General features: G+C 39.2%; 1 protein-coding gene across 1 annotated transcript; it reads left to right on the forward strand.

Moving 5' to 3' along the window:
• Nucleotides 1-13158: 13158 nt before the first annotated feature.
• On the forward strand, nucleotides 13159-33371 carry LOC149778823 (uncharacterized). Its single transcript, XM_089938534.1, has 8 exons — nucleotides 13159-13256; nucleotides 14597-14736; nucleotides 15823-15894; nucleotides 17114-17273; nucleotides 18530-19738; nucleotides 20145-20822; nucleotides 23443-23575; nucleotides 32853-33371. Exons 1-8 carry the CDS (start codon nucleotides 13217-13219, stop codon nucleotides 33043-33045), a joined length of 2625 nt encoding a protein of 874 aa, XP_089794660.1. The 5' UTR covers nucleotides 13159-13216; the 3' UTR covers nucleotides 33046-33371.
• The last annotated feature ends 38718 nt before the right edge of the window (nucleotides 33372-72089 follow it).

The following is a 72089-nucleotide window of genomic DNA, read 5'->3' on the forward strand; positions in this document are numbered from 1 at the left end:
AGGTACCCAATGTAGAGACTGTAAGAACATTACATACTGTTATATGCAGGCGTCCTCTCGGAATGGTGTTTCGTGAATATCCATGACAATCCTGTCCTGAAGGGAGTGGTTGTCCTCGGTGACAGGTTCTTCTTCTGGCACTGTCACTAACACAGGTTGAAAAGTTACTTTTTTCACTGCAAGTTTGAATTGAGGATCACAACTCTTGGAAATAATTGGCCAATTGTTTGGTCCAAGCCTCGAAACCCCAACTTTTCCAGTCACGCACATCTGTCCAGTAAGAGTGTAAGTCACGAGCAACACACACATCGTTGTACACATCTTCAGTACCTAAAAGTTGACGAATTTTGTTTCCCATTGAGGTTAAGAAGTATCCAGATGAAAACGCAAGGCTTTTAACAAAATGAGTTTCTCGTACTCATTTAAAGGGAACACTTTCAACCTTTATGCTTTATTTGGTGGTATGTACTGTTCGTAAAGAGTCCACAAGGAATCGACTAGTAAACGAAATCCCAGAAAGCATGTCACTAAGACACACACCATACGTCGACCCAAATTCAAGTTCTCGTATTAAGTGCTGCTAATCCTCTACAGTTTGAATACTCTCATCGATTTCCTTCCACGGAATCTGTTGTATCACCACTGATAAAGGTCGTGGCACGTTAGTCCGTTTTTATACCTCTTTTCGTCGGAGTCAATAAATGAACTTTCTGCACAGAAATGATCGTATTCCAACACACCGTTCAGAAGTTTCTTCTTAAACTAAGTTTACGTTTTGTGAAAGATTTTGGTAACCCTCTAAACTCTTCCTCTGGAATTCATTGCAGTACGTTTACCTTGTAGTACATACAATCAGTAATCAAGTGGTGCGATAATTTAGAGTCCATCATTTCACTTTACACTCGGTGTGCACTTCTCCTTGTTTGTTCCGGTATTCGTAGCCGTAATTTGTGGGACCACCACTAGCAAAACGTATAATCTTGTCGTCGAGGTGCTCGTCCGTCCAAGCTCCTAAATGTCTCCTTTGATTTTAGGGTAACAGTGACCCAGGCAATCGATGTGAATGCAACTGTCCATGTCAAAGTACATGACGCGATATCCTAACAGTTCTAAAACTTCGTACAATTTTAAGCGAGCATGGGCTGTAACATAAGCCACAATGATGACATTTACAAATTCATCGGCTTCTACAAAGCCTAGTTCTTCTTCGTAATTGTCTAAGATCAAGTCCTCACGAAGGACGTTCACGTGTTTCATGTATTTAGTTTTGTCGTGGATCATCTGGAAGTAACGGGAAGGTTCTGTCAAATACTCCGTGTTGGGGAAACACGGTCGTTGTGCTATATTACCCTACAATCAATTTAACATCACTTTGGCAAACGATCGCCTTCTGTTGTTTCTCTCCACGTGGCCTAAAGCAATGCATTCCTGCTCCCAGTATTTGTCTTTGAATTTCTTTTGGTATTCGGGAGTGTGGCACCAGGAAGGTGGTCGCTGACGTATTGTTTCAGTTTCAAAAAGGCATCCACGTAGTCCGCGAAAATGCCTTTTTGAGTTTGGTCACCCTTGTGGTATTTTTCTGTCTTGTGAAACTGGTAAATTTCGTACACTTTTAACAATTGGTATCCCAGGTCCAGAGCTTTAAACAATACCACGCTGACCAACGTTCCCGTCATGGCGCGTCTTCCTGGGTGTGCTGACAAGGTCGCTCTTGTTTGCACGTTTCTGTACAAGTACAGCACAAGGGAAACATCAGTTTTCCTGACAATGGTGAGATAAAACGGAATGGTACAAGTCCTTGGGAGGGAAGACTTTGCATTAAATCAATCCTTGGTATTTTCGACGGCGTGGTGCAGAAAACAGGTGGCATTCGTCCGTCCTCCGTCCAAACTATCTCGCGGGAACAGAGGGTCCACTAGCTTGTAACTTTCTACGATGCATTTAAACTCGGGATCGGTTTTGAAACGGTGATTGTAAATGTGTTCCCACATATCCATCACTTGGCATCCTTGCTTTTTTAACTTCAAGAGTCGCTGACATATGGCCTCGTACAAGTCTTCCATGGTACGTTGTAAAACCTGATTTTTAGTGCCACGTTGAGGGTAACAGACGGGACATCCGTGAAATAAGCATCCGTTAAACTCGTACGCGATCTTGGGTTTTTTAAGTCTCAGTCATCATTCGGATGCGGTCCGGTGGTCTTTTCGCCTCCTCTGTTTCGGGCATATTGAATCCATTTGTCTTCCTTGTCGCACAAGTAATGTAGCCAGCGTAGGGCTTTGACAGAGTATTGACGTTTGACAAAGTTGGTCGTTTGAGGGCTGATGACAGCCAGGGTATTTTTGGGCATAAATCATTAGCGGCATACGAAGGAACACGCTTTGGCAATGGTGCAGGTTTCCTTCAAAGGATCGATCCCTCCGTGTTCCATGAATACGTCTCGAAATGTTCCACAGCAACGCCATAAAATATCCACGTCAGAACGAAATACTTTAACATCTTTTTTTATTGAAAGTTGAAAGGGTCCGAGGCGTGAGTCTGGTACCAAGCGTAAAGAGATTCTAGTTGTTCTGTACACATGTTGTCGGGGTCGTAGTATTGAGCCTCAAGCAAATGGGGTAGAACGGTGCTTTGATTGGCTTTGGTATTAAAAAAGTGCGAAAAAAAGCTTTTGGTCATTTCTGTCATTCCAAACGTTTTAGGCATTCGACTTAAAGGCATGGCCAAGTAACTCATCGAATCTTTAACCTGCATTTGTCCAACTTGCATGGAAATGATTTTGGCTCCGTTCAAAGTCACTTTAGGAAGTTCAGTACTTTGTTCCGTATAGTATCTCAAACGAAACTGTCCATAGTATCCCGAGAAATTGAGCCATCACCGTGACATGGCGATGGCAATATCAGTAACGTTCGATGTCTCGTCGATGGGGTCTAAGATCCATTGGGCGAAATCGACTAGCGTGTTTGGTCCCCGAAAGATTTTTTCACGTCCTCCAGGAATCGTGCTGCAGCGAGGGCAATGACTAAGGATAGACTCTTTGATATATTTCTTGCACGCTCGATGAGCTACACAGAAATTATGAATATGATTGCCAGTGCATTCGAAATCGAAAAAGATGAAATTCCTTTTCTTCTGTCATCTTCCTCCTCTTGTTTGGAATGATATTTTTGAATGTAGCTTTCGTGTTCCAAGTCAACGATTTGGCGACAAATGTGACATTCTTTCCTGAACATACGTGAGCCTTGGCACTATTGGTACGTATGCCTTGTCCACAAGTAGGGCACAACCTCAGGGGTTGACAAGCACGTTTCTGCTGTAAACCTTGTGTCTTCGAATGCTGTCGGTAACATGCAGGGCTGACAAAAGTGAGTTGACAAGCAGGGCAATGTACTCGCGGTTGTCCTTCATCAAGACTGGGTGAGAGGCAAAACATCCTGGGCATTTCGATCCACAATGGTTGTGTTTCTCTCGATTGCTATAGCCATATTCACATTTCTTACCATAATAACCGTATCCCAGGAATCCGGTAATACTGGTAATGGCATCGAAATGTTCATCGTGATAATAGACATGAAAGTATTTTCCGTCTTTGAAATCTTTGCCTCGATACAACAAAGGTACGCAGACTTTTTGAGGGTGTACTTCCATGGTGTAGCGTGGAACTAAGACATCATGGGATTTCTGTATTTCAGGCATGTCACAGGGTGTGTCTTTGGATAGCCCGCTTGCTGTAACCGGAGTTCTGTTTCTCTTCGTTGTTTGGCACGGTTTGAGCTTTGAATGGTTTGCCAGGCTTTTTTTTTCTCCATTCTGCCGTGTCGTTCATGTCGGCATAAATTCGTCCCACTACGATAGCACGGGCTAAACACATCTAGTCTTAAGGGTTTTTAATCTGGACGAGGCTACGCTTGATGCTACGAAGTCGTCCACCAATAACTCTTTTCTCCGTTGTTTGGTCCCTTTGGGAAGATCAACGTGGATCATGGAAAGTGTCTCTTTTCCTTCGGTAATGTGAAACTTGTCGTTGGATTGTTCCACGCGTTGAATCTTGTCGATCACTTTGGAAGGTGACAGTTCTGCCGGGCTGCTAAACTCAATCCAAACGGGGGACTTCATTATGTCGTGATGAATGGAAAGTCACAAGTGATCGTATTATTTGGCTTCACGTTGTCGTTTCAGCGTGGTTAACAAAGAATCCCACACCTCGGTGACGAATCCCTCTGCTTTCCTCAGCGCTACGTCGTACTTGAAATCTTTAAACTTCACTCTGTATGTGTAGCTTGTCGTTCTAAATTTTCTAGAGGAGCGCTTTTCCGTCTCTTGAATGTGATAGTAATTTTCAGGGTTATTGGTGAACTTTGGTCTGTTGTAGACTCTCAGGGTCTGGCTGGTTCACTCATGTCATCTTCAAAATCGCTGGCATGAATTTAAGCCAAGACTTAGCTTCTGGGCGAGTTGATAAATCACGTTCCTGCCTCTTACTTTGTTCTCCTTTCTTCACGTAATGATGCGATCGTTTCATCTTGACTGTGCAAATTCAAATGACTATATTTTAAACGCCATGGTTTATGGCGTTTATCCATGTCATACCAGTGTCTTCCCTATATAAAGGGTCAGTGTCTTCCCTTCGAGTATTCATTTCACTCACAAACCGACCAGAACGATGGAAGAACCCTCACATCTGTAAGAAGAAATGGCATTGGGCTACAGAGTGTCCAGACTGTCAAAAAAGCAAGACAGGTGTCAGAAGAGACAAAAGTTAAGATACTTGTTATCATTGTCAAGAGAAACGACATTGGTCTTCAGAATGCCCTCAGAAACAACAGGAGCAAGAGCAGTAGAGGAGTTCCGAACATGAAGAAGAGGCACCCTCCCCAAAGGAAGAACTCAGACACGTCCAGAAAGAGAAAAAAGAGAAGAAAAGAAGACGAGGAGAAAGTGAGGGAGAAGAGGAGGAAAAACCTGTGAAAATGAAGAAATTAAAAAAAAAAAAAAATCCAGAGAGAGTGAACAAAGACACAGAGGAAGTCTATTAACTTTTTAAAGGGTTGTGTTTGTTGTGAATTGGATTGTAAAATTTGTACCAAAATAGTCCAGACAGAAAATGTCTCTTGGTTTTGATTTTTATAATCATAAAACGAACCTACACTCACGCATTCACTCACACATAGACACACACACACACACACACGCCCCCCACACACGCGCGCGCGTGCGCGCACATGTACATCATGGGCAAAAAGGGATTTTGAGTTTTAATTGATTTTGGCAAAATCAATATCTCTTTCGAGAGAAGTAGATGTCTATGAAAGTACCGCTAGATTTAAAAAAAAAACAAAAAAAAAAAAAAAAAAAAAAACAACAAAAAGAAAACCCAAACAAACTAAGGAACGTGACGTAGTAAGCTTTAGCTGTCTTAAGCCTTTGCCACGGCCAAGGCCTACTTCTGGACTTGAACCTGTTGATGATTTGGTAAAAATCACTAGGGGTGGTATCGCAGTTACAGTAAAAGGGTTGGGTTGTCTGGCTTGTGAAAGTCTTTTTCTCTTGGGTCGTATTAAAGAAGTCTGATACATTTGTTTCAGACCCTTTAACTCTGCTAAGATATTTAAGAATACCGTCACCGTTTGACTTTCACTGTCCTCTTTCTCTCCCAGATCTTGTTTCTTCTCTGCTGTTTCCTCTTCCTGTCGTTTCCTTCTTGCCTTCTTCTCGCTGTTGCTGTTGAAGGAGAAAAGCTTGTTCTGCTTCTTTCTGATGATGTAAAAATTTCTCCAATTCTTCTTTCTTTCTCTGTTTAAAATCCTCGACGTGTGGTAAGGAAGGATAAGGTGGCGAAAGTACTGGTACCGGAACAAATTCTTGCGAAGAAGAGAGAAAATCGACTAAATCCCAATTAAAATCGACCTCTTCTGGAAGTAGGACTGTGTTGACTTTGGTAGCCACTGCTGTACCATCACTTCTCGTCTCCACGGCCGGTGCACCCAAATTCATCGTCTTTTTAGTTTCCGTCATGTTTGAAAACTCTGTCGCATGATTCACTGCGAACAGACACTAGCGCATCTATATAGGTAATGTGTCGTCACAGGCAGCTCTCTTTGGATTGGAAGACATACTCCACATTGTGACTGAATTTTGTAACGCGTGTTGGGATTGGGGAAAACCTCACTCCGTTTCGATCTGCTCTTCCACTATAAATAACAGCGGCTCATTTCATTCCCTTCACCTGTTCTCGTTATAAGATGTGGACAAACGTAGAATCATCTACTCTCGTATTTGTCGATGCTGTTCCGTACGGACTTACCCATATATGTCAAATCATCATGGACAATCATCCGAATCACCGATACGAACGTTTGGAAACGAAGAATTTATGTGGAAAGACAAGGCTCTTGGATGAAAGTCCTCATCTACGGTCCAGAAGTCAGAAGAAGTTTGAGGAAGAGAAGACCTAGACGATGCTCTCTATGTTAACGGAATGATGTTAACAAAAAAAAAAAACCCACAAAAAACAAAGGCCCTTTTCAGGGCCACTCATATGCCTCGAAAAGATTTGCTTTCTTGCCTAAACTTTTGTTTGTCGGTTGTATCGTTGTTCATGTGATAGATTAATGTTGATCCATCTATGTCTATGTTCCGCCAAACGTTCTAGGTTTTTCCCCGCTCTATTGTCTCGATTGAGGTCAGCCCCTTGCAACATTGTTACCAATCTTCCGTACCGTGAAGTTACCTCACCTGTTCCATTCTTATTGTCCCTGTACAACAACACCACTTTCATTGTCCGTATACGATCCCAATATTCCCCATGTTAAATTCCCATTGTCCGTATATCGTCCCAGGGCAGTCTAAAAAATCTTATCCGTATATCGTTCGGGGGGTGGGTGGGGTTGTAATGTATTTCCCATTGTCCGTATATTGTCCACATTAACTACTATTGCTAAATTTAAACACTACACATTCAGCCCAATATAGAATATGTTAAATTTCAACCAGACACATGGCCTAACATCAAAGTTAAATTTGAACCCGACACATTCAGCCCAATATTATAAATGTTTAGTTTGAACCCGACACATCCAGCCCAATATCATAAAGGTTAAGTTTGAAGCTGACACATCCAGCCAAATATCATCAAGGTTACGCCTAAACCCAACACATGCAACCTAATATAAACAAGGTTAAATTTGATCGCAACACCTCCACTCCAATATCATCAAGGTTAAGTGCAATATCGTCCATAACTGATATTCTCCAAACTAAGCTGGTTAAAATTTGGTAACAGTTTAATAATTTTATTTGCAATGTTAAATGTCCAGAACAACTGCTGATATTCAAAATGTTCAACACTGGATCATTCAAATAAACACCCACGAATGATAGGGTAACCATACAAATGCTTTGAATGCAGAATATTACTTTTATTTGTAATTGGTTCTGTGAGACAGGTCCATACGATGTTTCCAAAGGGTCAACATTACCGGTACCGTTACAACGTTATAAATGTGCCGTTGGAACGATAATATATACCGTTTCAACAGTAACAAAAATGTACCGAGGCTCGAAAATTTTAATATCATTGCTACAGTAATTGAATACATTGAAACAATTATAAATACCGTTGCAACGACACCAGTGTCAAATGTACCGTTGCATAGACAAAATGTAGCTTTGCAAGTTAATTCGGTGACGTAGCAACACTATTTGGATACAGCAGCAACGTTACCAGTGGTTTTGACACAAGTAGTACACCGTATATACACTGCCTTAAGTCTAGAGCAGTATCATGGAATTTAACATTGCAAGTATCATGGAATTTAACATTGCAAAGCCTCAGACCACCCCGGTGGCCTGAGTAGTCAGATCGTCCGCTCCGGTTGCGGGAGGTCGCGGGTTCGAAACCAAAGACTTATAAAACGATACCAGCAGCTGCCTCGCTTGGCACTCAGCACTAAGAGGTTAGTGTTAGGACTGGTGCGTGCAATCTCGTACCAGTATCTTATGCTTGCTTGACATGCTTACATTCCCTGGCTGGACATCATCAAGATGTGACGATTCTCAGCGACCAAGTTTTAGCTTACTGTGTCAACATGATTTAGTAACAGAGACTTCGATTGTGTGAACAGTGGTAAAAAAGTGACAAAAGGAAGAGTAAGTGAAGTCAAGCAGGTCATCATTGACATGCCTAGTGTAAGTCAGTCAAGACTAATTTTAGTTTGACTCAAGGAGTTCCCTACCGTACACTAATTGGCTTGGTTTAGTTTTGTGGGTTTAACGCCATTTTGTAGTGCATGATATGTCATTCATGGCAGACAGTGTATTTAGTGGAGTAAGAACACGAAATGTCCTGTGAAGAACAAGATATACACGGGACAAACCCAAGCTGGACGAGCCGCGACTCGTACCAACGCGGTCAGAGGGGAGATGTCAGTGATCTGTAAATGTGAGCACCTTATACCACTCTTCCATACCCCAATCCCCGCTTCACCGAGGAAGCAATGGCGTGGTATTACAAGACACTGTAACTTTACGAAGAACGAGTTAATTCAAGGAGGTAGATCCTGATATGTCTCAAGTAGTTTCATCCAAACTAACACTACTTAACAGCGGGACATGCTGTTTGCAATGTGTTATTGATAGCATGCACCTTTTTGGTCATAATCATTTCAGGAACTAATCAGTTCAGCAAGGGATAGCCAGAGAGGTGTTTTAAAGCATCATTCCGAGTCCTGAGAAAAGTCGAGACAGACACTGATCTGATGTGACGTTAATGTCAGTTAAAGCAGCTTGACTTTATCGTATTCTGTCACAGAATGCAAAACATTCCATTCTTTACACCAGCTGCATATATGTCGTGCTGTCTAATGCACACGTGATTTCAGTGTGTCTCCTGTAAGATAGTCCATTACAATAGGCCTAATGATTTAAAAATATGGTCAACGGTGTAAAATTGACAAGGGTCTCTTGCAAGATCAAATACTGGGCGATTTGTGATGTACTTCTTCCGGTACTCAAATCGGTACGACTATTGCGTATCTACAATAGCCTCCCGAAAGTATGCTGCCTTTATAGGCATACTGTGAATAGCAGATGTCGTTCTCTGAACATCGGCATACTAAAAATTGTATGTTAGATGTGAGCCTTCATTTCAGTTATTCGCTGAATTTGATCCCTCCCTCCTAAACTATCCATCCTTAAAAGGACCCATCTCCAATTGTATACCAAGACTTCCGGCTTCTATCATTCATAAAACGGCGCTTAATATCTCTGTTGCGCAACATGCGGTGCTTTGTCAATAAAACCGTGACAACTTTCGGATATGCAGAGGAGTGATCATAAAAGCAGACGATTCAGTAATTTTTGGCAATGAAAACGCGACTTTCTCTTTTAATGTATCAATGTCCCAAAAATCTAAGAATGTGATTCGACCCATTTCTCATGTTTCTAATTGTTATCTTTGAAAATATTGTTAAATGCAAACATTTCACTGCTGATTTTTCTCGTCATGCAAGGTCACACTTGACTGAATAAATGTTGAGTTGTTATAGAGACCAGTATGTTATTCATCTGCCGATATATCTGCTATATAAACATAAAGCCCTTTTCTCGGGGTAATGACATAACATTACTGTAAAAACAGGAAGTCTCTTTCTTGTTGTATAGGCATAGCATGTTCTACACACACACGAAGCCCCTTTCTAGATGTATAGGCATAGTATATTGTTCTACAAACATGAAGTCCATTTCTATGTGTTTATGTATAGTATATATCTGTACAAACATGAAGTCCCTTTCTAGATGTATATGTATTATATATTGCTCTACAAACATCAAGTCCCTTTCTAGGTGTTTATGTATAGTATATATCTGTACAAACATGAAGTCCCTTTCTAGATTTATAATCATAGCATATTACTCTACAAACATGAATTACCTTTCTAGATGTATAGGCATAGCATACTGTTCTACAAACATGAAGTCCATTTCTACGTGTTTATGTATAGTATATATCTGTACAAACATGAAGTCCCTTTCTAGATGTATATGCATTATATATTGCTCTACAAACATTAAGTCCCTTTCTAGGTGTTTATGTATAGTATATATCTGTACAAACATGAAGTCCCTTTCTAGATGTATATGCATAGTATATTGCTCTACAAACATGATGTCCATTGGATGCATATGCATACCATTGCTATATAAACACGAAGTTCATTTCTAGGTGTATAGGTATATCGTTGCAAGATGCACTATAGACAACGGTGGGCGTGTAATTTAGAAAGAAATATATGTGAGATTACGCGCATTTAAACAGTTACTTTCATGTACAAATATAACCGAATTTACAGAGCATTTGCGTTTCTGCTCAGAGGTCGTAGTTACAATTATAAGATTACATTAAGTACAACATATTAAGGATATCTTAGGCTATACAGATGCTTTCAAAATGTCAGGTTGCAAACAGAATAGTAATGCCGGTTACACACAAACAAATAGATGAATAAAACGTTACGCCTATTTCATTAGCTTAGTAGATATGTAGCAGTTTATTTTAAGATCGACCTTTAAGCATTCTACGGTAAATATGGCTTACTGACATAAATGTCCCTTTAGCTAAGAAGTCAGATCTAGGTAAGATGTATATTTACTCACTAAAATGATTTATTGTTTAAAATAATCTCAGATCATGTGTACCTGGCAAAATTAAAATATCCTCCACGTGATCATTGTTACCTCCATTTTGTCAGTACAACTTTATTCGTTATTTGTGTAAGAAATACTGATGTAGAGACATTATCTTAAACCACAACTAGAAGCATCGTGACCTTTGACATTCTACCTTTCAGATCTAATATAATCAAGTATATTTCTATAAAGTATTTTAAAAATCTGGATCAAAGAAATAAATAGTCTTTTGTGTACATGTTGTTTTTTTTTTCCAGGACAAAATTCCACAGAATCCTACGTAAAATTCAGTTCAGGTTTGTGATATTTTATTGACGTCCATAGTGAAAAATCTGGCTTGTTGACAAACCTGATTAAAATCGAGATAACGACATAATAGAGTTATGAAACAAGGATAAAAATTCCTGTTTTAAAAAAGGTGACCTTTGGAATTCATGGTCAACTTTAATTTTAGTCGCGTATGCGATCAATCCTTGCATTTCTTGTTAGAAAGAAGTTAGAATTCGCAACTATACGTTTCCAATGTCTCCATTCGCCATGTGAAGTACGATAGCTGTAATTAAAATTGTGAATATAAACGTGAATAGAACATGACCTCGTATCGATGCCCGTCCGATCTGGTTATTGATATGTAGAACACGAGTTTAATCAGTCTGGTTCATTGATTCTTTTCCCCATTCTAAATATTTTAATTAGATTGGCTCGCTGATTCTCTTCCTCAATCTTTTTATTTAGACACTTTGACATATCTGTTGAAATCGCTTTTATATATATATATATATATATATATATATATATATATATATATATATATATATATATATATATATATATATATATATATAAAGTATCTCTGGTACGTTTGTGCACCAAGACTGTAATGCTTCCTTATGGACTAATAAGGAGTTTCATTAAATCGTGTCGGTATTTACGCGAAAGAGAGAGAGGTGGGGGTGGTGTTCGTTGCCAGGACCAAAATATAATTAACGTCATTAATTAAGGCGTGTTGCTTTCCACAGCAGTTTAGGTTGATAGTGAGCGCTTTTGTATTGCATAGAAACGTGGAATCCACCCACATGCATTATCATAAACAATTATCCTCCTGACCTCATTGTTACTGCATGGCTTAGAATACGGGCGTGTAACTGTGATCTAAGGACAAACTGAGCCAACAGTAAATAAGAAAATGACACCGTGTATTAAGTCATCGACTCAAAATTGGCGCACATGACTCATTTACCTGGAAATGTTTTATTAATAAAGTTAACTTTTTGGGGGTCAATGGATAACCTTTATTGATAAGATAAAGAAAATTGCGAAAAGCATACTGTTACTTTCAGCACAATGTTTGGGCACGTTTTGTATTATGTGAGATATTACATAATTTCATAAAGCAAAACTAACAGCTTTATTTTTATAAATTATATTATGTTGTTTTCTGATGGAATTTATTTTGTGCTTTTTTGTTTAAGAAATTCCGTATGGAATGTCTCAAGATATTCAAATAGAAAGCGAATTTAGATTTTTTAGTTTTGAAAGAAATTTTGCAAATCGTCTAAACCGATGGATTCTTGCTAGCAATAAGTGAAAAGTATTGCCAAAGTAAATTAATATTTTGTAACGATAACAATTACCCAACCTTTAGCTGAAATATTTAGCAAGGATAACAGTTACCCAGCAGTTGATGAAATATTTTGCAAAAATAACAGTTACCCAAACAATTGATGAATATTTTGTAAATATGACAGTTACCCAAATATTTGATAAAATATTTTGTAAAGAAGACAGTTGCTCAAACAATTGATGAAATATTTTGTAAAGATTACATTTACCGAAACGTTTGATGAACTATTTTGTAAAGATAATTGTTGCCCAAACAATTGATGAAATATTTTGTAAAGATAACAGTTACCCCAAACATTTGATGAAATATTTTGCGAAGATAACAGTTACCTAAACATTCGAATAAATATTTTGTAAAGATAATTGTTACCTTGGCCTTAAAATTAATAGTCTCATACAAGTTCGTTTTACCTGTATGTTTTGAGTATATTCTAGGTTACATTCGAGATTGTTGAGTATATTCTAAGTCACATTCGAGATTGTTGAGTATATTCTAAGTCACATTCGAGATTGTTGGATAAATTTAAAGCCAACTGCCATACCCATGACGTTCTTAAAATACACGGAACGTTCAGACAGAGTGGAACAAGCTAACATCTAAAAATGCCACATTTGAGAAGGAAGCAGGTATCTTGTACATTGGTTCTTTCCCCGTGATTTGGCTTAAATGAATTGTATCTAGATCAAATAGACGATGCAATAAATTTACATTATGGCGAGACCGATTCTGGCTAAAAGGTTATGTCTCTATTTACATTAGACTTTTGTCTCAGTTACGACGCAGGTATTGGCTAAAAGGTGATTAGCAATTACCCTTAAATAATTCAGTGTTCTTCGACTTGGGCATTACAGCGGCGGCAGAGCTTTTCCAAGCAGCCAGATCTACACGTTTAACCAACATTTAGATATGGCTGAACGCCGTGGATTATATTTCGTTTTCATTGTTGGTGAGATACTTTTTAGCAACATAAATCTCTTTTTAATCTTTTATCTGTCTCTCTGTCCGTCTGTCTGTCTACCATCTGTCTGTTTTGAACTACACGTTTTGTTAGAAGGCTTTCGTGTCAGATGACGAAATTGTTTCCACAATAAATTACCTGCTTTTGGAATCACTAAATTATTTTATTGACATATACACTTTTGTATAGTATCTCTTTTTAATTGTTTGATTCTTTTTGTTCTAATTTTTATATTTTTCAAACTAAAGTCACTGTTAATAGTTGTATATTCTATTTTAAGCATGTCAGGAGTATACATGTAGTTAATGTTGTCAGTTATATGCATGGAAATATGTTTGGGCCTTTTGTTCTTTTAGAAACGAAGGGTCTTTAAAATGTGAATAGATGGCTACATATAATAATGGATCAGTCTACTGGATATCTCCACACCATTCAAACGTGTAACAGACGGAAATATATAATCACGGATCAGTCCACTCGATATCTCGACTTTGTTCAAATCGTGTAAGAGACGGCTATATATCATAAAGGACCAGTCCACTGGATATCTCTGAAATAGTGCATTAGACGGCTATACGTATATGATAGCGGACCAGTCCTCTCGATATCTCCACATTGTTGAACAATGTTTCCAGTTAGACTTCATATAATCGGCAATTACTAAGTATAGAGAGAACTCTTAATTACACATTAAATATTCGTCCACATAATAATGTTTAAACTAAACATTATTTTCGTCTTCTTAATTCTGGTGTGTCTATTCAGTATTTAGAGAACGTTTTATTGCTCAGTGGTCTGATTAGATCGCATGTTGTTATTGACGGGTTTTCATCTGCCTGCATCTGAGTATTTTCTATCCCTGAAAAGGTGAAATGCTTGTCACCGCACAGCGAAATAAAAAGGACATATAATACTTGATGTGTGTGTGTGTGTGTGTGTGTGTGTGTGTGGATTGTTAACGTAGTTTTAACAGCTTGAGTCATATCGCTACGATGTCTTACCCCGTCACATTATCCTGACACCAGACCGACCAGCCCTAACACTAACCTCTTAATGCTGAGCGCCGAGCGAGTCATTTGCTAGTACCAATTTTATAAGTCTTTGGCATGACCACCCGCATCCGAGGCTGACGCCCTAACCTCTTAGGCCACCGGAGCGGTGGACTTGACTTGATTTGTGACAAAATTAGGTGATAATTGATTTAAAAGGTTAAAATCATCAAAAGAGACTTCTTGCTGACAACTTTAGCTACATTCTTTATAGAGGCTTGTTCAAGATAAAATCAGTTACATTTTATTTAGTTTGAAGGTTTATAATTTCTTTTGAAGCATGCCTCGTATGGAATACAAAGGGTGCGCCAGGGGAGATGAACAACCATATAGATGGCGCTCTTAAAAGTTGCTATAGTTGTAAGAACAACAATCTGGACGCAGCATGTGACCACACTCAGACATGCGCGGATGGACAGGTTGGTATTGACAGTATACATTTTCTTCAGTAATTTCTATATGAACCGCTTTACAACGAGCTAAAGTATTATTCCAATTAGGACATCTTATTTCTTGATACTGGTTGTTTGCTTGTTTACTTGTCTTCCACAACAGACAAAATGCATTTTCACACGCATTACGTTTACATACTGATTTTTCACTATCAAAGCAAAAGCACAGCTTTGAGGAGGGTACATATGTAAATGGGTTAGGGAACTGTGAGGACGGTACAGTAGCTGTAAATAGGTTTATGAACTGTGAGGACGATACATTCCTTGTAAATTGGTTACATAACTGTGAGGACGTTACAGTAGCTGTAAATAGGTTGAAGAACTTCAGGACGGTTGCACTTATTGTAAAAAGGCTGGAGAACTATGAGGACGGTACAGTCTTTGTAAAAAGGTTAGAGAACTGCGAGGACGGTACAGTAGCTGTAAATATTTTGATGAACTTTCAGGACGGTACAGTTGCTGTCAATAGACTGGAGAATTTCATGAAAATGTCTGAATTTATATTGAAACAAATAGGCATTTGAATCATACATTTGAGGCGTGTAATATAAACGAGTTTATGCACATACAACACGATCTGTTGGAGAATGAGAAACATTCTTTTTTAAAAATCAAAATGCGCGCGATAATCATTGATCCGCATCTGTCTACACAAGAACATATTACCTATTTCATTGTAACTACGACCACGTAGTTAGGTATGTATGTATGTATGCATGTATGCATGCATGCATGTATGTATGCACTATATATATATATATATATATATATATATATATATATATATATATATATATATATATATATATATATATATATATATATATAGTTGCCACTCAATTCAATGACATTTCACCATTACCATAATTTCACATGAATTTCCGTTTGACACCTGTTGAGTTTCATGTTTGCATTTATGAAATATCTGGGAAAGACAATTCTAAGTTGATAGAACTTGTATCCAACCTCTTTCTCATATATTTATGATTTGGCAATGAAATATTTTTAAATATTTAATTCACTATTCGGATGATGCTTACAACATATTTACAGGATGTTTGCATAAGCCAGTTTTCATTCACCGAGGACGACGTCTGGTTGACACAAGCATGCTCCCGGACAACAGTAAGAATGTTTACATGCTACTGAGTACGTTCAAAATAAGGCAAGTTTAAATTGAAAACCGCAATTTGCCATTACAGTCGAGAATATCATTGCTGCTTCATTTATTATACAGAGTTTATCGAACTGAGGTGGATGCATTGTACCGTCTACTTTTATAACATGTAGTTTTATTACTTTCATAATAGTATACATATAAATATTATAAAAGTATCTCTTCTGAAATTTAAACACTAACTACTTTGAAAGAATATACTTATTTCTTCTCACATTACTCGCAAAAGTCGTTATGATCGCTTCGATTTGAAAAAGGCTGCGTCTAATTCGGGAACTCGAGGGTTAAAGTAGAGATCGACCAGTGCACGAGCAGTAAGTACTTCAAGACTGCACAATCAAACGAAACACCAAAATTAGAAAACAAGGCCCATACAAGGGGTATAAATTATTAGCTCTGATCTAAACTTCAGCCTTCAAATTTCTGCTCAATATAAAAAAGGTCTTTGAATAAATATATGAATTAAAATCTAGAACTGCCACATAATTTACGACACGTTCTTCGCCGTTTAAGAGAAAAAGACACGCTTACTTATGCGGCCAGAGTAGCTTGCGTTTTGGCAAGCTCGAAACACTAAGAAACGAAACGCAACATGATGGAAACCCATGTTTAAGCATTCCTCGCTTTTCCCTGAGGGTGTCAACTGATGTAAACGACGTGTTCCATCAATGTGTTTAATTCAACTGATACTGGAATTGTCTTCATATGTGAAAAATATTCGAATCACCCAATAGTTGCCTCCTGTGAATAAACATTATTTAGCATCTCCTTAACTCCTTGGGAATCAACCATTACATTATTTGCGGATCGGGTAGGGGACCGTGAATTTGTCAAAAAATATTTCCGGCCCAAAATGGTCCAAAATATTCTTGCTCTTTAATTTGTTTAAAATAAAATAAAAAAAGTATATTAGTTGAATTTTTTTATCATGAGTGAAAGAAAACAGCATCCTGGTGGGCCTGACCAAAGCTCTTACCCTCATAACATTAAATGGCCTGTCCCTTACCTATGAGAGGGTATAGCACTTGAAACCTCACGCGGGTATTCTTGAGGGAAATGAATCCATAAACTGTACCAAAATGAAATAATTATGAAATCAGTTCTCGCTGGAACAATTCGGACACTATTTCTTGCATCTGTATCAAAAAGATTGGCTACTTTTTCCAGATCTGTTTGAACTCTGAGGAAAACAACGCAGATGAGTGCTATTGGGATGAGCCTAGGATGTACGGTTTTGAGGGCAAGTGTACATTTTGCTGCACCGAGGACAAATGTAACACGGGAATAAGGTCAAGGACACCGATCTATGCAGAGGATATCAACAATGGTAGAGATGTTCTGACGATTGCTTTGAACTATTCATTTGGTTGAATAGCATATTATTCTAATATAATGTTGCTTTCTCATTCCACACTTTTTTAGAATTGTTTTTACACAAGCTGTTAAGATTTTAAATGGGAAAACAAAAGTATACCATGTAAATATATCGTGAACTATACTTTCACTGACTTTACACATATTTTTCTTTTGCGCGGAATGCATGCTTTGTTATCGGGGATTTATTGAAACAAATCAGAAAATTGTTGGCAAGTTTGAGAACTTTTTGCGTCAACTGAACACTCTGGAATCGTTACAGAACAGTGGGAAGCACGAACAACTGCGTTTAGCAACTGTGAGACTAGTTCAGCTATAAAAAAAAAAACTGGTACCGAGTGTGTCATCTCTTAATTTGCAATGAACATAGAAATAAAGCATCGTGGAACCTGCTTCGAGATATAACGTAAAATACAATGCCTTCAAAATTAAATCTTTAAATGGTGCATACTACAAACTGAACTAATATTTCCGATACGTCATACCAAGGCTTTCTGAAAAAATGAATACGTAAGTTCATTCTTTCTTTTTTCTACAAATAATCGTGCTTCATCGTTTGTATTTTCGACTAAAGGGAACACTATTATCTCCTTCTTCGTTTATTTGTTCTGTCTTAAATATTATTTAGAACGCCTTTACGAGTGATAACTATTTTCTTTCACTTGGGTACAGAATTCAAGCAATATTGTACATTTCAAAAGTTACGTGCTCTTTTTGCATGTTGTAAAGTGATGTTTATCTAAATAATGATTCAATATCGTAAAATTTAGATCTGAAATTTACTAAACACCTATTATGTCGTTGCAGTTGAAAATTAGTTAACCTAAAGGTTTTCTTGCACTAAATATGTATCAGTTGTTGTTTTAATTATGTCTTAATAAACTTCCATCTCCTCTGTTAGAGCCAACGGACCAATTGTTCATATGCGATAACTTATATTCAAACAGTTTTAATATTTCTCTTTCTGTCGTCATTTATTGTCGTTACCGTATGATAAAAGGCCCATAAGTCACTGGGGGTATTGCCCCAAGGAAGCAATTCAGATAATGTCTATTGTATCACAGTAGGGTTAGTATCATTGATACACATATAATGACATTAGTGTTCGATTTTGTACTTCTATATAAAAAAACACATACGTCTTATTTTTTACAAACAGAGTGGAAAGCACATATACACGGTAGATTAATTAGATAAATTTAATTTCAGATGTGGCTGAGGATAACTCGAGACCTGATCAACATACTAGGCCAGGACGAACAACTCAACCAAAGAACCCTCATCCAGGTAGGCCAGGACGAACAACTCAACCAAAGAACCCTCATCCAGGTCCAAACAATCCTCGACCGGATGGCATAAACGGACCTAACAACCCTCATCCAGATGGGAATTCCAAGCCAAACAATCCTCGGCCGGGTGGAACAACCAAACCTAGCAACCCTCATCCAGATGGGAAAACCAAACCAAATAATCCTCAGCCAGATAGAACAACTAGACCTAATAATTTTCGGCCGAGTGGGACAATTAGACCTAGCAACCCTCGTCCAGATGGGAATACTAAGCCAAACAATCCTCGGCCGGGTGGAACAACCAGACCTAATAATCCTCGACCGGGTGGGACAACCAAACCTAACAACCCTCATTCAGATGGGAATACCAAGCCAAATAATCCACGGCCTGGTGGAACAACCAGGCCTAATAATTCTCGACCAGGTGGAACGACTAATCCAAACAATTCTAGGCCAGGCGGGAATACTAAGCCAAACAATCCTCGGCCGGGTGGAACAACTAGGCCTAATAAACCTCGACCTGGTGGGACAACAAAACCTAACAATCCTCATCCAGATGGGAATACCAAGCCAAACAATCCACGGCCAGGTGGAACAACCAGGCCTAATAATTCTCGACCAGGTGGAACGACTAAGCCAAACAATTCTAGGCCAGGTGGGAATACTAAACCACATAATACTAGACAGCCCAAACCTGGAGGTAGTTCTAAAACGAAGAAAACTTCTAAAGAAAAAACGACTGAGCCTGCGACAAAACCACAAGCAACTCAACCAGTCGCGACTATACCCGCACAGACTCAACCACCAGCGCAAACTGTAAGGAATACAAATACTCCACATACCACACACTCTGCTGCCCAGACTCAAATGCCAACACAAGCTCCTTCGATCAAGCCGGTGGGTCCTGGATCATCTGGAAATGGTGGTAGTAATGGTGGCGGATCGTCTGGAGGTAATTCAGGGCAGTCGGGGTCTTCTGGATCCAACTGTCACACTCATAACGGGCAACTTTGCTGCAGGAATCATGATTACCGCTCGCGGTCCATTGACGTCAGCGTGCATGTGCACATCGGCAGAAACCAACTTCTAGGAGGAAAATCGTCAGGAGAGACTTTTTGCAACCAGTGTGGTAAGCATAGCTCTAATCAGGTCAGTCACCGGGACTATGACATGGTCACATTCATTCCAAAAATAACCAGAAAAAAAGCTCAGTGCAAAACCAGACATAAAAATAAAGGCTATTTGCCTTCTAAATATCGCTAAGAAATGCAAATAGTTCAGTACACTGTCTTGCTTGGATTAAAACCAGTAAACATAATCATTTGTTCATAAAGTACTTTCATTAAAATGCTTCACACACTTAACATATCAACCAGTAGGAGAAACGCGTAAGCGCTACTTTTATTGAACTGTTTGATAATTTATGAAGCCTTTTGATCAAAATGTCATAAATAGCGCACCATGTTAATTTATATGATTTCGTATGTATTATTTTATTAGAAAGAATTTCTGTTCTCTCTTTTTTGTGTCCGTAGGAGCTCAAAAGCAAGCAACAGTTGAACTGACTACCACTTCCAACACACATCTATCCAGACAATTTGTGATGATCTCCAACACACCGTCATCGAATGTGACCACTATGGCACATACTGCATCTTCAAGCACCACTGGTCTGACAAAACATTTACCACCAAGCACCACAGATTCGGTCACTATTGCACCTCATATGCTCACCTCTACCTTCAAAGCTACAACACTCTTACCACAAAGCACCACAGATTCGGTGACTATTGCACCTCCAATGGACACCTCTACCGTAAAAACCAGCAACTTAGTTGTCATGACACAGCCCACAACAGGGACAACATCAGCACCAACCACGTTTTATGCTATCACGCGGCCGACAACACAGCCATCACCTACTACTACTACTGTTACTACTCCATCACCATCACTAGCACCGACCACTCTTTTTGTCATTACACAACCAACGCCTACTACTACCACATCAGCACCACCGGCACCGACTACTCTTTTTGCCATTACACAGCCAACGCCTACTACTACCACATCAGCACCACCAGCGCCGACCACTCTTTTTGTCATTACACAGCCAACGCCTACTACCACATCAGCATTACCAGCACCGACCACGTTTTTTGCCATTACACAGCCGACAACACAACAGCAAACAACTACGGGTAACAATACAAGTAAGTAAATGCTTATCTTTAGAACTACACGCATCCCGACTGTTCCCTTTGTGTCTCTACTGATTTTGCCCCATCTTGTCTTAATAGTATCGGTTGCTTAGCTACATATCCTATATCTATTAATGACAGCATTAACCTGTCTCGTAATGTCAAAATGCAATGGCGGTCACGATCACCTCATGAATTATAAAACGTTATATGCAAATAAAGGTGTTTCATGAAAATAAGACTGAAACTTGAGAGAGGAGATACCTCAGTGTCGACACTGAAGTAATCCACATCAGAACGTTATTTTGCCAGATAATAGGTCTTTTATTCATACATTATGGATGATGTTTTCGTGTGTGGGGTGGAATGTGTGTGTGTGTGCGTGATTTGGATTTTTAACGTAGCTTTAAAAAAATAAAACATATCGCTACGATGTCTGCAGTGTAACAATTTATGGTGATGTCTAGCACTGGGGCATCACGCCGCAGACATGCATCATGATGTTCCCACCCAGTCACATTATTCTGACACCAGACCGACCAGTCCTAACACTAACCTCTTAATGCTGAGCGCCAAGCGAGGCACCTGTTGGTACCATTTTTGTAAGTCTTTGGTATGACTCGACTGGGGATCGAACCCACGACCTCCCGCATCCGAGGCGGACGCTTTAACTACTAGGGCACCGGAGCGGTCGGGATGATTGTGGTGGTTACTGTATAATTCGCAAATCCTCCTCTGGTAGGGTTAGTGATAATATCCAAAACTGGATAGTATATCGCCAAATAAATGGAGGCGCTTATTTGTCGACAATAATACAGTCTGGATAAGAACGATGTGCTAGATCCAAAGCTATGTATGCATATATGTACATGTAATTCATTATGATACAAAAACTAGTTCGTCATGAAATTTCAATAAAGCCAAGTGCAGTTTCTCAATGTCAACAAAATCTCACCATTATATTAACAACGATTTTAAGTGAAAACGTGAGGAGACTTGATTATGGTAGTTAATTGTACGTATCGCCAAATTTTCTCCGACAAGGTATAATTATTTAAATGAATATATTATTAAACTGTGTAACTTTCTTTATCATTTCCCAATAATCCAGTGCTCAAGACCACTTATATTCATATCTACTCACTACTATTTGATGTCCATATATTGGCTTAAATAAATTTCCTTTTAAAAAGAAAGTGGTCGTGATCGTGATGTTGGAATAAAACTGCAATGGTTTGTCTATAAAGATGCGCATTTTACACGAAAACTAAAATATAACCGAAACGAAAATTAACTGTTAAAACCATTCACTATAAAATATATACTACACCTGATGAAGCGAACGTTTTGAACTCAACCACATTGCCTTAAACTTATTTCGAAATAAAAAATTTCAACATGATAAAAGTTTATTTTGATCTACATGAGTTAACTTTATTTCTACATAGGTATATCCCAATCAGATTAAAATCAGATCTCCGCTGTCCTGCGAGAAGATCTGACAACGACCGCTTAGAAGCCATGTTCTGGTGACCTTTGAGCTAGCAAATGGAAATGCAGCTTTCAGAAATTTGAAAGTGAATCAAATCGATATACACACATTGATGCTCTTCGCCTATACTGCTCAGTATCCGAAAAGCGAAGATATAAGATTGCATCTGATTGGCTGATAAAATTAGCAAATATGGTAATATTCATTGGAACATGACCCCTAAATGGTCGATGACATATCTTCATGTAAGACAGTAGAGATATGATCTTATTCAGTTTGAGGCATCTCCCTAACGAGAGTGAACTTTGTTCTCAACTTTCAGATTGGTCAGTCTTTCAAAAGGGTAGATAGCACGGATTGTGAAATAAAAATAAATGTCTACTGTATATTGAGGGCAGTGAAATCTATAGCAGAGACTGACCAATAAAATATTCCCCGTGTTCTCTGTAATAGATCAGCTAATTTAGTCATTGGTAGAACTTTATGGCATGAGTGTGAATGGAAAACCAGGGACGTCATTTCAACTTTTTCGGGGGTGGGGGTGTGACAAAACTTGATTGGGGGGATGGGTGTGGGACACAACTTGATTGGGGGGGGGAAACTTGACGGGCTTGTTAATTCACATATAGGCTACATATATTTTGCAGCACGTGCAATTCGGGGGGAGGGGGCAAATACACCGCTGCCTCCCCCCCCCCATGACGTCCCTGTGTAAAACTCTTGACCTATCCCGGACTACACTTGTAATCTAATTTAATATACCTCATAAAAGTAACGGCGTCAATGACTGGCGCACAGAATGTCATGTGCCAGAAAATATAACACCATTTCTCATAAAAGTAACGGCGTTAATGACTCACGCACAGAATGTCATGTGCCAGAAAATATAACACCATTTCTTTCTCAAGCAATTTTGTTGCTTGGTCCTATTGCCCTTGTTTGCTGGGAGATATGGATATTCGTATACCACGTGCACGTTGCCTTGGACAAACAAAATCTTCATATTTCCCTAACAAAGACAATATATGTACAATATTCAGTGCGTTAGCGCATGGCGTTGAAGTTTGGCTGCATCCTCGAATACTTATTATAGAAGCCACGCTTAGATCTGAATTGTTCCTCTTCACGTGCATTTTGCAGCTCTCCGGAGGTGTTTCTCGTGTCAAGACCCGGTATGTAGTACGCAAGTACTGAAAACCTGTTCAGCGGACTCCCTTTACTGTATGACTTCAGTGGACCAAATAGTCTCAGGCCTCAGGATTTTCAGCAAAGGGTGAGTTATCTGCTATTGAATCTTTTAAATTTTGCTCTTCAAGATTTGTGCGCCTTTGACAACAACAATTCTGACTGGAAAGTGCTATCTTTGTCTCGCCTCTAGTTGGCGGGGAGACATAAATTTGTCTCATCCATGTTTAACAGTGGAAACATAATTTATCACACCTATGCTTAACAGGGGAGACATACATTTGTCTCGCCCATGTTAAGCAGTAGTGACATACATTTGTTCCTGTTTTATTTGTTTGTCTTGTCTATGTGATGTATTTGCCTTTGAAAAGGACTCATTAAAGAGTCGAAAGCGCTCAGGTTAGCTAGATACTAGTTTTGCACTGTTCGTTGTCAGTTTATTGCATGTATATATATATATATATATATATATATATATATATATATATATATATATATATATATAAAATAGTAATAATAATAATAATAATAAAATAGAGGCAAACAGTCATACGTACAACTATATATTTATAAAAGATATACAACATATCAATTTTGTAATTAACATTTTATACAATTTTATATAGTGCCTTGGTATTAAGGCAATTAGGAAACAAAAATACCCACTTATGAATCCAATGACTTTCTTTTATCAGTCTATTCATGTCTCCATGCACAATATCTATTGGCATGACAGAAAAATCGAGTAGAGAGTGATTATTTGTATTAAAATGTATTGATATATAAGGGGAAAGCTGAGGATCTCTATACTTTTTTATCTTAAAGAATTGCATTATATTTATAAGTTAGATACTTTGTATCCTAATGGCCTTAATATCAAGGCATTATACAAAATTGTATAAAATGTTAATTAAAAACTGATATGTTGTATGTCATTTATAAAAAAATATAACTGTATGTATGACTGTTTGTTTCTATTTTATTATTTTACTGATTCAGGTTTCATTAGAGACTAGTATATGTTCTATCGTGTCACACACACACACACACACACACACACACACACACACACACATATATATATATATATATATATATATATATATATATATATATATATATATATATATATATATATATATATATATATATATATATATATATATATATATTTGTTATAATGATGCTTATTATATGCTCACTTGTTTCTCCGTTATCTTTACGTTATCAGAATCATTCAATATTTTACGATATTTCACACCTTCATATTGCACCCACGCGCAGGACACGTGTGCCCAATAGTATATTAGGAACTACTTTGTAAACAAATCCTGTACTCTCGTGTAGCAAACGCTTTACGTTTTGGTTGATTAAATTTGTTTCTGAATGAACTAAAGCAGATGCTTCGTGGACTGCCACATACCAGCTGTTTTGCTACATTCCGCGTTAACTTTTTTGAGACAATGTTTCGGATTTTGGCGATAGACGCCATATTTTATAAAATTGCTTGGTAATTACAAATAACATGCCAGTTATAAAGAATAAACTGTCTCTTTTAGCTGGTAATAAGAATGGCAAAAATATAATTACAGCTTTACATTCTGAATTTCCTCAAAATGTACTTTCTTAGTTCTGCAAATCCAAATTACATGAGCCATGTCATGAGTTCTCAAGCTTGATTACACATTTCGAAACTGTACTGTAATTTATATATGATTATATTCTAAGTACAATTACATCCTCCTTACTGCACTCAAAATGAAAAGAACACATTAAGTTCAATATCGTCTTTTTGATAATTGCAATTGAAACACTCCATATTTTTCCCACATTATGATTTCAAATAGTCAATGACAGAATAAACACACTTGCAGACGTAAACACGCCTCTCCCGCGCTACTTCAATCCGATGTATTTCACGTACAATTTGCACAGATGAATCAAGTCAATAATCACGAAATTTCGTAGAATCGACAAAAGTACCAAAATCTATTCATTCCAGATCAAATGGAAAACTTGTTGCAATGCGCAGTCAGACACAATATGACTCCAAATTTCAATTTTAAGTAGACAAAAACGCCATTTTCTTTCGAAACTTATGTCTATCGCGCGACAAATTCAAATTTATCTGGGCGGAGTTATGTGGGCATTAATAATTTGTGTATTTAGTTTGGAATACGGCATTCATTCATTTACGTTGTTTCTTGTAGTGTATTTTGTTTATATAATTAAGCCTTAGGTAGAATAAGAAAATTAGCATATAATAAAAAGGTTACTACATTTGTATGGGAAAATATGAACTCGTTTTGTCGGATGGATATACTGCACTCCCAAGGTCTTGCAGTATTCCATCCAAAAAACTCGTTCATATTTTCCCATACAAATGCAGTAACCTATAAATATCATTTATGACGTTACGTATATGACGCAATTGTTATTTTAAATTATAAAGACGTCATCTGTTTCTTTCAAAACATTTTGTGCCTGAAGAACCTTACTATGTGGCAATGGAACTGCAGGGGCCTATCCTAAAACCTACCTGAACTAATGCACAAAATCATTAATGCAATCAATAAACATGAAATAATCTGCCTCCAAGAAACACGCTTACCAGAGAATCCGAAACATATACCCAAAATCTCCGGATACTCACCAGGCATATTCAAAAGTCGTAGCAATGGGAAAAAGGGAGGAAGACTTGCAATATTTCTAATTGATTCCCTGCCCTACTCTGAAACATTAACGATCCCAATGCATATAGACATAAGTAAAAGTGAAATTCAAACTGTATTAGTCAACATTGGATCGAATAATATAATAATAACTAATATATATATGACCCAGGGGGCAATGACACCCCAATCAACTTAGAATCTTATCAACAAATCTCCACTAATCAATCTGGAAGCCAAATCATTTGTGGCGACTTCAATGCTCACAATGAACTATGGGGAGAAAGTAGAAGGGATAAAAGAGGCAAATTAATTGAAGAATGGATTACTGAATCAAACCTAACCATACTCAATGATGGGTCTAAAATTCGACTTACACCTGAGGATGGCTCACTCTCAGCAATCGATCTTATTATATGCGCACCCAAACTAGCCCAACTTTCAAACTGGTGGGTTGATCAAGATAACACATTAGGTAGTGACCATTTCCCCGTCACAGCCTCCCTCCAAATATCAGTTCAGCACAACCCCCATGAAGCCCCACCCAAATGGAGATATGATAAAGCTGATTGGGATAACTTTAGAAACATACTAGCCGCTATTAATACCAAAGAGCTCAAAGACCCAGATATAACAATATTCCATGACAACGTAATTAATAATATACTTAATGCAGCTACCCTAAATATTCCCAAAAAAACAAACTCAAACTAAACAATCAGTTCCATGGTGGGATGATCCATGTCAAAAAACACATAGAGATAAAAAAAAGCACTTAACAAATATAAGCGAACAAGCGACTCAATAGATTTCATCCAATATAAAGACAAAGAAAAACAGCTTAAAGGGATCATAAAACTAGCCAAAGAAAAAACATGGCAACGCTTCTGCTCCAAACTGAACCTCGAATCTAACTCTAAAAACAAGTATGGGATAAAATAAAATCTATCCGGGGGAAAGCTATCAACTTAACACCTAAGCTGAAAAATGCTACAACCAATCATGACAAAGCTGACCTACTTGCTAACCATTTCTCGGCCATGAGCAGTAATACCAATCACACTAGTAACTTCCAAGAACACATACAGAAAGCTGAAACCACACTTCCTAACCTCTTTAAAGACCTAGAGTTCAAGAACTCAGATTTAAATTTCAAAATCACCCTATACGAATGGAAAATAGCGCTAGGTTCTAAAAAGGAAACCTCACATGGGAAAGATCAAATTGGATATATCATATACAAAAATCTTCCAAACAGCATTACAATAATCATTATAAAACTACTCAGTCAAATTTGGCGAAGTGTAGAACTACCACTCAGCTAGAAACAAGAAATTGTCATCACAATCCCTAAACCAGGTAAAGACCCTAATAATATTAACTCGTATCGTCCCATCTCCCTCACTAATAACATGTAAAATGATGGAACCAATCCTAGCCAACAGATTAAAAGACCACCTAGAAGGTAACAAACTCCTATCAGAAAACCAATGTGGTTTCCGTAACAGGTGCTCTACCACAGAACAACGTTTAAGACTAGAAGCGGGTACAAACTAGCTTTAAACTCCAAAAGAAAATCAGACAGACACCTTATAGCAGTCTTCCTTGACCTTGAAAAAGTATTTGATCTTGTCTGGACCAAAAGATTGATTACCAAACTCAACCACTTCGGGATTACTAGACGCATGTTTAACTGGATCGAAAATTTCAAAAGAGATCGCAGAATAATCACCAGAGTAGGAAACACCACCTCAAAAGAATACCCCCTTGAAAACGGTACCCCACAAGGGAGTGTACTCAGTCCTACGCTATTTAACATCATGATTAACGACGATGACCTCAACCTAGCGACAAAACGGGTTAACATTTTCCAATTCGCTGATGACAGAGGTATCTGGAGGGCAGGAAACCCTGCTCGCAATCAGCTAGTCAAAGACATCCAGAAAAGCCTAGATAACATAGGGAGATGGGCGGATAAATGGGGTTTTATGATCTCACATGAAAAAAACCGATATCAATAATCTTCTCCCCTAAACGCAATAACCAGATAATTTACCCCAACTTCTATATTCAAAACCAGTTAATCAAATATACTAAGGTAGTAAAATTCCTAGGTATGTTCTTCGATAAGCATCTATCTTGGAAACACCAGATTAAACAACTAATTCAAAATTGCAATAAAGATAGTAATCTCTTAAAAAATCTTAAAGGGACAACCTGGGGATCCAATCAAGAAACCCCATTAACCATCTATAGATTACTTATAAGGTCGAAGCTAGATTATGGATGCCAAGTTTACAACTCAGCGAAACAAACATTACTGAACAAACTGGATACCATCCAAAGGAAGGCATTATCTATTTGCACTGGCACTCTACCATCGACATCATTGGACGAACTTTAAGTCCTCACCGGTGAACTGCCATTAAAAATAAGAAGACAGGAAATGCTAGTCCGATATTCCAATCGATTAACAAATCACCCAGACTCGCATGCTACAAAAGTAATCATTTGCAAATGCAACAAACCGTTTAGCCGCAAACTAGTTCCTAACCCACCACGTGGCAAACAAATCCTAGAACTCAGGGAAAAGCTGCCAACACTTGCTCTACAAGAAGAGTACACTCACTCCCCTGACCCCGCCCCTTGGACAAACCCTATCATTAGGATCAACACTAGAGTCACCAATTATAGGAACAAATTGGAACAAGAATCTAAACTCAAAACCATCGTAGCAATGGAAATACAAGACAACTACTATGGCTTCTTAAAAACTTTCACTGACGGATCCAAAACAACCGACCCCCCCCCCCCCACCAGAACAGCAGCTGTAGTGGTTATTCCTGAATTCAACATGCAAATAGGATCCAGATTACCAAACGAATGCTCTACTTTCACCACAGAGTTCCGGGCAATACTAGAATCATTAAAATGGATTAAAGACCAAAAAGTTCCAAAAGCAGTTATCATCAGTGGCTCAGTGTAATAGAATCCGTCAAATCTCATAGTACCAAATCAAGAGAACAATTCTTGGCTAGAGCTTTTTATATGCATAAGGAATTATCCACAGCCGATCAGATAGTTGAATTCATGTGGATACCCTCGCATATATGAATCCCTGGTAATAAGCTAGCCGACAAAGTAGCAAAAAACATGTTAGGAAACCCTAACCCTGCCCCACTCAGATATAGCGTAACAGAAGCCCAAAGCATGACAAGAAACTATATTAACCAGAAATGGCAGGAGCACTGGAACTCCACTACGAAAGGCAAGATACTCTACTCCATTATAAAAGAAACCAATAGGTCCATCAAACCAACCAAAGTGAACAGCCTGGACCAAACAATTATCAATCGCATTGTAACCGGAAAAACAAAATTAGCAGGACGTTTTGGCAAACATCTAAGACCCAAGCCTGCTGATATCAATTACTATCACTGCAAAACCATTGAAGACCTGCCACATATATTCATTGGCTGCTCAAAATATCAGGAAGCTAGAATGGAATTTCAAAAAGCTCAAAACAAAATTGAATCCCCTACTACTTACCCAGATTTCCTTATAAATAACAACCCCAACATAAATATATCCTACCAAAACACATTTAAATTCCTAGACACATCCAAGCTAAAAGAAAAAATATAAAACACCCTAAAATCATAAAATAAACAACCCGACCTCACTTAAAAATAAATTTCCACTAGCAGATGGGCACATTTGACAGGTCCTGGGGGACCTGAGTACTCAGCAAGGGTGTCCCTCTAGCTTAAAAATCACAAACTGTAAAACATACATAACCCACCCAAATACTCTCTAAAACCAGATAAATATACATAGACAGAAGGGCGCTTTTTATACGTCCCAAGGGACCTCAGTACTCAGCAAAGGTTCCCGTGTTCTTAAATCTCAAATATATCCTTAAAAAATAAACAAAAATAATATTAAAAAAATAATCTTCTCTGCTCTCTTCCTAGCCGTAACATGAAAGACAGCCAAGTAATACTGCGGCCTAATTCTGTGATACAGACTACTATACTAACACTAAAGCAGCATAGAATTTTCTGTCCAGTGTAAGCTAGCTCATCTTTAGAACAATTTCAGATACAAGAACCAAAACTCAAAATTCGTGCAAGTACATCCATTTAGACCAGTACCCTGGAATGAGCGGACTCCTGCCTGCAGATGGTGGCCTGCCTTCCTGGTCACTACCTCCTTTGCCTCAGTCGGACACAAGCGTGCAACGCGCGCATGAAAACCTGACATAAATAAAAACAAAAATAAATGAATAGCGAGTGGCACTATGGTGTAAGAATCCTTACACAATTCTATCAAGAGGCCTACAAGAACTACCCAGTCCAGCAGCTAGTAGAAACAGCTAACTACAATTGTACGCTACACAGCTACCATTTCCCCGAAATTACCTGAGAGAAAAAGGACTGTGGAGAAATGTAAAGAAGCAGAAATAAAACGGGGAACTTCTGCTAAAAAAGCAATTCTAAGGGCTACCAATACTGCCTTTTATCCAGGGAATCATTTTGGCTTGATATCCCGTTTCGATAAAACTATTATGTACACTAACTTGATCCGTCAATCCACCGGTTCAAAATTCAAATCTTTTATGACCTAAGAGAGACCAAACTTTTTATATATGTCGCTCAGACATATTAGTTATTAAAGATTTGTAGGGCATCTACAAAGTACTCTATGTACTAGAATTTTTACTATTGTTAGGACGTAGGAAAATTGTACAACTTGTTTTGATTTGATCCAATTGCACAGGTCGCTAACACATTATTGGCATTTTTTATTGTCCATTAGTACATTTAGACTAAATTTGACTAAGTATGGACTGACATTATTGGGAGTGCTCGACATCCATGGCTGGCTTGCCGAGTTCCTTGCTCTCTTGCCTCTCTGGACATCGTTTTAAGGTGGAGATCTGGAACAATTTCCACACGCCTAAAGCTAGGTGTCCCGATGTGACGTCATCGTTGCGACCAATCGCAACGAGCGTTACATACTGCTTGGGTCGACACCTAGTACAGAAAATACGGACTGAAATCAACTCATTGTTAACATGAGTGTCTGCTGGGCCCATTCCCACTCATGAAAGCCCTTCATTCAGGTCATTAGAGAAATATTGTCCTACGACCTGACGGCTAAATTAGCAGTGCTCCTTGAGCACATAAAAGCCTGGGGGATGTGGCACTAATTCCTTCCCCCAGGAACATTTAGCATCCCGCTGTGCGGGAATAAACCCGTCGCACATGCTCTTCTGGGCGCAAGCGACGTAACTCCAATCAATCGATCAATCTAAAGCCTGAAGAAGCATACATTAAATGCGAAACTAGTTGCACAGAATTGTCGGCGTTTGTGTTGTTTTTATAGCCCAATTACACACACACACACACACACACACACACACAACTAGGTGCGTTTTCAAGGAATACAGTTTATGCAGACGAGTGTGATCCTGTAGTTTGAAGATATTGTCATTTTTGTCTTTATCATTATTTTATATACCTTTTTAATACATTGGACAGGGTCTTTACCATATTTATACTTATTTTTTGTTATAATATACAGGTTTGCCTTTAAATCATGCTTCGACTTGTTCAATATGTCATTCTGAGTGCGAATGCATCGATTTTATTCTCGATCTTGGATGCACTTCTTTTCCTTGACTCTTGTGTATGGAAACTTTCCTCACATTTTTACAGTGTTTGGAATGATTTTCTTTCCGTCCAAGAAATGTTTGAACCATGCGTGGATTTCATGAGGTGAAGATAAGTTATGATTTAAACCATTTATCTGGAATCCAGCTTTCCGGCGTGGATTTTACTATCAGAACTTCCGTCTGAAATTAAGTATAAGTGTGGAATCCAGTGATCTGATTAGCTAAAAGTTTAGTTTAGAAAACAACTGACCAATCATTTTTTAAGAAGAATCTGAAAGCTCCGTTGGTTAATAAAGACCAAGTATTGGCACTGTAAACGAAAGTAACTTACGAGATAGTTTCCCTATATATAGAGGGCGGATGTTGGTCATTTGCACCCGAGGTTTATGCACATAGCATTCTACTCCAAATGTCCTGTGGATTCCTGTTTCTTCTGGGGATCAGTTGACAGCATTCAACTGATAAAAGATTAGCGCTGATACCACTAACACAATGAAGTACTGTCCTCGAGTTATTTTCTTCTAAGCCTTCGACTACGATGATATGGAAGATATAAAAGTAACCGTACTGTACGTTGCTATATATGAGCACTAATCAATGTATTGGCATAGACAGGTATGTAAGGGAGAAATCTTATGACGATCCTTGGTTGTATGCGTCCATTCAGAAGCAGAGAGTTCCGATATACCAAGAATTGCTTTCCCCATCTTACTTTTTCTGTTAATTATTTTACAAATCTGTTGCCTGTAGTGTATAAGGGCCACTTTTCATTTTTCAAGGTTAAATACGAATTGCTGTCTACTAGATTTGAGATTTATGTTCGAAAGGGAAATATGTATTTTCCTCTATACAAGCAATAAGCATACGAACTCCTGACTAATCAATGAGTTTTAAAAACGACAATCCAACCCCTCCAGCCCCCCATTTTCTTTTAGTTCTGTTGGTAACCCGATGACCAATGACTTGCAAGACAATTCATTTTCATTCTAATAAACATCCATTTCGGTTTCTTCTAGATGTGCGAAGGAAGACGCGTGTATAAAGAAATACTGGGGAAAGACGTCCGGGAACACAGACTGCTTCTTGAACATTGATGATAGTCCTTCGGGTCTCAGTAATATGAAGATGTCATGTGACTTCTGCTGCACAACGGACGGCTGCAACGAACACGCCGTTCCGAGTTCGAATACTTTATATATCAAACCGTGAGGGGGGGGGGGGGGAAAGCGCGCTTGATTAAACTTAACAAAAAGAATTTATTGCGCGTTTATTTCGTAGGTTTGTAGTGGATTTCGTTCTTGCTTTGATGGGTTAGATTTTTTGCTGTTGTAAATTATACACCGCATAAGAATTGCCTCAAAGTGAAATTACTGATAAATTCGGTTGTGCCTGCCTCTACTCATTGTATGAGTGTATGCAGTAATACTACCAGCATTTTAACTTATACAAATATATAATGCAACAATGTATTAAAATCTCTAGCTTCATGATTATGCAATTAAAGCAAGACGTGTATTAAATTAGATTAAATAACATCCCTAGTTTTTTCTTAATTTCTGTTAGGCTCCAAATGCGTGTGTGTGTGTGTGTGTGTGTGTGTGTGTGTGTGTGTGTGTGATCCAGATCAATACCGATAAATTCGATTCAAGAGCACCTCATTAATATACTTTGATCTTGCTCATAAATTTGATGATATAGACATCTAGGTAAATATTGCACAAGTGAATTTGGAACTATTACATTGTCACAAGTAGCGAATTGATGTTTGTACAAAATATTTACACTTCATGAGTCAAGTCTTTCCTTATATCTGCTAAGAAAACATAGATTGTAGCTTTATATTAAGGCAAAAGACGTGAATTTGCCTGGATTTTTTCCCTCTCCATTCTGTGCGTATGCCGTTAACGGACACATTACTAAATCAATAAAGAAACTCCGAGTATATTATAAATTAAGATCGTACATACAATGCTTCAAATTGTGTATTTTGTCATGTTAATGATCTTTTACATATGAAAATGACGAGACTTGTTAACGACGAATGTCAGATAGAGCCATAACTCGACCGTTACATGACCAAAGGGAACTAACTCTTACAAAAGTTGCGGTAACATTATTTGGCCATGTTCGTAGATACGACATTCCGATTTTCACAGAATCGAGTTTAGAAATTTAAAAGAGTCATCAAACTTTGTTCAGGAACACCAGAAGCCTGCTTTCGACTATTTCAAACTATTGTGGTTCTAGTTTATCCATTGATGACTTCAAAATGATCAGTCAACAATAAATCGTCGTCAATATGAGAAAGTTATTTACAAATATTGAGGAAATATTGAGATATATCGTGAAACTTGAATCGATTCGTTATTGGTGCGACTCGGTACATATTTTCATGCATCATACATAATAAACAAGAATGCATTTAAAGCAAATATGGCTATAACATAAGGTCCAAAATTGAAGATGAATGTAAAGTTAGCACGAAACATTTGTAACCCTCAAACCCAATTCTCTCTCACCCCCCACATATCGTTAAAGATAATTTCAGGGCCAGTAATCTACCTCATTTAGCCACCATAACACATATATCAATAGATTCACCTCCCTTGACGTAATTAATGGCGTTTAGTTTACTGTTGGCAAGGTCTGGGTCAGGACACAACAGGAAATCTGTACATATTTATAAAGTTATTATAAATGTCCTTGTTTTGATAATCTGCAAGCTGTCATGATACATAATATTTGGTTGGAGTTCTTTACTTGACCTCTTGTTGTTGATGGAGTGGAAGTTAAGTTGCTGCTGTTTCTGTAACGGTTTTGTTTGTATGGGGTGGAGTTGTTGGCATCCTGGATGAACAGCCTGGATGACCTTGGAAGCGGTGCCAGTTTCCTGGGGCGAACCTTATGTTGCAACCTTGTCTCCCAGACGGGATAAAGAGGAATACCTAACTTACTAACTTGTTTTAATACTACTACTACTACTACTACTACTACTACTACTGCTGCTGCTACTACTACTACTACTACCACTACCACTACTACTACTACTACTACTACTACTACTACTACTACTACTATTAATAATAATAATAATACCCCTCCCCCAAAACCATTTGCCAAGAATTTTTAACTATTCTTTTACTCAAAGTGTGAACGAAAATTTCTCAAAGCAATTGTGTATCCATTCCCTGGTACTTTCTGGGTGCTCAGGGAATGGATTCATACAAACCTTGCCAACAGTGTAGAGAAGAAAGACCAAACCTAACTGATTTGTGATGTCTTGAATACGTTACATGCAGTGCTTGAGCCATCAAGTGTTACTTTGTTATAGAATTTCAGTGTGTAAACAGGGAATACCAGAGATGGGGTGGGGCATCCAGGAATATACCCTCGGTGCCCAGGCCCGTAAGGGGGCCCGGGCCGATCAACACTTTTCAATTTTATAAAAGAAAAATTGTATGAACAAGAACTAGGAAAGGCCCGGGTATTTCTTACCCGATGGCCCGTGATAGTAGTTAAGTGGGCCACTTTACCGTCAATGGGAATTAGCATTACAAGACCCCTTGGGCAACTCTAGCGTCAAGGGAAATTTAACATGGAGAAAAATCGTGGGCAACTCTAGGGACAATGGGAATTTAACATAGAGTTTGGGTCTGTCTAGGGACAAGGGAAATTAACATGGGGAATAGAGTTTGGGCTTTTGGGATTTTTTTTTTTTAAAGTTTTTTTAAATTTAAATTTAAATTTAAATTTAAAAAAGGGGTAGGCAATGGAAAGGCTATCTCTTTTCGAGAAATATGGCTGGCCCTGAAAAGGGCCTTTGGGTTTTCTTCTGCTTCTAGTTTCTTCTTTTTCTCCACCAAGTTCTTATTTTATCTCCAACACTCTTTCTCTTCTTTTCTTTCTTTTTTTCTCCTGCTCTTCTTTCTTCTTCTCTTCCTCCTCTTCTTTCTTCCTCTTCTCATATTCTTCTTCTTTTTCAATCTTTTCGTTCCATTTGCTTATTCTTATTCTTTCCTCTTCATCCTCCTTCTCCACCTTTATCTCTTTCATGACACCACTAATCTTGTCCTTTACCTTTTTTAAGTTATTAATTTCCATCTTTACACGATGGGGACTATAGGAATAATGGTCTTCAACCAGTCTTATCAACATCTGCTCCATCATTCCTAAGTTGTCTAAAACGTCTTGTAATGTTTGTATTTTGTCCATTTGGTTAGAAGCCATCTTCTTTTTTTATTCTTTGCAGAATGGTTTGAACGACGAATACTGTGGGTTCTTATACTTAAAGCGCGTACGTGAAGGAAAACATCCCCCTAAAACGTAAAATTGATCTTACCTAGATCATGACCAAACAACGCTCGGACGTGAAGGAAAACATCCCCTACTTTTTCATTTCATATAATAAAACCCAAACGATACTCTCCACATACGCTAAGAAACAATAAACAAATCCATAATCTACTATCCACACAATCGTACGTGAGCGGGTACAAACACAAACACACAAACACATACGCTAAGAAACAATAAACAAAATCCATAATCTACTATCCTCACAATCGTACGTGAGCGCTTACAAAACCCAAACTATACTCTTCACATACGCTAAGAAACAATAAACAAATCCATAATCTACTATCCACACAATTGTACGTGAGCGGGTACAAACACAAACACACAAACACAAACACACAAACACATACGCTAAGAAACAATAAACAAATCCATAATCTACTATCCACACAATCGTACGTGAGCGGTTACAAAACCCAAACTATACTCTCCACATACGCTAAGAAACAATAAACAAAATCCATAATCTACTATCCACACAATCGTACGTGAGCGGGTACAAACACAAACACACAAACACATACGCTAAGAAACAATAAACAAAATCCATAATCTACTATCCTCACAATCGTACGTGAGCGCTTGCAAAACCCAAACTATACTCTTCACATACGCTAAGAAACAATAAACAAATCCATAATCTACTATCCACACAATCGTACGTGAGCGGATACAAACACAAACACACAAACACAAACACACAAACACATACGCTAAGAAACAATAAACAAATCCATAATCTACTATCCACACAATCGTACGTGAGCGGTTACAAAACCCAAACTATACTCTCCACATACGCTAAGAAACAATAAACAAAATCCATAATCTACTATCCACACAATCGTACGTGAGCGGTTACAAAACCCAAACTATACTCTCCACATACGCTAAGAAACAATAAAGAAACCCATAATCTACTATTCACACAAACATACCTTAGCTCTTACAAGCACCAACACACAAACACATACCCTCACACTATCTTAGAAAAGTGTTAGTGTTTATATTCACACTACTCTACCTACACATTGGCAAATTGATGGTTATTTCTTTTCTAGAGTATTGGGTAGCCCTGAAAAGGGCCCTTTTTGGAACTTCATGGACACCTGGTTAATGGTGGCACCTTCCAGGCCTGGCGCCACATACACATCTTATCCCCCAGTTACTTTTTACTTTTTTGGGGGAGAGAGCAGAGGCAGGATATGTCGCTTCAGAATCCCAATTTTCGCTCTCTGGGATTCTGAAATTTATTCTTCTTCTCTTCTTTTCCTTCTCCTCCTCCTCCTCTTCTTTGTTTCTTCTCTCCTCCTCTTTGTATCTTCTTTCCTCTTCTTCTTCTTCTTTATATCTTCTCTCCTCCTCTTCTTTTTTTCTTCTTTCCTCCTCCTCTCTTATCCTTCCCTCCTCCACAATGGCTTCCGCGGCCATTTCATTCAACAGGCGTCTGGCATATTCCAGATGCACATGAAGTTCCAACAGTTTAGACAGTCTCGTGTTCATTTTTGGTGTTGATCAATCAACAAGGGTAGCTAGACTGCCCAGCGAGTTTCAATTTATAGGAAAGCGCGGACGTGAAGGAAAACATCCCCCTAAAAAATATAAAATTGATGTTACCTACATCATGACCAAAAACAACAACGCGCGGACCTAAAAGAAACACTCACTTTTTTATGCTACCCATCACTATTTTAAATTTTTTTATAAATCACTTCATTAGACTATCCACATACGCAAAGCAATCCAATCTAACTCCAAATATACATCTCAAACACAAAAAAACATGATTTTAATCTACTATTCATACCAACTTACTTAAGCACTTACTAACACACAAACACATACCCTCACATTTTTTAAAAAAGAGTTAGTGTTTATTTTCACACTACTCTACCTACACACATTGGCATATCGATCGTTATTTCTTTTCTAGAGTATTGGGGTAGCCCTGAAAAGGGCTGTTTTTTTTGTTTGCTATGGCATTCTTTTTTTAGTTTCTAAGAATGCGATGTCCTCTGAGGATAGACTTTCTGGCGATAGGTCTGCTTCTTCGGAAAGAAAAGAAGAACTCTTTGGTGTCGATACGGCAATCGACAAAGCCTCTGTCAGGTTCAGGTTGCTGCTGCTGCTCTTGTTGTTGTTGTTGTTGCTGCTGTCTCTGAAGTCTGTACTTCTCTGTCCATTCTTCTTTTTCCCTGTTCATTTCTTCTCTGAAGAACTCTTCTATCAGGTCTTCAGTGATTTTTAACATTCTCACATTCTCTATTTCTTCTGGCTTCGGTATCAGACTGTGTCTGACCCTATGCAAATTCACGTAGGCTTCGTTGAGTTTAGCTAGTTTGGAGCACATCTTCTTAGGAGGATGAGTCGACAATGGATGGTTAGACTGGAAACAACCCGGTTCTTAAAGTCAAAGCGCGGACGTGAAGGAAAACATCCCCCACACGGTTTTTGAGTCGCAACGTTTAGTGAGTGTCATGAGAGGGATAGTAAGAAATGAAAGAGCATCAATCCAACATTCTTATAGCTAAACAAAAGACAAAGGCATTTTTTTCAAAACACAACATTTTTTATTCAAAAATCACTTAACACTAAACAACAACTCTAACATTTTTAACAATAATCCAACAATATAACATCAAACAATTTTTTTCAAAACACAACATTTTTTATTCAAAAATCACTTAACACTAAACAACAAGAACTCTAACATTTTTTAACAATAATCCAACACTAAAAGTTTCTCCACTAGGTAAAGAGGGATAACAGTCTTCCATGGTTTCTAGTAATCTAGGATGACTTCTCTCAAACTGTTGATTTCTATGGTATTATCGAATTCTGCATACAGGATGACGTTCACCGTTTCATCAGGGTCTCGGTCTTTAAACTGAATTTCCACACGAATCTGGCCGGATTTTGTAGGGTGGAAATGTCCCTCGTCGCTGCCTTGGTCTGGAGTGAAATCGAAAGCCCACAAAGCGTAGCCTCCTGCATAATCCTCGTACGTAATACCGTGACTGGTATTGGTTCCTAACTGTCCGGTGGCTTCGTACAGGGACAAGTACGATCTCAAGTAATTCTTCTTGGTAAAGTCAGGTTCGAAAGGTCGGGTACACAAGGTCTTGCCATCGCTACTGACTTCGATTTTGGACACGCCAAAGTGTTGAAAGTAGAAAGGATTTTTTTCGGTAGCTCCGTTGAAGGCTGTATTCTCGAATATACCAACGATCAAACGTTTGGGTAACTGTCCTTGGAACAGATGATCTTCGATCATGGATCGCTGTCCCTTGGGAATGGTGAAGGTTTTCACTTCCACGCGTCGTATGGGATACTTGGCAGTCGTTCTACTCAACGTCTGACTGATGTCGTTTCCCACTTTAGGTAACACTTCCACACGGCGTACGTAGAGTCTGGCTTCTAGGATTTTGGTTTTGTAACCGTCACTATCAGCCATCAAATGGAAAGCGGCACTGCTACGATTCAGTCTCAGGCGGACATCCACCCCGTTCAGCAAATACTTTTCTTGCAACCACATGTCCAAATGCAAACGATCCATCAGTTCTAAACTTGTGTCGGCTCCCGTGATTCTCTTTCTTCGTTCTACAAATCCATCATTGTTGTCTTTCTTTTCATCAGTTTCCAATATTTCAAACTTGGTAGGTTCGTCAGCTTCCCATACCACACAGGCATTGAGATGAGTGTTCTTGACATCTATTCCGTACGTCAAGAGATTTTCCAGGTAGGCACGATAAGGGTAAGTATCCATGCTGCTACTGACCAGTTTGTTATTCAAGTACAAGTCCACTCCACTGAACAAGGAATGCATGAAATTGTTGACGGGAGCTACTGCTTCATCGTCTATAGCACCTCCAGTCTTATCTAGAATTTTGACTTTCAGGTACAAGTAACTGCTATTCAGATCGATGTAATCTTCGGGCTGTCCTTTGATTTCAAACTCGATGGGAGCGGAATCGGTCAGTGAGGAGACGGGGTGAAATTCCACTAACTGGGATTCTTGCATCGTCATCATCGTGGGGGGCATGGCAAACAGATCCAGTTCCGTCTTGGAACAAGCGCAAGATTCTCGGTACATCATTTTTTTGTCTCTTTTTTCTCAATAATCGAAAACGTCTAAGTCTCGAACGGTTCTTCTTTTCTTGGCCTTTCTCGCTTGAAGTCTGGTGAAAGGGTGTTTTCTTCGTCGTCTCTTTCTGCCTTGTCCTTGCTGAATGCCTGACTCGGTAGCGTGCAGGGCATTTATAGGTGTTTCTCGTTGGCCTAAAATGTCTTTGCCCGTTTGCAGCAAGACATTTTTGCCTGCCCTCATGAAGGCTTCTTTAGGGTTTTGTTTGTCGATGATGACATTTTGGAGAAATTCTTTGCCTTGCGTCAGTGCCGCATCTTTCAAGGCGTGCAATCCGCGTGTCACCATCGGTTTCAACACCGGGGCCACCGAACGAAAGGCCGATTTTAACATGTCTCCTAAACCGTGTCCTCGCTGTCGAGCAACCCCTCGGTACACTGGATACATGACTTAAGAGTCGTGAGAGAACCGTTTTCGAAAATGGAGTTTCACCGTGACTTTTCCTTTGGTGAATGCAATATTTTGTCCCAGATCTCCTTTTATAGCAATGTTGACCGTGTCCAAATACGACTTACTGACAGGCAAATAGTGAGGATGGACAAATTCGCGGTGGACGTGGTAAGTGTTTCCACCTTCCTCGTCAGCGTTCGTGACAGAATCTACTTTGAAAGGAATGACACGCAGTAACGGTACGGAGGTGTGTCCCATCACGTTGTACTCCACCACATCGGAATACACGAACATCAAATTCAGTCCTTGGTTCAGTTCTACCGGGGCACGAAATAACTTGCTAAAAGACTCGTTGTCGTAAACGATGGGTAATTCGTTTTTCTTGAGCATGGCCTTTCTCATGTCCATGTCTCCGCCCAACATGTCAAACAATTCAGGACAAAATAAAATGGACATGATTTTACTTCGTTCAAATTTCATCAAGAAGCGACGAGCTGCTTTGTGGTACTCCATGGTGACACTTTTGTTGACATGTTCCAAAGCTTTCAGAAACACGACATTAAACCTGGAGGCTATGGTGCTGACCAAATGTTGACCACTAAAATAATAGCCTGGGGGAATGAACAAGTGATAGGTGGTGTACTTTTGTGTACGGGTTTTCTTGTCATATTTGACATTGCTATCCATCCACTGTTGCATTTGCTCGTCATGAACTTCCACATCAAAAAAATTTTGATTGGGAAGGACATTGAGGACTTGGGTCGGGTGAATCATTTCTACTAAAGCCACTTCCCAATGGGCTTCGTGATCTAAGGGGATGGCCTGAGGTAATTTGGCCGTGTAACAGCACAACGTGTTCTTGGGAAACACCTCCATGGAACTGTCACTGGGTAAAGTTAAGTAAAATTGGTTTTGGTGACTCATAATTCCAGAGTTCTGTGGCTGTCCGAGGGGTTACTGGACGTCAGAGGCGTGTCTCCGTCTAAAATGGGGTTCTGGTTGTGATTGAAGTGGTGACTGGCACTGGCACTGGACACAAGGTTCCCGGGGTTCCCGTTCGAGGCGAATTTCAGGGAGGGATTAGGAAGCAGGTAACCGATGCAACTGCTCAATAAAATGGTCCACAATTGTTTGTCTCCTTGTTGCAAACTCAAATTGGCGATGGCTGCCCCAATGACACAATACACCACGAAGATTTGGCAGAAAAAGACGATTTGCGTTTTAGGCACACGTTCTCCACACCACACCCACAAGGGTTGTTTTTGTAAATCTTGCACAGAAGAACTAGGGGAAGGAGGAGTGGTCGACGTAGCTGCGTCTGCTGTGTGAAAAAGCATGATGGTCACTTCTTTTTATAGTCGATGACTTGCGAAGCGTCGATCCAAGAATCAAAACTGGGCGGATATCCTTTCCAACGTACTTTGACTTCTTTGACACGTCGTTTGCCCACTTTACGGGTTCTGCGTTCGAGAATGCTTTCGATGTCGTACACGTCGTCTTCTTTTTTGGTCACACGTTGTAACTCGGGCAAATAAAACGTTCCTTTGAGCACTTCTCCGTTCATGTCTTCCAATTTATAGACGGCAGGATGACGGCCATGCACTCGTCCAGTGACACGAAACAATTCGGTCGTCCAGTTAGGTAAGTAACCTTTGTCGAAAGTGCGTTTGGTTTTGCCAATGCGCACCCAATCTCCTACGGCCAACTCTCCACTTTTCTTGGGGACAGCCCTCGTCGGGGACGTACCAAACAGGCGCTAAAACACCAACACTTCGTTGTCGGGAGTCACGTCTTGCGGGGCACGTCCGATGCTTCGATGGTAAGATTGGTTGTACGCTTGCACCAGGTGCGGTAAGATGTCGATGTACTTCAGAGTGTGGTGATGCGTAAAATATTTCCACATGCGTTCTTTCAAAGTGCGTTGAAAACGTTCCACGATGCTGGCTTTGGTTTCGGGATTCTCGGTGGTAAAAAAATGAATGTCACGTTTCTTTAATTCTTCTTGGAAAGCTTGGTTCAGAAATTCGCTACCTTTGTCCGTTTGCTATCGAAGAGGGTGACGACCACTTTGTTTCAACACTCGTTGCAGGGCTCGCACTAACTCGTTGCTGGATTTGGAAGTCAAGGGCACGACCCAGGCAAATTTGGAAAAGACGTCGATGACACAAAACAAATATTTGTAGCCACGATTGTAGCTGGCCAAATGAGAGACATCGGCTAAATCGGCTTGCCATTGATGATCGATGCCTTCCACTCGGGTGCGACTTCTGGCAAACTTGCGTCGAATGGGTTTGTGTAAAGTGTAGGTAGCTTGTTCTTGTAACCATCGTTGCACTTGAGGTAAACGGAGACTTTTCAGTCGAGTTTTGGCAGCACGATACAATTTTTGAACTCCTGCGTAACCTGCAGGATGCGAGGGATCGTAGTAAATGCTGGCTAAGACTTTTTCCATTTTTTGTGTTGGTTGGTGTGTTAATAAGACACCCACTCTTGGAGGATGCTACTCTTTTTCTCTTGGGGTATTTTCTTGGATTGCAATGCTTTGCGTGTGCGGCCAGCAATAGGCGTCGAAGAGGAGAAGGATGTCTGAGCGAGGGATATCGGTTCTTGTTTCACTTCTGTCTTCACTTCTGTCTTCACTTTCTTTTTCTCTTGTGAGGAAGAAGGGGTGGCCATCATCTTTTTAATCCATCCAATTCTGGAGGTAGGTGGTGTTGTTAACTTGCGTACTTTTTCTGGTGGAGTTTGAAACCCTTCCTCTTCTTCTCCTTTTTCTGTCTTGGTCACGGGTACTGGTGGTACTGGTACTGGTACTGGTACTGGTACTGGTGATGGTGCTGGACTTTTCATCAAGGTCTTAAAATCTTTCAGAGTGGGTAGAGCTGTTTCATCTAAAGCTTTCTGGTGAAAGAGTTGCAGTCGTTGCAAGAGTTGACCGTACTTTTGCGATTTTTCTGTTTCGGACAAATCTTGGCGATCCATCAAGGACTGCAATTTGTGTTGTAACTGGGACATCTCGCTCAAATGGGGATTGGGAGGTAAATGTGGGGTGCGTTGTTTTTGCCACCGATGGTATTCCATCCATCGTTTGTAAGGCACTAAAGCTAGTTTTCGTCCTTCCATGGGGTTGTCAGGGGTCGATTCTGAGATCTTGGGACTTCCGAAGGCCTTTTTATCTTGCTCCCACCAGTCCTCCGAACATGGTTCCCAAGACTCCTTTCAGTATGGGGCCTAACAAGAGAGGTAAAATACCTCCACGTTGCACTAACATCTTCTCTTTTTAACGAATGGGAATTTTCTTTCGAACCATTTGGCGAAGAACGTGACGATGTTTGCTTAAGCATTGTTTCTGGTGTTTGGACAAAGGGATCGTGCCTTTCAAAACGTTCAAACAACATTCGCACACGGTATCGATGACCTCTTTGGAGGCCGTCTGAATGAGTTTTTTTCGTAGAGGTGGAGAAGCTTTGGACAGGACAGATAACATGTCCCCATGTTTGGCTAAACGTGGTGGCAGTCCTTTCCTTTTCTTTCCTTGGGGTTTTCTGGAGGGTGACATCTTTGAGTCTTCAGGAGCACCGAAAAAACACTGATACCCGACTTGGTCACAGGCCTTTTTTATACTGGAACGCGTCGCCACTGATTGTCTTGACGTCGTATCAGTTTGAGGACAGGCATGACACGTCGTGCAGGGGTACGCAACGGACTAAATCGAGCCAGTTCTTGCTTGGACAAATCCAGTAAACTTTGTAACATGCCCGATCTTTCTTGAACTTTGATTTTGGGAGAAGGTACTTTGTGAGCAGCAGCCACTGCCACTAAATTGGAAGGTCTTGCCACTGGGGAAGTTCTTTTGGGGGTCATCAACGGAGAAGTTCTTGGTGTGATCAACGTCTCCAAGTACTCTTCAGTTCTGGGTGTCATTAACGGAGAAGTGGATAAACGTGAAGCTGCCGGAGACGCAGTCACGGCTGTGGCAGGTCGTGGATTGTGAGTGTAAGGTTGCGTCCTGGCCGAAGTGCCTCTCTTGCGACTAGTTTTCTGTGGACTTTTCTTTTTCTGGGGGCTTCTTTTCTTTTTCCGGGGTGGTGTCTGGTCAGAGGAGGGTCCTGCCTCTGGAGAAGTTCTCCTTGGGGACCTGGTCTTTTTCTTCTTGGGGCTTCGTTGGACTTTTGTCTTGGGTATAACTTTGGGGGTATTATTAGGATCCCATCTTAAGAGTGAGCGAATGATGACCCCTCCTAGAGTACCGCTCCCTCCAGGTTTCAAAATGATTTGTTTTTTGGTTTGAGTGTCGATGCGGAGATCGGCCAGTTGGACCAAAGCGACTTTGTTTCGATCGAAAAAGCGTTTGGTTTGATGAGGAATCTGAATGATTCCTTGGAGTAATTGACGTGCCGTCACCGTGAACCATCGTAAGACTTCTTTGAGACTAGCTTCTAAGACACGAGCTCGTGTTTGTGGATCTTTTTCTCGACTGATGCCATACAAGGCACGAATCAATTTGACGGGAAGATGCGACTGAAGGGACGTCATGTTCGCACTGAGAGTGAGACAGACGAAAAAGGGTCTGATGTTTTTATAGATTTTTTTATGGGGAGTGAAATGAAGTCGAGGACGGAAACGTGTACAGGACAGGCCCTCCGTCTTGGCACCAGTGGTGAAACAAGTGGGTACGAAATCGCAAATCCTCGGGAGTCGTAGGTTTCAAATCGACGAGTAAATAGGCGTGTGGAGTTTGAGTGGCATCGTCGTACGCCTGAGTTAGCCAAGGCGTTCCTAACTGTTTGGCTAAGACTTGCACTTGCGATTTATCTCGAGGGCTTTTAAACAAGACCACGTAATGCGCATTGAGACTGATGGTGCGATGGGCTTTACTTTGTTGAAACAAATTTTGGGTGATGTAAACGACACTGGCATTACGGTGATGCCCTTTGCGCGTGAACCACAGTTTAATTTCTTCTTCGTCTTCTCCTAACATGTCGTCGAAAATGACCAAATGGGTTAGACGGGAGTCAGAGACGATGCCGTCGTCTTCTTTAGGAATGCCTTCCACAAACACGATGGAATCGCCTTGACTTTCTCGCAAGAGGCTGTACGCCGATTGCCACTCTTTGTAACACCACACGATTCGTTGAGGGGGTCGATCGATCAAATGATGTTTATGTTCGATCAAACGTTTGACGAATTCGGTTTTGCCTGAACCGCTAGGTCCAGCAATGAGCATGTTAAAGGGATGGCGAAGATACAAAGCCTCCCAACTGGCACGATCTAAGTGTTCGTCGATGACTTTGACAGTAGAGGAAGAGGGAGCAGAGACAGCAGAGGTAGCCATGGTGTGAGAAATGTCACTTGTGACACGAAAAAACAAACAAGACAAGAGTTTATATACTTTTTCAGAACACGTTTATTGAATGTTTCAAACATGAATACGAAAGACAAAAATGCATAAAAGCCAAAGGCTTAAGTACAAGAATAAAAGGCACATGATAACCATGAACGTGGAATAAACACAAGTGTCTGTACAACATGTTTTGGGTCAAGTTCTAACCAGTTCTATAGTAGGGGTAAGGTCACACAAGTGTCCTCCCGAAAGGGTCTTTCAGGCCTGTCCACGACAGTCCTGTCCTGGGTGACGGGTTCTTCTGGCACCGTCACTAACACAGGTTGAAAAGTAACTTTTTTCCTTGAATAACTCTCGTGCATACTGGACCACCTCTTGTGTCCAAGCCTCAAAACCCTGGTCTCGGTGATGTCCAACATTTGACTCCTAACCAATCTGGTTTCTTCAAGCTTCTTTCAAAGGATCGACCCCTCCGTGTTCCATGAACAGTTCTCGAAATTTTCCACAGCAACGCCGTAAAATGTCCACGTCGGAACGACAATACTTTAACATTTCTTCCTGAAAGTCGAAAGGGTCCGAGGCGTGAGCTTGGTGCCAAGCGTAGAAAGCTTCTCGTTGTTCGGTACGCATGTTGTCGGGGTCGTAATAGTGAGCCTCAGGCAAATGGGGTAGAACAGCATGTTGATTGGCTTCCGTATTGAAAAAGTGTGGAAAGTACCCTTTAGCCATTTCTGTCATTCCAAACGTTTTAGGCATTCGGCTCAAAGGCATGGCCAAGTAACTCATCGAATCTTTAAACTGTACTTGTCCCACTTGCATGAAAATGATTTTGGCTCCGTTTAAAATCACTTTAGGACGTTCGGTGCCATGTTCCGTATAGTATCTCAAAAGAAACTGTCCATCGTATCCGGAGAAATTGTGAGCCATCACCGTGGCATGACGATGACAATCTCCGTAACGTTCGATGTCCTCTTGGCTCCACGTCTTGTCGATGGGGTCTAAGACCCATTGGGCAAAATCGGCTAACGTGTTTGGTCCCCGAAAGATTTTTTCACGTCCTCCAGGAATCTTGCTGCAGTGAGGGCAATGACTGAAGATAGGTTCTTGAATGCACTTCTCGCACGCTCGATGAGCCACGCAGAAATTAGGAATGTGAATGCCAGTCTCTTGCATGCATTCGAAATCGAAAAAGATGAAATTGCCTTTCTTCTTGTGACCGTCCTCTTTCTCTGGTGGGGGTTGGTATTTTTGCACGTAGCATTGGTGTTCCAAGTCCACGATGTGGTGACAAATGTGACATTTTTTCTTTCCTCGACATACGTGTGCCTTGGCATTGTTGGTACGTATGCCTTGTCTACACGTAGGGCACAATCTCAGCAGTTGACAAGCACATTTCTTCTGTGAACCTTGTGTTTTCAAATGTTGTTGGTAACAGGTTTGGCTGACAAACGTGCGCAGACAAGTCGAACAAGGCACTGGTTCTTCGCTCAGACAGGGTGGAGAGGCCAAACATCCTGGGCATTTCCATCCACAATGCTTGTGTTGCTCTCGATTATTATAACCATAGTCACATTTCTCACAGTAATATCTGTATCCCAGGAATCCGGTGATACTGGTAATGGTATCGAAATGGTCATCGTGATGATAAAGGTGAATGTATTTTCCGTCCTTAAAGTCTTGGCCTCGAAACAACAGAGACCCGCACATTTCTTGAGGGTGCACTTTCAAGGTGTAGGGTGGAGCTAGGGCATCTTGCAATTTTTGCATCTCAGGAATGCCACAGGGTGTGTCTTTGGACAGGTCAGCTTGTTGCAACAGGAGTTCTGCTTCATTTCGTTGTTTGGCTCGGTCGGATTGTTGAATAGTGTTCCAGATTCTTTTCCATTCTACCGTGTCGTTCTTGTTGGCATAGGTTCGTCCCACCACGATGGCCCTGGCTAAACACATCTGGTCTTGAGGGTTGTTAATTCGGACGAGACTCTTTTTGGTGTTGCGAAGGTCGTCCACCAATAACATCTTTTTGCGTCCTGTCCCTTGAGGAGGAGAGACGTGGGCCATTTTCAGTGTGGCTTTACCATCGGTGATGTCAAACTGGTCATTAGATTGTTGTACATGTTGTATCTTGTCCATGACTTTGGAAGGGGTCTGTTCTGCGGGTCTGCTAAACTCGATCCAAACAGGGGATTTCAAACCGTCGTGATCTATGGATAGTGTCAAGCGATCGTCTTCTTTGGCTTGACATTGTCGCTTGAGTGCGGTGAGCAAAGAATCCCACATCTCGGTGATAAACCCTTCTGCTTTCTCCAAGGGTACGTCGGACTTGAAATCTTTAAACTTCACCGTGTAGGTGTAAGCCGTGGTTCTAAATTTTCTAGAGGAGCGCTTTTCCGTCTCTCGAATGGAATAGTACTTTTCAGGGTTGACTAAGGGTGGTGAACTTGGTTTAGAGGGTTCGGATTCTGGTTCACTCATGTCCTCTTCAAAATCACTGGCATGAATTTGTGCCAAGATTTCAGCCCTGGTACGAGGCGATAGATCACGTTTCTGCCTCTTACTTTCTTCTTCTTCTTTCTTCTCGAATGAATGGGATCGTTTTATCTTCAGTGCAAAACGTCAAATGACTCAAGTTTAAACACCATAGACTAATTTATAGTCTTGGCAAACCAGCGTATATAAAAAGGGTGTGTGTCTTGTCCTTTCACTATTCATTTCACTCTCAAGCTGAGCACAACGATGGAAGAGACTACCCATATGGAACGTTTCGTCAGAGCTTTGCGAGGGGTCATTAGAAAATTCTCTTCAGACCAGCCGACAGACTACTCTCCTTCCTTTCGAGATAAAAGTCAAGATACTTGCTATATCTGTCAGAAGAAAGGGCATTGGTCTTCAGAGTGTCCAGACCGTCAAAAAAGAACAAAAACAGAGGCTAAAAAAGACAAAAGTCAAGATACCTGTTATTATTGTAAAGAAAAAGGACATTGGTCTCCAGATTGCCCAAAAAAGAAACAAGAGGAGTCAGAAGAAAAGAAGGATTCTTCAAAAGAAGAGAGGAATTCTTCGGAAGAAGAGAGGGATTCTTCAGAGGAAGAAGAGGAAGAAAGAAGACAATTCTATTTAAAAGAGGCAAAGAAACAGGAGAAGAAAAGAAGAAGGGAAGAAAATGAGGAAAAAACGGTGAAGAAATTCAAAAAACAGAGAGACTAAATAATGAAAAAGAAGAAGTGTACGAACTTTTTTAAGTGTTCTGTGGTGAATTGTGAATTGGATTGTAAAAAAATGGATAAAAGAATACATGAATGATATAAGGTAAGTGTCTTTGAGTTTTGATTTTAAAATAAGAAACTACACTCACGCACTCATACACAGACACGTACTATAAGGGTAAAATGGGTGGGTTTATTTTTGAGTTATTGGCAAATTGAAATTGTATTTCTTTTCGAGAAATATGGCTGGCCCTGAAAAAGGCCTTTTTCTTTATGGTGTAGGAGTGAGTTTAACCAATCAACTTTAACTGCCTTAAGCCTTTGCCACGGCCAAGGCCTACTTCTGATGATTGAGTTGAAATCACTAAGGGTGGTACGACAGGCTTAGTCACAGGGTTGGCGTGTTTAGCTCGGGAAGGTCGTATTCTCTTCGGTCGTGATAAAGAAGTCTGATACATTTGTTTCAGACTTCTTAACTCCGCTAAAATGTCCAACAGTACCGTAGCCGTTTGATTTTCACCCTCTTGTTTTTTTGCTGCTACTTCTTCTTGCTGTTGTTGCTGTTGTTTTTTTCTTACCTCTTCTTGTTGCTGTTGCTGTTGCTGTAGGAGAAAAGCTTGTTCCGCTTCCTTTTGTCGTTGCATAAATTTCTCCAATTCTTCTTTCTGTCTCTGTCTAAAATTCTCCACTTGCGGTAATGAAGAAGGTAACGAAGGTTCCGGAACAAATTCTTGCGAGGTAAGAAAATCCACAAAATCCCATTGTACCTCTTCTGAAAGTAAGTCCGGGTTCCCTTGGGCAGTCTCCCCTGCTGGTGCACCCCAATGGATCGTTTTCTGAGTTTCCGTCATGTTGAATCACTGTCGCATAGATTGACTGCACACAAGCGCTAGCGAATCTATATAGACCAACTAACGTCACAGACTACTCTCTTCCGATTGGATGTGGGCTGACTGAATTTTGTAACGCGTGTTTGGATTGGTGAATGAACTCAATCCGTTTCAATCCTGCCTCTACCTATAAATAAGCGCAGTTCAGTGCATTGATTCACCTGTTCTCGTCGCTTCAAGATGTGGACCGATGTGCAATCTTCTACGCTTGTGTCTTCCATGATGTTCCGGACGGACATACCCATGTATGTCCGATCCAAGTGGGCCGTTGTCCACAGGACAAACACCAGCCTGTGGATACGTAGGATCTACGTAGAAAGACAAGGATGCCTGAAAAGAGTGCTGATTTACGGACCAACAGTGAGACGTAGCCTAAGGACAAGAAGAAGACCAATGCGGTACCATTTATGTTAATGAATACATTAACATAAACCCAAAGGCCCTTTTCAGAGCCAGCCATATTTCTCGAAAAGAGATAGCCTTTCCATTGCCTACCCCTTTTTTAAAATTTAAATTTAAATTTAAATTTAAAAAAACTTTTTAAAAAAAAAAAAAAAAAAAAATCCCAAAAGCCCAAACTCTATTCCCCATGTTAATTTCCCTTGTCCCTAGACAGACCCAAACTCTATGTTAAATTCCCATTGTCCTTAGAGTTGCCCACGATTTTTCTCCATGTTAAATTTCCCTTGACGCTAGAGTTGCCCAAGGGGTCTTGTAATGCTAATTCCCATTGACGGTAAAGTGGCCCACTTAACTACTCGTGATCGCTTTCTACGGCCCTGTGTGTAAATGTGCCTTTTAGGACGGTAACAAGCAATGTCATTGCCTGTTCATATAGGTTGCAGTGATCTATTTGAAGTAATGCTGTATAGTAAACTTGAGTCTGCAACCAGACCGCTCCGGTGGCCTAAGTGGTTAGTGTGTCCGCCTCGGATGCGGGAGGTCGCGAGTTCGAACCACGGCCGAGTCATATCAGAAACTTTTAAAAATGGTACAACCAACTGACTCGCTTGGCGCTCAGCATTACGAGGTTAGTATTAGGAGTGGTCTGACTCGTGTCAGGATAATGTGATTTGGTGGGAAAAGATGCTACATGTCTGCTGCCTGGAACCGAATTCACTCACATGTGAAGGAATGATAGAAATATCATGGGGTATGAATTCTTGCGAAAGTAAAATCGTTGAACGGTACATGGGTTATACATTTTAGGGAATTGCACCTCTGGAAAAATAATTATTGAAAAAAATCGCAAAGGCAGATATGTAAAGATAACTTAGATAAAAATGCAGACATCAGGTATGTAATGTTCGGTTTTGGTCGAAGCTTATACTTAACATTTGCTTACCAATCGGTTGACTTCGTCTTTTGCCCAGATCACTTAGCTTTTAAGGTTCTCTTGACACCACTCAGAGCGACGAGAACGTTCATGATCCGTAAGACAGATATTTTTGGGGGCCCTAAGTGGCTGAGTGGTCTAAAGCGCTAACCGTTACGGATCACTGACATATCACCTGAGTCTGCGTTGGTTCGAGTCTCAGATTCGGCCAATGTGGGTATGTGAGAAAGCTTGCCAGTAGCTTCTCGTGGGTCGGTGGTTCTTTCCGGGGTTTTCCAGGGTTCTTCCTCCACCATTTATTCTGGTCGACATGTATAGCCTATCTTGTGCTGAAAAATGGCGTTAAACCCTACAACAACAACACCTATTATTTTTAAAGCAAGATCAAGATGAAATCGATTCTTTGGTTGCAAAGCAGGTAGTATACCGGAAGTGTTGTTGGGTCGCTTTGTTCCGTACTGCTACCTATCGAATTAAATGAACGCTAATTAATATCATTCATCATTGAACTGCTACACATTATTTCGTTTTTGCTTTGTCCTTCAATGACAAGGCAACATTCCATTAAAGTAGCGGAAATTAAGAGAGTTAACTTTCAAAGAACTAATAATCAATGAATTATTTTACGTCGTATAATTTAGCTCAGTTAGTATATTAAAGTTCATGTTTGCTGTTAGATTCTTTAAAAAAAAACTATTTTATTTTCTTCCTTCTGCTAGAAACAATACTTTTCCAGTATTTTGGTTTTCAATGCTGTTTATCTTTTTCTAATTGATTTTTATTTCCTTTAATCTGTTGGACTCGGTAACTATCAAATCTAATTCCTCGTGACTTAATTTGTGGTCGATGTTTGCCTAGTTCACAATATCATCAGTTGTGGCAGAAGTTACAATATCTCGGTGTTTCAAAGATTTATTGTACACCCGTGTGTTTGTTTTTTTAGAAGGTTTTGCAACCAACCCATTTAAGTTGCATTAAATCCTTTAAAGCTAGAAATAGAAGAAAAAATGTTTTGTTTCCATTCTTATGATTTCCAAACACTTGCTATATACATCGCACACTAAGCTGCTGTCGTGCTAACCTCTACCCAGTTACAATATATGTATACATTTCTATACTTTCTTCTAACACCTCTGTAATGTTCCTTTCCTTTGTTGACTTATCATAATATTTTTGTTGGGTTGACCTTTTGCAATTAAAACTGTATACCATTGAATGTAGGTGGCAAATTAGATAGTAAACTGACTAACGTGATGTATATTTCAATATTCATTTTTAATCTATTAACATTTTAAACAACGTCCTTAAAATCTGTACTGTAATTAACTGTTGGAGCTGAATTTAATGTTGCACGGTAAATACTGTTAATTTTATTGTTTTTCTCACTTGCCATTGATTTCCTGAATTATATACGAATCAAAGTATTTGTATAAACAGTTTTCCAAGTTCGTCTTGCTTAATTATCATAAAATGTTTTTTTTTTCTTCTTCCGCATTGTTCCCATGTTGACAATCAGATGGAGACGTTTTAAGGACAAAGCCTTTTAGGTATGCTTTTCAGTACATACATCCTAGACATTACGAATGACTACACTATTGACCAGGTAATAGATTGTGTTTGAGTTACTTGTTTGCTACTGATTTCTTTCATTAGTATTATCTAGTTTTTTGTTTAATATTTTCTGAGCTAACGTTTCAAATTCTTGCTCCCGTTTAACAGGTTAAACTCTACGGTTTTCTTTTGTGAAGTTAAATTGTATGGTTTCCCTCCCGCATCAAATATCTGCAATTTCTTTTAATCCATTTTCCATTAGGTTTGCAACAACATGAACTATTCAGGTAATATGATTTTAAACTTAGATGCAAATGAGTCAATAAAATCATCTTTTCTCAAATTGCTCTTTGTTTTATTAGCATGTTGAATGGTGAAAGTCGTACAATTTTCTTAGCACGGTTACTTGTGTTAAGCAATGCAAAATAATTTGTGTAAAAGATATTTCCAAAATGAGGTATCAGCAAGTAATTGCAGAGTACAACAAAACAGGATTGGTGAGCCTCGGTATATGTGATTTCTCAAGACTTGAAACAGAATAATACGAATTTTGTTTCTAATTTGGAACCAAAATAATGGAAGACATGTAAATAAATACAATAATCAAATGCATCACTCTGCTGAAAAATACAAAATATCTCACTTGTACGGTTAAAATTTTAAATATTATGAAAAGGAACAGTAAATCTGATACAAATTTAAAGATGATTTCTGTTCCTCACATAAATTACATCAAGATTGGATTTAATTGTGCAATACCCAAAGGTGCTGACCTAAACCTCTTAACGCAGATACACACATTCAGACTCATACCATCACACATGTGCTACAAAAGGCAGTTACATTGATGGTGCTGGGAGATATTACCTGTCTCTGAATGACGTTGGCTATTTGATAAGTGCTGATGAACGCATATACCCCACCGAGCTCGGGAGTCTCATGACGTTCTATGATGTGTATAATATAGGACAGAAAAGATCATGCTGTTTGATATATATATATATATATATATATATATATATATATATATATATATATATATATATATATATCCATCCCAGTGTGGATTTCGAGCCGGCAGGTCAACTGTAGACATGATATTCTCACTACGTCAGATGCAGGAGAAGTGTCGCGAGCAGCAGATGCCTCTCTACATTGCCTTCATAGACCTGACGAAGGCGTTTGACCTGGTCAGTCGGAGTGGACTCTTTAGACTCCTGCAGAAGATTGGCTGCCCCCCCCCCCCCGTCTACTTGCTGTCCTCATGTCGTTCCACGAGAACATGCACAGCACAGTGTGCTTCAATGGCGCAACATTGGAGGCCTTCCCAGTCATCAGCGGAGTCAAACAAGGCTGTGTGCTTGCGCCGACGCTCTTCGCCATATTCTTCTCCATGCTTCTCCAGTACGCTTTCAAGGACTGCAGCGAGGGAGTGTACATCCATACCAGGGCTGACGGCAAGCTGTTCAACATCGCCCGTCTCCGTGCTAAGACTAAAGTCACAGAGGTACTTTTCCGGGAATTGCTCTTCGCCGACGATGCAGCCTTGACATCGCACACGGAAGATGGACTTCAGCAGCTGGTTTACCGCCTCTCCCACGCTTGCAAGGAAGTTGGACTGACCATCAGTTTGAAGAAAACGAACGTCATGACACAGGACGCAGACTCCCCTCCCTCTGTCACCATCGATGGGTACAACTTGGAAGTTGCCGAGAACTTCACATACCTCGGGTCCAACATCTCCAGCTCACTCTTCATTGATTCTGAGGTGAACGGAAGGATTGCCAAGGCAGCAGCAGTGATGGCCAGACTTAACAAGAGGGTCTGGAACAACCCCAATCTCACCGAGAAGACCGAACTGCGTGTATACCAAGCCTGCGTGCTCAGCTCACTCCTCTACAGCAGCGAAACATGGACTACCTATGCAAGACACGAGACGAAACTCAACAGCTTCCACCTGAGATGTCTGCGGCGCATTCTGCACATCCAGTGGCAGGACAAAGTACCCAACACAGAGGTTCTAGAACGCGCCAACATCAACATCATGTTCTCCATTCTCCGCGAGAGGCGCCTTCGCTGGCTCGGCCATGCCAAGAGAAAGGACTCAGGCCGCATTCCCATGGACCTGTTATATGGGGAATTAGCAGAAGGTGCACGACCGACTGGACGACCACGTCTGCGCTACAAAGATGCTTGCAAGAAGGACATGAAGACGGCTAACATCAATGTCAACAACTGGGAGAGCTGTGCTAACGACCGTTCAACTTGGCGTCTAGCTGTCAGGCAGGTAGTTCAAAAAGCAGAGGAAGACAGGAAAGGAAAACAAGCTGAAAAGAGAGCTAGAAGGATAAACAAAATCTTACTCTGGAGCTACACCATCGTCTCCCGTAGACGGACGGATGCTAAGACAAGCCCAAGATATATACATAGCATGATGTTTGATATATATCTGTGTGTTTATTACCTAGTGTGCATAATCAGAAAGCGAATCTTTAAATGTTGCCTTGGTATGGGTGGACCCTACCTAGATACAATTACTTCTCTTTCTGACAGTTCTGTATGTTGTTGGAATATCATTTATTTTGTTGTCAGTTATCCGAACTGTATCAATCCGCTTGAAATGTTTATTCAATCTCTGATCAGATTCGTCTATAAGTGAGATTTTCATTTGGCAGCTTTCTCATATGGAAATGAGGGTGTCCAGGTAAGTGACTACGTAAACGTGTGCTTTAGCAAACGAGTCATAGGTGTAAGTGTCCGGTGACAGTATCTATGGTAGTAAACTGGCGTCGACACATTACCCAATTGTTGTAACATGATACCTTTCATTTTCACAATCATGAAGTCACATATTTTTGATGAGGGCATTTGTAAAACAACGTAAAGTCATTATAAACCGATTTGAACGATATATCGCGGATGTATTTCATTCAGACCCATCAAAATATTTCATGTTCATCAGACATAAAATATTATATTATCATCAGATACTCAAATACTCTACAAGCATGAGAATAGACGTATTTCAAACACCTACATCAAATATTTCATTATCATAAGACAGAAGATTGCTCCGTACATTTTTATGATATATTTCGTTATCATCCGATACAGAAGTGTTCCGCACATCTACGTCAAATATTTTATTATCAACAGACAGAAACTTGTTCCATACAACATCAAATTTTCATTAACACATATATATCAAATATTTCATTAACCTGAAGCAGAAGTGTTCCAGACAACTACATCAAATATTTCATTAACATTAGCTGAAGTGTTTCAAATATCTACATCCAGTACTAGTATTTCATTAACATGAAACAGACGTGTTTCACACATCTATATCAAATATTTCATTAACATGAAGCTGAAGTGTTCCACACATCTTCATCCAATATTCCATTAACATTAGCTTTAGTGTTCCACACATCCACATCCAATATTTCATTAACATGAAGCGGAAGTGTTCACGTCTACAAGTAGTATAGTGGGTCGATATAGCCTCACGTAGACTTTTATGTTAAAAACAGGTCCCGGCACTATAGCCTCAAGGGGAATTTAACATGGGGAATATTGGGTCTGTTTATGGACAAAGGAAAATGGAGTTTGTATAGCGTCTGACGTCATGGTATGGGAGATTGGTAACAATGTTGAAACAATGCTAGGAACAGGTGTGCACCAGACTGATCTCAATCGGAAAGAAAGAGAGGGACTTGGATTTATATAACACATACAATAGACAACATACAGTCACACACAATTATACAACACAATAAAAAAAATTGGGACAAGAAAGCAAGTCTTTTCGAGGCATATGAGTGGCCCTGAAAGGGCCTTAAGGTTCTTCTGATTCTTCTATTTTCTCCACTTCTTGCACCATCTCCTGACTTTTCGAAATATTCCTTTTTTCCTCTTCTTCTCTTCATTCTCTGGCATCCAGTCAGGATGGCCTATGGCTCTTAATTTCTCCTGGACTTTCATACAGTTGTTGTTTAGTTTATCAAATTCCTCCTTGTTCTTTCTATTGTCTTCTTCCATTCTCTCCTTTGACTACCTTTCTTTTATCTTCTTCACTTCTTCTGTTCACGCATTTCTCATCATTTCTTCTGCTTTCTTGAGCTGGTAAATTCCCCATTTTACAAAAGACCACTCTGTCCATTGCAGTATATCTTCCAAGAAAAACCTTACTCTCATGACAATATCTATGGCTTCTTTCAAGTTATCAACTTTCACATACTAAGCGGTGAATGAAGTCTCTTAATCTTTTCACTTCTTCCTCTATCATGTCTTTCACAAGATCCATGGCTACTTTAATGCTGGTTACTTGCCTTGTGACAAAAGCCTTGGTAACTAGATGCCTCCATGCCTTCTCGAGCCTTTCCACTACATACGAGCCATCCACTATCCAATACCAACTTTTCTTCAAGTTGTTGAATAAAAATGAGGCTGCTGACATCTAATTTGGTTATTACGTAGAATGGCGCGAATGACGAACGCTTTGACTTTATATTTTTCAAGCACGGACGTAAACGAAAACATCCCCTACTTCTCTCTTCACATATTATCTACTATTCACACACGGAAAAGTGCCATAACTAACCACACATATGCTATCCACACACGCGAAGAAGCAAAAACAAACACAATTATACTTTCCACACACGAGAAGAAGCACAACAAACCCTTACTATGCTATCCACAAAACCCAAATACACTATCCACAAACGAAAAAGTGCCATAACTAATCAGAAATATAATATCCACACACGCGAAGAAGCAAAAACAAACACAAATATACTATCCACACACGGGCAGAAGCAAAAACAAAACTAAAATATACTATCCACACACGGGAAGAAGCAAAATCAAACCCAAATATACTATCCATACACGGGAAAGAGCAAAAACAAACCCTTACTATACTATCCACAAAACCCAAATATGCTATCCAGACACGGAAAAGTGATATAACTAACCACAAATATACTATCTACACACGCGAAGAAGCAAAAACAAACACAAAATATACTATCCACACACGCGAAGAAGCAAAACAAAACCCAAATGTACTATCCACACACGGGAAGGTGCCATAACTAACCACAAATATACTATCCACACACGTGAAGAAGCAAAGAAAAACCAAACCCAACAAAAAACACAAATATACTATCCACACACGCGCACAAGCAAAATAAAACTCAATTATACCATCCACACAGAAGGGAAGGTAAAAAACCCACACTTTACTATCCACACAAACGTACGCGAACGCTTACAAACTCCAATAATCTCCTATCTGCACAAATGTACGTGAGCTCACACACACACACACACACACACACACACACACACACACACACACACACACACACACACGTGTGTATTCATATACTTGTGAGGATCTTGACGTATGACTACATTCGAGGACCATAAGAAGGAACAAAAGTATATGTTAGAAATTTGAAAGTAAGCTTAACGGTAAGTCAGACAATATCTGTATCATTTCATCTTCGCCTTATACTTCTTTAAACATTAAGGGGACTACTCTTACTAATTACACACTATTCTTACTAATTACACACGATCAAAGACTACCATCAACCTGAATAATTTTTTCTTTTAGACCCTGTCCTAAAAAAACATGAGAAGATATTTATTCAAAACCTTAGGAACTAATTTATCTGCAATGAAAACTATAGACAGACAGATACACGGGCTTAAATGTTCAAATCATATTAAAATATAAGTTTAAGTTATTTTGCCAAAAACAAAACTCCAGGCACTGTTTTGCATGCATATATATATATATATATATATATATATATATATATATATATATATATATATATATATATATATATATATATATATATATATATATATATATATATATATATATATATATATATATATATATATATCTGTGTGTGTGTGTGTGTGTGTGTATGTATGTGTGTGTGTATACATCGATGAATATATATTATCGTTTTGAAATATTTAGAGCATAGTTCACTTAAAGTGATCGTGCATGTGAATATCTGAACAATTTCATTTAATTTTATTGTAAAATACCACTGCGGAAACAAGGCATTACCTGAGAAGAATATGACAAGTGCTAGGGATTCCCCTTTTTAATTGCTCTAAATTATTCACCAATCGTTGTTGGACTAAGGATGGGAGCGGAGTTCTGTACAGTTGTAAATTCCATTCACTTTCTCAGCTCTCCTTCATTAAAGACATACTCTATTTCCGTTTGAAATACATTTTTAGACCAATGGTAGCAGGGGAACCCCGTAATGCTGTAAACGTCAGGTTCCTTTTCACTGTTCTCAAACGATTCATTGTTACACCGGTATTTTGAAATAAAAGCAAAACTGGTGGTGGTTTGTCCTTGTACGTATTATACAGGTGGTACAATGCAAGGATTTTTTCTCTCACTATAAATGTGGGAAGTAGCCGATACTCTTGAAACCGCTGACATATAAAAACTCTACTTTAGAAACATTTAACAACGCCTGTGACGTATATTTAATTTGTATTTGTTGGCCTTTATGATTATTTGTCACGCATCTCCAAATCGTGATATTGACCTTTGTTAGTAATTGAGTTTAATGTCTTATTTTTGTGTAAACAATATAATATATAACTAATAGGTATCTATGACTTTAGATTATATATTAATATCAATATTACTTGAGATAAACGTTTACTCGAATTTGAATTTAGGACACTGCTGTTCCTCGTGGTAATTCCAAGTGTACTTGCTGCATTACATGTTCTTAACTGAAGTTTTAGTAGGACACCTGACCTTGTTTAAAGCTTAAACTATTCTCAAAATAAAACTCAACCTGGTTCTGTTATTAATTTTTTTTTTACAATGAGAGAAGTAACAGAACTTCTTTATTGCATGTCTTAGCATCAGCTTCTGACGACTCAATTTAGGTTGCATTTCAGTTAATATTTTAGAGGATTCATTTCTTTGACTTATTCACAGGAATTTCAAGGTACTCATTCTTACTTATTAGACTAAATGACTGGAATTTTAAGGTACTCATTCTTACTTATTAGACTAAATCACTATTTTGGAAATGTACTGAATTGATTATATCAACCTGATACATGAAGACTGCTGGCACATTAGCACATTCGATGTTATTGACATATCAAGTTCAGTATTGGAATTTGTTTGCATCACTATTGGAATTCATTTGAAGAAGAGAAAGAGAACCGCAATTTCAGAGAGAGAGAGAGAGAGAGAGAGAGAGAGAGAGAGAGAGAGAGAGAGAGAGAGAGAGAGAGAGAGAGAGAGAGAATAACTTTAACAATTTTGCAGTCATATCACTACAATGTATATAGTGATGTCTAGCACTGGGGTATCATGCTGCTGTACTACCAAGACACATTATCCTAAAACCAGTGCCAACATTAAACTCTTATTGCTGAGCACCAAGCGCGGAAGCTGTACCATTTTTATGTCTTTGGTATGACTCTGCCAGGGTTCGAACCAGCAGCCTCCCCCATCCAAGACTGACGATCTAGCCACTAATCCACCTGAAAATTTAACGAGTTACAGATATAGGATAAAATTAGCAATACTGTGTGAAATGCACTTTAGCAACTTCCATTTTCAGGAATATTAGTGGTAAGTATTTCATGCCATTTTGGTACATTACGGCCCTGTTTATCTGAAACTTGTGAAAGATAAAACAGTAATAAACCGAACAGTTAATGTAAACAAAATACATACATTAATCCTTCAGCTTCAAATTTAAACATTCACAATATTTATATCCATATAGACTCCATATGGGTCAAATCACGAAAATGACAAGTGAATCATATTGTGTAATTTTCATTGTATGTACAATGACCTCTCCTTTCCTATAGTTAGGTGGCATGTGGTTTTAAACTTTGCTCAGGCTAGTTGTTAGTCTTAATGACATTTTCTGTCAGCTAGTACAAAACTTATCACTGGTTCAGAAACGTGCACAAGTAAGCACTTGGCATTACATGGTACTGTATTCATAATACTCTATAGCTAGTCTCATTTCCCAATTTGACCTGGTCTGCAGAACATTAACCTCAAACAGGTCTTAACTGGAACGATTAGACTCATGCATTAGTGTATTTAATTAGCATGTAAATAACACTGCAAAGTTGTTTTGTTCCTGAGACAATGGATATCATAATTAAAACTAGAAAGAATTGTTGATACAGTGGTATCAATTGATAATGGAATGTAGCATTGCCTTTGTACTGGAGTATGATCACTATTGTCAACTAAAATAACAATACAGATTTCAATTGTCCACAAACCTGTCTCTCATATCAGTGCATATTTTATTTGATCATGAGGAGCAAGAAGAAAAATGCGATGGAATATCTCTCTTTGTCATGGTTAGTCATTTTCGAATACACATATATGTAATCAGATTAAAACAAAATATAGTACTAGTACATACTGTTTTAGCGCAATTACATCTGATGCACATGAATTTAATATAGATAATTATGTAGATATTTTAAAATTCTTATCAATGTCGGCTGCTAATTTGTAGTACGCGATCTCTTTCCAAAATGATACTTATTTGACACATTATTTGAAACATTATTTTCCATTTTTTTTATAGAAATATATATATATATTTTTACGTATCAAAACAATTACACGGTGAATGATAACACGATTTGAATTACATAATCCATATACATGCTGATTTGGAGTAAAAAACAAAGCCGAGACTTTCTTTTCCAAAAGTACCAACTTATATGGCAGTAAATATTTATCATCTGTTTGAATTTTGCAGGTAAAAGTTCTAGTTTTTTAGTTTTAATATAGCTTTAGATTTTGAATGTTTAATAGTTTTTAATCTGGCACCATGGACACCTTGCCATAATAGGTTCCTTCTTCTTTGCCTCTTACATGTTGCTTTTCCTGGTAGTGAATCAGTTCTTGTAAATTGTCCCAGTTGTCTTTCCACAGCTGCCTTCTCCTCCATAGACCATGATATTCTAGTCATTTTCTTCCTTTTTGCTTTCACACATGACTTGCAGATTTTACCTAAAACAAAATATTCCCTTTTACTTTCAGATCTTACATTCACCAAACATTGATACCATTTGAAATAGGAATTGTTCATCTGTTTACAATGTACGGGCTGTTCCATTAAAACATTCATGGAACCCAGGAAGGGCACTTTTAAAGTGGTTACTCGACCAAAGATGCAATTTAGACATTTCTTATCATTTTAATATGAACTCTGTAAAATCAAAGTACCGTGGCATATAGTTTTGTAACACTGCCTTCCCTGGGTATCATGTATGTTTAAATGGAACAACTCTAAGCAATGTAAAGAAACCAATACTGACAAAAGGAAACATTAACGTTAGGGTCTTGAGTGCACACTGACAAATATATTATTGTAACATGCTATTGATTTTTAACAGCAACAACTACCAGTGAATATCATCTACAAGCACAGTAAATGTAAAAGTTTTAACCTCAGTATCACAGTCATAAAGTTTATGAGTTGTAGCCAGTAAAAAAGTAAACAAGTTTAATTGTTAGCATCTCTAGCAACATATCAAATAAAAAATGGAATAATTCGCCATTAACTAAATATGATTTATATATACTGGAAGAATTAGTTTTAACATAAGATGAACTCAGTTTAATATTGTGAGATATAGTTATCATCAATTTTTGTTAAACAATCTTGAAAGTACAGATTATAGCATTAATAGTGATTTCTTTATTTTCATGTGAAAAGCTTGTAGTACGTAATAAATATATTTCTGATGGTGCATAATGTTCTGAAAAATAGTTATTTTGATACAACAAAAGGTCCTAGCAGTCTAGAATGATACATTTAAATAACATGTTATAATCATGTAATTTCAACTTATATATGTTACTGAGTGGATATCCTTAATACATGAGCTCGTCTTCCAATACAGATTATCACGGGTTCTTGCAATTAGTTGTTTGTGGTTACCATCAAGAAAGGAATTCACAGCCTTAGTAGTTTTTCTGATCACATCTGGGATATTTTTAAAGCACTGAACATCAATTTATGTCAAGTGCTAAACTCCAGGGGCAAAACGTTTAATATATTATCTTCATAAAATTCTGCTGTTATGTCAATTTCTGGTTAGTTTTTTTAATTTCGTATTTCATTCATGTTATTGTAATGTAACATTGTATGTTGGACTTGACCTTGTCCAAAATTGAGTTCATCTTCTGCTTGACCTGAACTGATATTTTTTAAATTTTATTTTGTAAACAAATAATACATAGCTAACATATTCTCTATGTGCATAGGCTTAATATCATGATCATTATTAACAGAAGAAGTAAATATGTTTGTTTGGGTCTGGGTCTAGGTTTTGAAATTCCCTTAGTTTAATTCACATAGTCCAGGTTCTGCTTTCTAATAATAACTAACAATTCTATTTTGTAAGCATCAGGATCTTTCTAGAAGGTTATTGTCAATTAGGTATTAGGTTTTATTTAGAAATGTTAATCGTGACCTGAAGTCAAGTAGAGTACTATGTAATCTTGTTACTGAGAGGATTTTTTAGTCATGCTTTAAGATCTAGTACTTTCAAATTGAATTATAAGTTGTGTTCAGTATTTTATTCCGGTCTGGATTCTTTTTCTTCTTCCAATTATTGAATTCAATTGATTATTTTCTCTGGAAATAAAACAGTGCTCTGACAAAAATCTTGGATAAAGACAGTCACTGGAATACAAAGTGAATTCAAATCTGGAATTATACTACTGTGATTCAACATAAGACTGTTGGAACGTGAACACTCTACAAGCTACTACAGACACAGCAACACCATCAGTTTTGGATTTAACTTCTTCAGGACTTTAAATTATTAGGACTTGTGCCTGTAATTCTAGGATTATTAGGGATTTAATACATAATACCATAAGTTCCTTTTAATTACATTTTCACTTTGCCTTCTAGGGAAATACATTTTTTGCTGAATTTTACAAAGCTTATTGCTTTTCACTCTTTTCTGTTACTTATCTTATGAGCATATGTCTTATATCTTGCTATGATCTGACCATTAAAATTGGGATCTATCAAAATATGTGAAAATGGTGAGCTATAATGTATATTTGCATGTAGTTTCATCATCATATTTCAAGAAGCTAACAAAACAACATATTGGATGTAAAACACATCAGACAGAAAATGTTTCGCTGTGCATGACACTCTGTCTATTTACGAAACATATCTGGGTTAAATGTCAGCAAAATGACATATGAATAGATAAAACAGAACTGCAGAATAATCAGACAGACTTTGGATAGCACAATGACAATATAATTCTTCCAGCTATTTTTAACAATAATGAGAAATATTGGATTGCAATGGGAAGAAAAAATTATCAATATGTAAAATGAAGTCATTAAAATCAAAGTGATTATATTTAAACCAATTAATTGGAATGTTCTCCATTTTTGCTAATTAGTCACCCACTCTTCGCTGATGCTACTTTGGACGGGGCGAAAGGGTGGTTTGGAAACGAATTTACGTGTCCGATGGGCCACGGGAGTGTAAGTCGAAGGTAGTGGAGGTGGTAATGGAATGGCTTTGGTCTTCTTTTCTTTTTCACTTCTGGTCTCCCGTCATTCTTTTTTACTTCTGTCGAAGGAAGAATGGACATCATCTTTTTAACCCAAGCTTTCATTTCTTTTCGTTGGGGTTTTGGGGGAAAGGGTCAACAAGGACGCTGCGATCTTACTAGGAATGAGAGCTGCGGACGGTTTTTGAAAGACTTCTCGTACCTGTTCTTCCTCAAGATTTCGTGGGGTAGCGTCTGTCTTGACCACTGGGGGGGGGTGTGGTGGTGTGGACGATGGACTTCTCATCAGTGTCTTAAAATCTTTCAGAGTGGTTAGAGCTGTTTCGTCTAAAGGTTTATGGTGAAAGAGTCGTTGCGAAAGTTGACCGTACTTGTGCGATTTTTCTGTTTCGGTCAAATCATGGCGATCCATTAATGACTGCAATTCGTGTTGTAACTGGGACATCTTGGTCAAATTTGGATTGGGAGACAAATGGTCGGTCCGTTGTTCTTGCCAACGATGGTATTCCATCCATCGTTTGTAAGGCACTAAAGCCAGTTTTCGTCCTTCCATTCGATTTCAAGGGTCACGTCTGAGATGTTTGGACTCCAGAGGTCCCTTTTAGCTTGCTCCCACGAGTCTTCCCGACTCCTGTCAGCAAGGGTCCTAACAACAGAGACAAAATTCCTCCACGTTGGACCAACATCTTCTTCTTTTAACAAATAGGATTTTCTTTTGAATCATTTGGCGAAGAACGTGATGATGTTTGGCTAAGCATTGTTTTTGGTGTTTAGACAAAGGTATCGTGATTTTTCAAGACGTTCAAACAACATTAGCACACGGTATTGATGAAATCTTTGGAGGCAGATTGAATTAATTCTTTTTTTTGCATGGGTGGAGAAGCTTTGGACAGGACAAACAACATGTCCCCATGTTTGACTAAACGAGGAGGCAGTCCTTTCCTTTTCTTTCCTTTGGGTTGAGAAGAGGGGTGGTTTCTGGCGGTGGACATCTATTACCAATGCTTTGTCTCAGGCGTTTTTTATACTGGAACACGTCGCCACTAATTGTCTTTACGTCGTATCAGCCTGATGACAGGCATCACGGGTCCCGGTGGGGTTCGCAACGGATTAAATCGGGTCAGTTCTTGCTTGGACAAATCCAGTAAACTCTGTAACATGCCAGATCTCTCATGGACTATGATTTTGGGAGCAGGTACTTTGTGAGCAGCTACTACTGCAACTAAAGAGGAGGTGGGTGTCACCACTGGAGGAGAAGTTCTTGCAGACGTGGATTTCCATGGTTTCATCAACTGAGGAAGAACGGGTGTCCAATTGGGTTGGGCTGGCAACCCCAACAACGGATAAGTGGAAAAACCTGAGGCTTCTGGGGACGTAATCAATGTCGCTGCAGGTCGTGATTTGTGAATGTAACTTTGCGTTCTGGCCGAAGTGTCTCTCTTGTTGGTTGAAGCTGTTTTCTGTGGGCTTTTCTTTTTCTGAGGACTTTTCATTTTCTTTTTTCGTGGGCGTTTCTTTTTCTGGGGTTGTTACCTGGTCTTGACACTGTTGCGTTTTTTCTTCTTTGGGCTACGTTTGGCTTTTTTTGGGAGTGGCTTTTTCTTGCGGAGACCTTTGGTAGCATTAGGATCGCATTTAAATGCTCCTTCCAGGTTTCGAAATAATTTGCTTTTTGGTTTGAGTGTCGATACGGGGATCGGCCAGTTGTGGCAAAGCTACTTTGTTTCTGTCAAAAAAGCGTTTGGTTTGACGAGGAATCTTAATGATGCCGTGCAGTAATCACCGTAAACCATCGTAAGACTTCTTTGAGACTGTCTTCTAAGACAAGAGCATGTATTTGTGATTTTTTTTTTCGCGACTGATACCAAACAAGGCACTAATCAATTTGACGGGAAGATTAGACCGAAGGGACGTCATGTTGACGATGTGTGAGACAGACGAAAAGTGACTGAGGTTTTTATAGATTTTTTTCCTCAAGTCGACGACGGATACATGTACAGGACAGGCCCTTTGTCTTGACACCAGTGGTGAAACAAATGGGCACGAAATCGCAAATAATCGAGGGTAGTGGGTTTCAAATCGGCCAGTAGATAGGCATGTGGGGTTTCAGTGGTATCGTAGTACGCATGAGTTAGCCAAGGTGTTCCTGACTGCTAGGCTAAGACTTGCACTTGCGATATATCTCTAGGGCTTTTAAACAAGACCACGTAATGAGCATTGAGACTGATGGTGCGATGGGCCTTACTCTGTTGAAACAAATTTTGAGCAATGTAAATAACACTGGCATTACGATGATGCCCTTTGCGAGCAAACCACAGTTTAATTTATTCTTCGTATTCTCCTAACATGTCGTCGACAATGACCAGATGGGTTTGACTGGGGTCAGACACGATTCCGTCGTCTTCGCTAAGAATGCCTTCCACAAACAGGATGGAATCGCCTTGACTTCCTCGCAAGAGACTGTACGCCTATTGCCACTCTTTGTCACACCACATGATTCGTTGAGGTGGACGATGGATCAAATTATGTTTATGTTCGATCAAAGGTTTGCCTGAACCACTAGGCCCATCAATTAACACGTTAAAGGGATGAAGAAGATACAAGGCCTCCTAACTGGCACGATCTAAGTGTTCGTCGATGACTTTGAAAGTGGAGGATGAGGGTGTCACTTGTGAAACGAAGACAAACAAGACAAGAGCTTTTATACTTTTTCACGACACGTTTATTTAGTTTTTTAAAAATAAACACGAAATACAAAAATACATAAAAAGGCAAAGGGTTAAGTACAGCTACAAAAACTCACCAAAACGATCACAGTGGAATTGAAACAAGTCTCTGTACAACATGCTTTTGGTAACCAAGATGTCCTAGTGACAGTGTGTAATGTTCTTACAGTCTCTAGATGGAGTAATGTCACACAAATGTCCTCCCGGAATGATCGTTCGGGAATGACCATGACAGTCCTGTCCTGAAAGAAGTGGTTGTCCTCGGTGACGGGTTCTTCTAGCACTGTCATTAACACACGTTTAAAAGTGACTTTTTTCCTATGACCTTTGAATGGAGGATCACAACTCTCAAAACCCCAAATTTTCCAGTCACGTACATCTCTCCAATGAGGCTGTAAGTCACAAGCTACACACACATCGTCATACACATCTGCGGAAACTAAAAGTTGTCGAATCTTTTTTTCCCGTAGAGGTCGAGAAGTATCTAGATGAATACGCAAGGCTTTGAGCAAAATGAGTCCCTCGTGGACATTTAAAGGAGCCACTTTCATGTTTTATTTGGGGGCAACTACTGTTCGTAAAGATTTCACAAGGAATCGGCTGGTAAACGAAATACCAGAAGGCAAGTCACTAAGACACACGCCACACGACGACCCCAATTGACTGGACACAGGTCTCGTAATAAGTGATAGTACTCTTCCACTGTCTCAATAGTGTCAGTGATTTCCTTCCACGGTATCTGTTGTATCACTTCTGATAAATGTCATGGCATGGTAGCCTGTTTTTATACGCTCTTTGTTGGGAAGCAATAAATGTACTTTCTGCGCAGAGATATTCGTGCGCCAGTAGTGAATCTAAATGGTTCATTCACTTACGTACACATCACAGTTCGTTGAGAAGCTTCCTCTTCAACTAAGTTTACGTTGTGTAAAAGATTTTGGTAATTCTCCAACTCTTCCTGTGGAATTCGTTGCAGTATGCATAACTCGTAGTTAAAAAAATAATTAACAAGGTCCGACCATTGGAACGTTTTCAAATGAATCAGTCCTATTATAGCATTCAGGTATCAGTGGTTTAAATATCGGTGACGTAACGGATGCAATTGTTCTTTGCGTTTCATTTGAAATTTGACCAGTTCTTGGTAAATGCGTTCTCTCAACTCTACAGGCAAGCCCCGAATGTTCTCTTGTAAAGTATCCTTGATCATGTCAGTCAGTATTATTTTATTTAAAATCTTCTCCTAGAGCGAAAGTAATGAACATAGTGAGTAATTACTGACCACTGCCATTCAGGGTAACGGTCAAGAATGTAAATAAAATCTTCTGATGTAAAAGCGGATTAATAGTGTGAACGCACACTTGATACAGAGAAATCTGATCCGTTTGTTGACTTCTTTCACTTTCCTCTTGTGAATTTTTCGACACAAAAGTTTTCCAGTCACCCCATTGAGATTTCGCTCTGGCTAGTACCTGCCAAACTTCCTTGTGGATCTTCTCTTGAAGTTCGTTTGGTAATGCTTGAATATTATTTTTTAAATGAGGTTGAAATACTAGTCTCGGTGGTATCCAACGTTTTGACTCCTAGCCAATTTGGTTTCTTAAACGACATGGTATATCACTTGAATAAATCGGTCCCACAAATGTAGGTAGTGACAATTCGGGGACCATTGATCGTGTTCCAGGTATCCAGAACCTTGTTGCTCAAACTGGTGAAGTGACTCACCGCAACTGAAGCACTTTACTTTGTCCCCTTTGCCCAAGTAGAAAAATCCGGCTCTGTCTAATTCTTCGGGGGTAGGTCCTCCCAGATATTTAGGCCATTTTCCTTGGAAGGTTTGAAGACGATTTTCAAAGTCGCAGTATTGAGGCAAACGCACAGGGAACTAATATTCGTGTTTCACAGGTTCGTGTTCATGAGAGCAGGGTGACATCGCCAGGAGTTTGCTCAGTGTTGGATGACATCCGTAGGGTGTTTGACTTCACGTGAAAGTTGACATTGACAACGAGCGGCACCACTTTCGCATCCGTCAGGTTTGACACGCACAACATCACTTTCCATGGCAGGTGTAGTGGTAGTAGTAGTGATAACAAAATTTCCATGATGCTTTACTGCTTTGCTCTCATTGCAAGGCACAGCATCGCACTCCAGTTGAGAATCACCGAACTTAAATGATGTTTATTTAAAAGGATTCATCTTGTTTGCTTGGTCTTGGTAGTGACAAATGTCCCTTTTTATATGCTGACTAATATCTTCGTGAAATGCGGCAAAGTGACTTGATTGGGAAGACGCACTCGCTTCTGGTACACGATTTGATACAGGTTTGCCAAGGGTCGACTGACGATTTGGTGAGTGGGTAAACGTAAAATCTTGTGTGGTTCGTAGGTGGTCACTTTAAAATTTTGATCCTCTCCAGACCACAAGGCTTCTTACAATACCCCAAAGTGTACAACTCGACTCTTGCGATAATTGAGAGTCAATCCTTTCACTTTACACTCGATGTGCACTTCTCCTTGTTTATCCCAGTATTCTTAGCCGTAATGTTTAGGACCATCACTAACGAAACTTTGAATCGTCTCTTCGGTGTGTTCGTCTGTCCATGCCTCTAAACGGTCTCCTTCCATTTCAGGGTGACGTTGACCCAGGCAATCGATGTGGATGCATCTGTCCGTGTCAAAGTACAGGACGCGATCATCTAACAGTTCTAAAGCTTCGTACAATTTTAAGCGAGTATGGGCTGTCACGTAAGCCGCATTGATGACATTTTAAAATTCATCGGCTTGTACAAAGTCCAGATCTTCTTCGCAATTTACTAAGATCAAATCCTCACGAACGACGTCCACGTGTTTCATGTATTTGGTTTTGTCCTGAATCATCTGGAAGTAACGGGAAGATTCTGTCAAATACTCCGTCTTAGTCAAACACGAGTGTTGTGCCATTTTACACCACAATCAAGTTAGCATCACCTTAGCAAACGATCGCCTGCCTTCGTTTTTCTCGATGTTTTCTAAAGTGATACCTTCCTGCTCCCGGTACTTCTCTTTGAATGTCTTTTGGTCTTCGGGAGTGTGACAATAGGAAGAATAGCCGATGGCTTCTTGTTTCAAGTTCAAAAAGGCATCCACGTAGTCTGCGAAAATGTCTTTCTGAGTTTGGTCACCCTTGTGGTACTGTTCTGTCTTTGGAAAGTAGTAAATTTCGTACACTTCTAACAGTTGATATCCCAGGTCCAGAGCTTTGAACAATTCCACGCTGACCCACGTTCCCATCAAAGCGCGTTAATCCTGGGTGTGCTGACAAGGCTGGTCTTGGTTACCAGTGGCCAGCGTGTTCCGTCCCCGAAAGATTTTTTCACGGCCTCCAGGAATCTTGCTACAGTGAGGGCAATGAATAAAGATAGGTTCTTGAATGCACTTTTTGCAAGATCGATGAGCCACGCAGAAATTAGGAATTTGAATGCCGGTCACTTCCATACATTCAAAATCGAAAAAGATGAAATTCTCTTTCTTCTGATCATTTTCCTCTTGTTGTGGTTGGTAAATTTGAATGTAGCATTGGTGTTCCAAGTCCACGATTTGGTGACAAATGTGACATCGTTTCTTTCCTGAACATATGTGTGCCTTGGCATTATTGGTACGTATGCCTTGTCCACACGTAGGACACATTCGCAGATGTTGACAAGAACTTTTCTCCTGTGAACCTTGCGACTTTAGTTGTTGTTGGTAACATGTTGAACTGTCAAAAGTGAGCTGACAAGTAGGGCAATGCATTCGTTCTTGTCCTTCGTCCAAACAGGGTTGAGAGGCCAAACATCATGAGCATTTTGATTCACAATGCTTGTGTTGCTCTCTATTGGTATAGCCATAGTCACATTTCTCACAGTAATAACTAAATCACAGGAATCTGGTGATACTGGTAATGACATCGAAATGCTCATCGTGATGATAGACGTGAATATATTTTCCGTTTTGAAAATGATTGCCTCGAAACAACAACGGTCCACGCATTTGTTGATTGTGCAATTTCAAGGTGTAATGTGGAGCCAAGACATCTTGCATTTTTTTTTTTTTTGGAATTTCAGGAATGCCACACATACACGGTGAAGTATCAAGATTTGAAGTCCAACGTACCACTGGAGAAAGCAGATGGCTTAATCACCGAGGTGTGTGATTCTTTGTTAACCACTCTGATACGCCAATGTCAAGCAAAGACTTTCACTGTCTTTCTTCTCTCTTAGACCCTATTTCTTCTCTGCTTCTTCTTCATGTCGTTTCTTTCTTGCCTCTTCTTCTCGCTCTTGTTGAAGGAAAAAAGCTTGTTCTGCTTCCTTTTGCTGCTGTAAAAATTTCTTGAATTCTTCTTTCTGTCTCTGTTTAAATTTATCCACGAAGGAGAAGGTGGCGAAGGTACTATAATGTTCCTTTTCCTTGTTGATTTATCATAAACTTTTTATTGGCTTGCCTTTTTGCAATTAAAAATGTATGCCATTGAATGTAGGTGGCAAAGTAGATAGCAAACTGGGATTAACTTGATGTATTTTTCAATATTCATTTTTAATCTATTAACATTTTAAACAACGTCCTTAAAATCTGTACTGCAATTAACTGTTGGAGCTGAATTTAATGTTGTATGGTAAATAGTGTTAATTATATTGTTTTTCTCACTTGTCATTGATTTCCTGAATTTATATATGAATAAAAGTATTTCTA

Source organism: Sinohyriopsis cumingii, chromosome 17, assembly GCF_028554795.1.
Source record: "Sinohyriopsis cumingii isolate HCF-2022 chromosome 17, ASM2855479v2, whole genome shotgun sequence".
Taxonomy (NCBI): Eukaryota; Metazoa; Mollusca; class Bivalvia; order Unionida; family Unionidae; genus Sinohyriopsis; species Sinohyriopsis cumingii.

What these genes read in the sequence shown, in the direction of transcription:
- LOC149778823 (XM_089938534.1), top strand. Translation starts at nt 13,217, where the DNA reads ATGGCTGAACGCCGTGGATTATATTTCGTTTTCATTGTTG. An exon ending in AAGCATGCTCCCGGACAACA is followed by an intron (nt 15,895 to 17,113) that starts GTAAGAATGTTT and finishes TACTTTTTCCAG; the next exon opens with ATCTGTTTGAACTCTGAGGA. An exon ending in TGCAGAGGATATCAACAATG is followed by an intron (nt 17,274 to 18,529) that starts GTAGAGATGTTC and finishes ATTTAATTTCAG; the next exon opens with ATGTGGCTGAGGATAACTCG.